This window comes from Cheilinus undulatus, linkage group 4 (assembly GCF_018320785.1).
Source record: "Cheilinus undulatus linkage group 4, ASM1832078v1, whole genome shotgun sequence".
NCBI classification, from domain to species: Eukaryota; Metazoa; Chordata; class Actinopteri; order Labriformes; family Labridae; genus Cheilinus; species Cheilinus undulatus.
The window spans coordinates 21,308,590-21,380,678 of NC_054868.1; the positions used below are offsets into that span (position 1 = coordinate 21,308,590).

At 39.1% G+C, this 72,089-nt stretch overlaps 2 protein-coding genes across 2 annotated transcripts; both read left to right on the forward strand.

The window, feature by feature from the left end:
• The first annotated feature begins 2,184 nt into the window (after positions 1-2,184).
• On the forward strand, positions 2,185-7,792 carry dusp5 (dual specificity phosphatase 5). The gene is made up of 4 exons (XM_041784226.1): positions 2,185-2,676; positions 3,467-3,606; positions 4,084-4,303; positions 7,077-7,792. Exons 1-4 carry the CDS (start codon positions 2,313-2,315, stop codon positions 7,481-7,483), a joined length of 1,131 nt encoding a protein of 376 aa, XP_041640160.1. The 5' UTR covers positions 2,185-2,312; the 3' UTR covers positions 7,484-7,792.
• Positions 7,793-8,927: 1,135 nt separating this feature from the next.
• smc3 (structural maintenance of chromosomes 3) lies at positions 8,928-54,383 on the forward strand. Its single transcript, XM_041785079.1, has 29 exons — positions 8,928-9,100; positions 9,754-9,829; positions 10,665-10,703; positions 10,805-10,872; positions 11,443-11,514; positions 13,643-13,722; positions 13,818-13,896; positions 14,038-14,155; positions 16,466-16,641; positions 16,897-16,977; positions 17,148-17,312; positions 22,907-23,028; positions 23,446-23,659; positions 24,358-24,461; positions 27,022-27,121; positions 29,428-29,588; positions 30,108-30,249; positions 30,551-30,701; positions 31,092-31,244; positions 33,015-33,166; positions 33,339-33,497; positions 39,578-39,685; positions 40,019-40,127; positions 43,260-43,507; positions 46,255-46,467; positions 47,285-47,476; positions 50,228-50,405; positions 50,587-50,693; positions 53,238-54,383. Exons 1-29 carry the CDS (start codon positions 9,086-9,088, stop codon positions 53,307-53,309), a joined length of 3,654 nt encoding a protein of 1,217 aa, XP_041641013.1. The 5' UTR covers positions 8,928-9,085; the 3' UTR covers positions 53,310-54,383.
• Positions 54,384-72,089: the final 17,706 nt, after the last annotated feature.

Sequence of the window (72,089 nt, forward strand, 5' to 3'; positions counted from 1 at the left end):
AATGTTTCACAGTGAATTGCAAAGAGATATACAGGAAGCCTGCAGCACAACCTGAAAAAATGATTAAACTGAATAAAATAAAATAAAATAACAATATGTGGCACACAGCCAATCATAGGGGGGCCAGATTTCTGTTGTTTATCCTCTAATTTGATCATATTTAATCAAGCTCTCATTAAGTGTCTTATTTTCTTATCTTAACGTATTTTGCCAAGTTATTAAGAGTTTTTCTTTATTCTGTTCTATTTTTATTTCATTTTATGTGATTTTTTATTTCTACATTGCCCTAAGGTTTCCTCATTTTTAACTCGATAGCGTTTCCTCAGTTTGTGCTTTTTGGCCAGACAAGATGCCATGTTTGGCGGACACCAAACACTACAAATCCCCACAAACACACCATCCTCACTGTGAAGCACGGTGGTGGCAGCGTCATGCTGTGGGGATGCTTCTCGGCAGCCGGTCCCAAAAGACTTGTAAAGGGAGAGAGTGAAATGAATGTGGCAAAATATTGTAAAATCCTGGAGGGCGGCTTGGGAGATTCTTTATTTTCCAGCAAGACAATGACCTGAAGCATACAGTGAAAGCTATACAGAAATGGTTTAGAGACAACAAGGTGAATGTTCAGGAGTGGCCGAGTCAAAGCCCAGAACTCAGTCCAAGATGTGACTGGACTTAGGCCCCATCCACACGGAGACCAATTCAGGCGTATATGCATAAGTTTTCTGTCGTATCGGCGTTTCATCCACACAGAAACAGCGTTTTGGGTGACTGTAAACGACACTTTTTGAAAACGGGTCCCAGAGTGCATAAATCCATTAACAACTACCTTTTTGTCTCAGTGTGGACGATTACCCGCATCTTTCTTGAAACGATCACGTCACACACAGCGTAGCTCCCTTAAGGCATCTGCGCGGGTCCGGCCAAAACAATAATAGTGGACTACACGGTTGTGTTCGCGCTGCAGAAGCTACAGAGCTTGTTATGGCTTTTACAGGAAAATCTGATGCTCCTTTGCCACCACCGCGAAACACACACACCTGTTCTTAAATCCAACGCGGAGAACAACCAGAAGGGCAACTAGGAGAAAGTTTGTGTCAGTTTTCTGTGATGTTCTTCTTCTCTTTTGGTGCATTTCCGTGGAAGCAGCCCAGCGCCACGTACAGGCTTGGCATATGCACTACAGCGTTTTCAGTCGTTTCCATTGGTTTCATGCTTACGCAGATATTTCCTGAAACGATCCCGTCTTTACGGAAAACTTTTTCAAAACGAAACGGCAATACATCGTGTTCGTCTCCATGTGGACAGGGCCTTAAAATGGGCTATTCAAGCCAATTCCTGCAACCTGGCAGAGCTTGAGCAGTTTTGTAAAGAAGAATGGAGTAAAATTGCACTGTCTAGATGTGCAAGCCTGATTGAGACCTATCCACAAAGGCTCAGTGCTGTGATTGCAGCCATAGGGGAATCTAATACTGCACTGAAGGGGGTGAATACTTATGCATATTTTACAATCTGATTTTTTTTTTTAAATTGGCATTACTTTGTAGAAATCTTTTTTCAATTTGACATTAAAGAGTTTTTTTTTGTGTGTGTGTGTGTCAGAAAAAACAACTTTTATTGACCATGCCTGATTTCTAAAATCAATACAAGGTTAAAACACCTATGGGGGTGATACTTACTATAGGCATTGTAACTGCACTTTTACTTGAGTACAATAGTTTTACACTCTTTCCACCTCTGAATAAGGTTTGGTCATTTTTTCTTTTATTAATTTGTTCATGTGTGAAGAACTTTACGCTACATTGTTTAGTACAAAAAATTGATATATTAATTGATAAACACATAATTTGACTATTAGAAGCAGTGGCAACCAAAGCCAATCTTAACCATAGCCTACATAAATAAATAATCCGTGGCTGTATGTCCAGAGATGTTCTGTAAGCGGTAAACCTAGAGGACAGGAGGAGTGAAGGGGCAGGTGTATGTAGAGGACAAACAGTGAGTAATGCTTGAATCAAACACACTGCAGTATTGGAGCTTCGTATTTATCAGAGCCGGAGGCGGAGCCACTGTCTAGTCACAGATGTGGGCGTTTTTTTCCCTCCACGTTTACACCACGCCGTTGTCCTTATATGGTTCGTGACGTCAAGCGCCGGAGGTTCCATTCACTTAAAACTGATCGGCCGGAATCCCCTTGGAGGACATGTAGGCACAAACGCGCGCGGGACTCCTCGCTCGCCCGTATCCTTCGTTCAGGAGTTATCCTTTTCAATTCTTCAGGCAATAATAATAATAATAAATAATAAGAAATCACTATGAAGGTCTCCAGTATCGACTGCCGGCGTCTGAGAAAAATCATCAGGAAGGAGTGTGGGAGCTGCCTTATTGTGGATTGTCGACCTTACTTCTCATTCACGAACTCTAATATCACAGGCTCTGTCAATGTCAACCTTAACTCCGTGGTGGTCCGGAGGTCCCGAGGAGGGCCGGTGCCTCTGCAGTTTGTTATCCCGGATGAGAGAGCACTGTTTCGGCTTCGGGAGGGGAGCATATCGGCTATCGTAGCTCTGGATGACCGGACGTCCCATTGGCAAAAGCTGAAAAAGGACAGTGTAGCACAAATAGTAATAAACACCCTGTCACATCTAGCGAGCGGGGCCAACATCTGTTTCCTGAAAGGTGAGAGCTTTGGGATTTTTACTTTTTAATAGCCTAGCTAGCCAACAAAAAGGTCAATATGAGGGGAGTCTGTTTCAGTCTGTCTGTTGTTCTAAAAAAATACATAATCCAAGCTCTAAAACTACTCTACAGGCTTATTATCACATTCAGCTTTTTAAAGGGGGGTTTAATTTAACACTCTCATTAAGGAGATTGAACTTTAACGTAGTTTCGGTTGTTTTGCGCAGTTTCTGTTTAAATGAGGGTCCTTATTTTAAAGGACTAAAACAGAGTGTTTTATTATTCAAACATGTTATTGATCTGTAACGTTTTTAAGATCAAGTCATCCTCAGAGCTGCTTACATTTTTGTCTCTCTTGCTCCTTGTGGAGATAAATGTCCTGTGTGCGTCAACGGAGCGGATGAGTCAGTGCGGGAGAAGCGCACACAAATTGGTGGTGTAATGAATTTCATTGATAAAAACGAAACAGAACAGTAAATTCCCTTCGGACAATTTATTTTAACCCACTGAGTCCACCTGAGGTTGTGATGTGTTAAAACGCATCCATTTCCGTCTGTCACCTCTGCGTCCTCAGGATGTTGCCCTAAAAGGATTACCGGCCGTTCAACCGCGAGCTCCTGTAATTAATTACGCGTCTTCATAATCAGGTTATAAAGGTTATAATCCCATGCTAAGACTGTTTCATAAACGCTGCCATTTCACAAGATATCTACGTGCGTGTCAGGGGGGAAGGGGTAGAAATATTCTAAGCTTATTCATGTGTGCTCACGGTTTACCCCCTTTCTCTTAGGAGGATACGAGAACTTCCACTCTCAATACCCTGAACTTTGCACTGAGGTGAAAACCGTCGACCAGAGCGGAACTGAAACTGAGAAAAGAGTCATCAGTCACAGCGAGAAGCTTTGTCACCACAAACCAGATTATGATCAGGTGGGCTATAGAAACACCCTTTACAATGCACTGCTTCCTACAGAGAGGGTTTATTTTTTACCTCACAAAAGGCACTTTCAGAGATTTATATATGGCATCAAAACATTTTCATATGATATTCTCTGACCTTCACTGCTCCACAGTCAGCTCATGTTGCTCAGAAAAGGCAGAGAGCTCTGAATGATGCTACGACCCCATATAGAGAAAAACACTCTTTCATCTCTGACCTTTCTTGTTCTGTGGTGCTAAAACATGAGGCTGTTTCCCCACTCAAATGCCATTTAATTGTGCCTGTGTTGAAACATTATGACTGATTTTACACAAAAACAAGGGAAGCTGAATGCATTGTGTACGTTTTGTCTGCTGGGGAACATAATGTCCCAGCCTACAGCCCATGAGGCAGACAGGTGTTTGGATGTTGTGGCTTGGGTGCTTTTCTCAGATGCCTAAATGTCTCTTTTTTTCTCTCCCTCTCAGGGTAAACCCGTAGAGATCCTGCCTTTCCTCTACCTCGGTAGTGCCTACCACGCCTCCAGACAGGACTATCTCAGCGACCTTCACATCACGGCCTTGCTCAACGTGTCCCGCAGAGACCTGCAGCCGGCCAAGGGCCACTACGACTACAAGTGGATCCCAGTGGAGGACAACCACATGGCCGATATCAGCTCCCACTTCCAGGAGGCCATAGAGTTTATTGGTGAGTTGGAGGGAATCTAACATTTCTTGTCTTATCCTAGATTTGAAGATGTAAATGCAGGGTTTCTGTTTGTTATTCTGAGATGATGCTCAGTGCTTGAAGTATTTAGCCCACTAAGAAGGGAAGTAAATACCTCCCACCCAAGCTGGAGTCTTTTCCTGGAAAGGCATCATCTCCAGCATCCTGATATTTCTGCTGCTTCTAAAAATTAACAATCAGCTGAGTTGGTGAGACATCTAAACATAGGTCTGGCTTCAAATAAGCCCCCTTTTTGCTGCCTCTCACCAGTCACCATTCACAAATAGAGGGCTATAAGTAACCTCGCTGTAATCAGTTTAACTTGATCGCCTGCCTTAAATCCCCCACAAACATATCCAGTCAGTCTGCTTTCATTCAGGATTTGCTCACTTCCCCCGTTCCCTTCCGACCTCACTCCATCCCTCCTCCCCCACAGCGTCTTAGCTTCAAAAAGACGCTCCCATGCCGTCATCGCCTCCCAGGCCTAATCTCTGTGGCTTACTGTGCCGGGTGTGGCCAGTCAGTGTGACAACTGGGTGAGCTGTCCCTGTTTAGTAATGGCGGGGGTGGAGGCGAAGGAGGAGGATGGATAACTGGATGGATGGGGGCTGACTGACACATTCAAACACAATCATGGTTGTTTAGGTGGAGGATAAAAAGGTGGATGACTGACACAAAGCACTGTTGTTGGTAGCAGGCAGGTGAGAATCACTGAGGACAGGGAGCACAGCGTGTAGGAGAGGAGAGAGGTGCAGGATAATAGCAGCAGCAGCAAAAGATGTACACAATGTGCTGGTGACTATTTTTAGCCAGGCACAACCAAGGACAAAGCTCACCCATTGCCACCCTAGCTGACCACTGTTTAATAGCTGCCTTTTTCTTTTTTTGGCATTGTTTTGGGATGCAGCCTACTTTCAGGTAGTAAGAGTTTGTTTGTTATAAGGTCAAAAAAAATGTTTCTGAATTAAGATTTAGCCTACATTCAGTGAAGGCCTTAAAATTTTATCAACACTGCCAAGTGATTACAAATGTAGGGCACATAAATCTTCAGCCGAGCTTCATCTGCCCCCCCCCCAAAAAAGAAAAAAAATCAATCAGATACCCTCCTGACCTCAGTGACTTACGTCCAAAGGGGGGATGATAAATATTATCGACCAGCTGGATGAAAACAGCTCATGTTGTGGCATCTCCAGCCAATGAGGACCCATCACCCGAGGATGGTCATTAAAACACCCACTGCTGCTGTCTCCTTTTTTCCCGCCCTCTTCCCTCTCTTGTGCATCCTCCACTCCAGATGGGGAGATCATGATTCATTCATGTTTTTATTAGCGATAAGAAATTAACCTACTATATGGACTGTCAGAGCTGTCAGTTTCTCTATGAAACAAAAAAAGGATGAATATGAAGGTGGAATTAGGTGTAGATGAAACTATTGAAAGAGACAGGAGAGGAGACATGTAGGTGTAAGAACGAGCTAAATCTTGAAATGTCTCAAGTGCAACCCTCATACAGATAAGAGAAGGTAGATGAGGATAGGCATGAGAACGTACAGATAACTATGTAGGAGTGGTGCAGCTCTAAACAAGAACATACATCTCTGTGCCACACTGAACTGTGCAGCAGTACCCAACACCCCCACAGCAGTGTAGGAGAAATAAAATCTCGGGTACAGCTGCGCTCTGTGACTCAGAAGTGCTTCACAAGTGTCTGCGTGCACAACTGAAACTGGTATAGAGTATATGTACATCTCTGCATTCCTGTAAATTAAGCATGCTGACAAGGTTGATGTCCCTGTTTGTCTACAATATCCTGCTCTGTGTGTGTGCATGAGGGAGACTGAACCAAATGGATGAGGAGCGACGTGTTTGCATAAATTTGTGAGTGGGAGTGAGGAGTAGGAAATTGTTATACAAAAAAATTGACTTGTCATTTATTGTGTTGACTCATTGTAACCTTATCATCAAATCAATTGACTTTAAACAATAAATATAATTATAGACACAAAAATAGCAGTAAAATTAGTATCTTTATTAGTATTTAGTGTCCTTAATGTATCCATCCATATGGGGGTTTCTAGCTATGCACTCCATGAAAAGTCAAAGCATGCTGCTTGACTAACCCAGTGCACATCTTTTGAGCAGAACCTTCTCCGCCAAATAAAACTATATACCATTTTGCAATAAAAGGTCAAATTTATGACAAAAGTGTTCCTGACTGAAGTTAAATATTGGAATTGGCAGGTATGTAATATTCTACTGATACTAACACCCAATATATCGGCCATACATACCAGCAGTATAAGACATATACATGCTTTAAATGTCAGCACAACGTACAACTGTACCAGCAGATATAGGTGGTTGCCCAGCCAAGGGCACTATGCACTTAAGCAGGCCCATCATGAGCCCTGAACCTTTTGAATGATTCCCCTGAACGTAAAACTAACAGACTATTTCCTCCCTCCTCTCTCAGCTCTGCTTCACTCAGCCTCTCTTTGCAATTTTCAGCAATGGCTGAAATAAGTTTGGAATTATCTGCATATTGAAAATCGGGAAAAAATCCAATATTGTGCAACCCTTATCTAGATTTGTATCTCTTTTGCCTTTGTAAAGTACTTTGCTCGGCTCTTGCTTAAACATGCCATATGAATAATTTTGGCTTGCCCTTATTTTTTCCCTGATGCTTGCAAATACAATTAAAAATGCCTCATACTCACATATCATTGACATTTGCTTGTTCCCCTTTTTTCCCTTAGATCACGTGAAGCAATCAGGGGGTAAGGTCCTGGTCCACTGCGAGGCAGGCATCTCACGCTCACCCACCATCTGCATGGCCTACATCATGAGGACGCAGCAGCTGCGGCTGGATGCGGCCTTCGACATCATCAAGCAGCGCCGAGCAGTCATCTCACCTAACTTCAGTTTCATGGGTCAGCTGCTGCAGTTTGAGTCAGAAGTCCTCTCCACGGCCCCGGCTCATGCTGCCACACCTGAACCTGCCACACCATGCGCACCTGAGTCTGCCTCCTTTTTTGCCAATGACTTCACCACCACCTTCAGCACCAAAAACTTTGAGCCACCTGTGTTCACCCTCCCTACCTCTTGCCTGCAGTCCCCGGTCCACCACCAGTTCAAACTGAGCCCAATAACTGCACTGCCTTAAAATGAACTGTGACTGCTTGTAGTCTTACTTGAAAAAAATCTAATAAAAGCTCTCTGTTTGCCTGTTGTTAAAACCAGCAAAGCAGAGAGACTGGCAAACAGATATGAGTGCTGTTTCTGGTCTTCTCAACTGCTGTGGAGAAACAACACAGCACAGTGATAACTGCAATATACATGCCTTAGGTTGATATTGTGATTTTTTTTTTTTTTTTTTTTTTGGCCTATTCACAAATACAGTCAGGCATTTAAACCTAATTTATTAAAAAAAATACACTGATTTTTTTTAAAAAATGTGGATGTCAATGTGTTTAATAAATGTTTTCACCAAAAAAAGTTTCAACGTGATGTTGCATTGTTTTTATAGTAGTAGTTAAAATAAAACTGAATTTTCAGTGGCCACTGGCCAGTGGGTGCATGCCCCTCTGCAAACACAGAAACAACCGGAGGCCTATAAAGCTCCCGAGAGGAACTTTATGGTGATTTTGGCGAACACTGCTGACAAATAGGGGTTTTCCTCTTTTTGATCTTATCCTGAACATGTGTACGTAAGAAATATTTTCTGACAAAAATCTCACCCTGCCTATTTTCAATGTCTTATGTGCAACTCACATTTGGAGTGCAAGGGTTACATGCAGGGGCTACATGCATACAAAACAACTTTATCGAAACGACCGCTCTGCTTTGCCTTTTTAGCTTATATAGAGGCATCAATTTAATTTAAGTGTGTTAAGCTAACTGCAGAACCCCCTCACAGAAGTTCTTAAGATAGTGCATTTAACTAGGCTTATCCAACAGGATAGACCCGAACAGGAGAAACAACAGTGACACCTGCAGTGAAAGAGTAGGCCTTAAACAAATTAAAGAAAGTATAGTAGCCTACTAGCAAAGTACAGAACAATTTAATTAGATGGCATACCTAGAATTTTTGGTTTATTGTTCATCAAGTTGGGGTAAATCCATCAGGGAAACTGTAAATTGAAACAAGGATGTGGATAAACAACCACATTTATATAACTTCCGTCGAAATTTCAATTTGAAAAATGATTAAGTTGTACTTTCTCAACTTGCAATGCAGTATATCTCACGGTAATTCTGATTTAATTTGAAGGTGAATATCTTTAAGTTTTTCCTGACATCAGTTTCACTACCAGTCCCATTAGTAAACCTTCTGTCTTTGGCGCCTAGAAAGCAGGCAGTCAGACTGTACCAATGGTGAAAATAGGGAGACACAATAAAATTGAAAGAGTCAGAAGAGATATTTTTACCTTCAAAAACAAAGCAAAGGAAGTTGAACATATTCGGTGTTATTAAATAAAATATCCTATTGTGATTTTTTTGTCCTCATTATTTTAGTATTAACCATAATTTCGTTTATTCATTTTAGAAAACCCTGATTTGACATAATAGTACGGCCCATTTTATCCCGCCCCCGCCGCCATTTTCCATGTTATTCTCTGTTGCTACAGCGTTTCGCCAAATTTGAATGCAGAAAATTTTATCAATTTAATTATTTGGGGGGTTTAAATTCCCGACTTCTCTAGTTAAGTGGAGGGAGGGAGCTTGTCTGCAAGTTCAGCCGAGCAGGCGACCGGCTTAGACAACCATGTACATCAAACAGGTAAGCTAACGGCTCCGAGGTGGTACATGTTAGCGAATATCAATGGCCTAACGTGTATTCAGCTTTTTTTATATTGTGCTACGGATTGTATGTTCCCAGTACCTTTATTTGCGCAAAGACTATATTCAAATGGATTACAGAGGTGAAGAAAAGCTCATCTATTACTGTTTAAAGGAAACTATGTCTCGTGTAGCTGAGGCTATCTAACATCCAGTGTCAATCCTCCTTCATGGGATGCTAAGCTAACGCCACAAGGCTAAAGCTAGCTATGCCAAACGGCAGACTTTGTATATTGCACAGTAACCCGTTGCCGGCGAATACATTTCATTTTAACGCAAGATTTGTACTTTGCATTTCTCTTGGTGGTATTTGAGCATGTTGGCAAACATGCAAACACGCTAGTATTCTAAATGGAGGCGGTTCATGTAGTGGCCGCTGCTCAGGGCCTATTGCAAATGCCTTCTCTTTTCTATACATTGTCTTATCTAATCTAACTTCCTCTAGGAGTCTGTTGCCACCTTTAAGGAATAGCTTGTTGTTTCTACTGTAATAGTTCCACTTACTTTTTGTAGTTACTAAATATGGTCGTATTGTCTTAATGGGGAGGATGCCATGGACTTAGTTCTGACGTTGGTCATTTGACTCCTGTGCAGGTCATCATCCAGGGGTTCCGAAGTTACAGGGACCAGACTGTGGTTGACCCGTTTAGTCCAAAGCATAATGTCATCGGTAGGTATCCGTATATCTTTGTCCTTATTCTCTTGTATTATTCTTTACTGTGCGTCACCTGCCATTTTACTGACCATTCCTAATTCAGACCTAAAACATCAGTGCACAGTATGTAAACTCCACCACCTGGGGCCACTCAGTCAACACACTTACTCATGATAAGTACAGAACAGTGCTGCCCATCTCAGCCTACCTCTGTTATTTAACTCTTGTGTTGAATAGGAACTCTGTTCAATAAAAAAGGCACCTAATAAAGTGTATTGACAAAACAGAAAACCAGTTATTGGTTTTCATTTATAAATTTCTCATAAGGTTGGAGAAATGCGCTTAAAAAGGCACTTTTGCATTCGTGCTGGAAGCAATCCCAGAATGCACATACACTCTGGGATCCAAGGATGCTCATTTGCCTAAGTTTTGCTTCCAGTACAACTTCAGAAGTGCACTTTTAAGTGCATTTCTCCCTTATTATAATAAATGTATGAATAAAAACAAAATGTGTTTTTTTTTAAGTAAATAGCCATTATGAGGTGCCTTTTTATTGAACTGATTCCTCAGTTCAAATTAAGAAGTAGTATTGAGAAGGGCATCTAACAGGGCTTGTCTCAAGCTGCTGGAAATGTCAAGTGTGTGGGTTTACATGTTATAAATGTGTGTTTCGGTGATTTTACTCCCAACCGATGGTAGCCACCATAACAAAACACGTCCTGGTACAGTTATAAAAATTAAGAATTTCTCTTTCTTTGGAATATTTTTGATATTCTTAGACCTCAGTTTAAAAAATATGTATAACAGAAATTGTGTAACCATGCCGCTTTTGTGTTTCTTTTTATTACAGTTGGAAGAAATGGGTCAGGAAAAAGTAACTTTTTCTATGGTAAGTAAACCACCATAAATGTCACAATGTATTTCATTCAGGCATTTTCTTTCAGTTTCTTTGTCACAACTTAATACATTGTGTCCTTTCTGCTTTCTTAGCCATTCAGTTTGTGCTCAGCGATGAGTTTAGTCACCTGCGACCTGAGCAGCGTCTGGCCCTGCTCCATGTAAGTACTGACGCATGTTAGCCAAAACAGCTGCTGTTGTTAATTTAACACAGTGTAGAAGTTTATTGTACAATTTGCTTGCATCGATACGCTTATGTTATGTATTAATACCTGAGATATGTTAGAAGTCTTTAAAGGGAGCAGTCACATTCATGTTTGTGGTGGGTGGCAAACTGGTATCAGTATCATCAACGGTAAAGCTGTTTGCATAGCAGAGTGGTATGTCACTGACAGCAGCTCAGACAGATTCCAGTCATCAGCATCTTGCAGGAGGGTTGTAGCACCTGAATATGCATTTTAATGTGTTGTCTTTTAATTTTGTAATACCATGATATGATGATGCTACTTCAAAAGAAAAGAAAAATACTGTGATTTAAGTTTTAAGCCATATCACTGAGACCTTATTCACGTTGAGGTATTGTGTTTTCCATAGGTTATACAGAAAAAAATGTTATTGTTATTTCAATATACAAGACTCTTTATAAATGCAAACACAGAATGCCTAATGTTTTAATATTTAACAACATTAAACATTGATAACATTAATATTTTTTTCCTTTGTCACTGTAGGAGGGGACTGGTCCTCGTGTCATTTCAGCTTTTGTGGAGATTATATTTGACAACTCTGACAACCGGCTACCGGTAAGATTGGCAAAGTCTTCAAACTGATCCTTTTGCTGCTGTTTTAACATTTGAGATTCTTTACAACTTGCTGCTTTCAAAAATTTTAGTAAACTTCCAAATTGTTTTGATTGTTGAAGCCCTTAGAGCATTGGTTCTCAACTGGTAGGTCGGGACCCAAAGTGGGTCACAAAGCTCTTTCAAGTGGGTCTCAAAATGTGTGCCAGAGAAAATAATCCAGTAAAAAGTCTATTGTATGGAAATCCTAAGAGCACATACATGCTAGGTTTTCCTATCATGATGAGTAGATTTCAGTGTTTGTCACAAGATTTCAACTTATCTCTTTTTCTTTGGATAACAAGCAAGTTTTTCCAAGATATTGATGAAATTCCTTATGAAATTACTAGGGCTGTCAATCGTTAAAAATGTTTAAGTGCGATTAATCTCACAAATTTAATAGTTAACTAGAGATTAATCGCAAATCAGTTGCATTTTTTATTGGTTCTAAATGTACCATACAGGTCTTGTCTGAAAATTTAAATACCCTTATCAACACTAGTGGACAAAAATGCTTTCTTTATGCAAATGCTTGTTCATGTCAACAACCCAAAACAACAACAGATAATGTCCAAAACATTCTCTAGACTAAGCTCAAAGATACTGAACGCTCCTTTAATCTGCTGAGAGCATAACATGGTAAACTCAAGCTGAACAAGGACAACAGATGGAGATACTGACCTTAATGTAACATTACTGAATAATATCACAATAGAGTGTCCAAATTTAGACTTCTAGAAGTTAACTCCTCTGTTGTGCTCAGCATCTTAACACAGAACAGCAGTTCTCATCATCACATATGTAGATAAAGAACATGGTCAGTGAAGTTTAAATCACTCAAAAATCATTCCTGATCCTGTACACTTACAGCAGAGACTTTCAGCCTCGCATGAGGGAAATAAAGGCTCACAGAAACATCCCTGAACACCAAGAGGATTCACAACAGGATGGTACAAAAAGAGAGAGACTAAATACAGTTAGAGAATTACACTACAGATTACTGGAAGAAGTCAAGTCTCTGCTGAGAGCTCAGCAGTAAGGCACATCTAATGATGTTTCACTGTTCTGTTGTGGTCAGGGGTGAGTATGGTGGATCACATCTGGCCTGCTCTTGAGAAAAGGCAAGTGATTCTAAAAATGTATGCTATTATTTTTCATCTTATTATCTTTAAATTTAAAAATTTCCAAATGTAAAATAAATGCTGAAAGTAGGAAATTACTGTCATCAGTCCCGTAGATTTATTGGAATGAGGACAATAAACCCACATTTGAAGCTGCTTTTCAAAACTCATGAACACAGAAAGTAAAAGAAGTCTCAATTGAGAACTTTTAAGGTGTAGTAAGAGGACTTAACCATCTTTTCATTCTTCAGATCATAGAAGAGCTACAGATTTAATCTGAAACCATTTTCTTCTTCATAAATAAAGGGGACCCACAGTCTAATGATACTTTTTAGCTTATATTATGATACTCTACAGAGCTCATTCACTGCTTCACTCTCAGGCTCACCAGTTACACCTCTGCTCCTGCTACACACTGGCCTCTCCTGCTCTGTCCCCTCCTCCACATGATACATAAATTGTTAATCTGCACATGTTCCTTTCACTTATTTGTTTTAAAATTTTAGAAATATTTACAGAACAAATATAATTTGGGTTGCGATTTCTCTTAAGAAGGTGGTGGTAGGTCCTGATATCTGACCAGTTGAAAACCGCTGCCTTTGAGCATAGGCTACAGGTGTACTGATTAGTTTGTAATGCTTCATTCATAAATTATACAATACAGTGTTAAGTCATGCAGCAAAAGAGTGACATCCACTTTAAAACTGTTCCATTGTCACTGTATTGTGTTGTCCCATTCATATTGAACCGTTGCCCTAAATTGCTTACAACTGCTGTGCCCACAGTACACACAATGTGTACTCTGTGATGTGAACACAATGTTTACGCCACAGTAGTGATCGAAAGGTTGCCTCCAAATGGGCGTGAAACTGTAATCATGCTGCCTGATAAAACTGTGACATAACCACACAGTTTTGCTGCTGTGTGTGTGTTACTCATCCTGACCGGTGATTAATGTCTCTCCCCCCTAGATTGACAAAGAAGAAGTCTCCCTTCGCCGCGTCATTGGGGCAAAGAAAGACCAGTACTTCTTAGATAAGAAGATGGTGACGTAAGTATTGCTGTAACTGTCCATGCATTCACAGGACATAACCACTCTGTGAATCAATGTAATATCTTGTTTGATGGCGTTTGTGATTGTTGCAGTAAGAACGATGTCATGAACCTCCTGGAGAGTGCCGGCTTCTCCCGCAGTAACCCTTACTACATTGTCAAGCAGGGAAAGGTGAGAAAGGAGGGGGTGCCAACCTCACAGAATACTCTGATTTAGGCATCTGTGATCACCTGAAATGTTGACGTGTTTAGGTTGGATTGCATATGTTGTTTTGGTTAAACACTCATTATTTTGTGTCAATGTGTTATGCAGATCAACCAAATGGCCACAGCACCTGACTCCCAGCGTCTGAAGCTGCTGAGAGAGGTGGCAGGGACTCGTGTGTATGATGAACGCAAAGAGGAGAGTATTTCTCTCATGAAGGAGACAGGTAAAAGCATTTTAAAGACCTTACAAGATGAGTTATGACTATTATTACTGTGATATTGACAGGATTTCATTGAAGTCAGCCCCAGGCACCCACAGGAGGTGATCTCAGTGGGTCCCATGGAAATCTAATCTGTACCCAAGAAAATTGTTGTTCCCTGAATATTTATGTTTCATTCATTCACACATTTAAGCCTGAACTATTAAAGTGCCGTGTTTGAATTTAAATTCAATACTGCATAAAAGTTCAGGTGTTCATTTACACAGTTAAGAGCAAAGCACTAAATAGTTTCTTACAGTGAAATATTTCAAAGATTCGCTTGTTTTTACCTTTTAAAGACACAGAGACAATTTTACATGCTTTTATTTCATCCCGCCTGGATTATTGCAACAGCCTTTTTACTGTTCTTAATCAAAAATCCCTAAACAGGCTACAGATGGTGCAGAACTCTGTTGCCAGTATTTTAACCAGAACAAAGAAGCATGAGCACATTACGCCGGTTTTAGCATCTTTACATTAGCTGTCAGTACGTTATAGGATCAATTTTAAGATTTTATTAACCGCTTTGAAAGCACTCGACGATCTCTGTCCCAGTTACATCGCTAACCTTTAAACTTCCCCTGAACGCACTCTGAGATCCTTGGGGATTTGCACCTACCTGGTGCATAAACAAAACTGTCCCTATGGAATTTGTTGATTGTAATCTGTTCTGCGGTGTATGTCTTCTGTAAAGCACTTTGTAATGTCTGTTTTGAAAAGTGCTTTATAAATAAAGGTTATTACTATAGGCTATTATATTTATATTTATATTCTCTGATTTTTTTAAGAAATTGAAGTTACTTTATAAAGGTAAAGTTATTACATTTAATTAATAAATATCTTATTGTTTGTAATGAATGCAAAATTTCAGGTGTGCAAGAAATAAAGCTGCATCATTTACACAGTGGTGAAATGATGATGGCCATGAAGGCTGTACTCTTTCATTATAGAAAATAATTCATATTGTCAAAAGCAGTGTTAAATTTGGAAGTTTTTTTTAATTTAGTCTTGGTCTTTTTAACAAAATACCTTTAATTTAAGTCACATTTGAGTGATTTTCCCATTTGAAATGAATTCTAGTTTAGTTGAAGGAAAAATCTTAAAAGCTGAATGACACTGTGAAATTTAAAGTCGACTCTCTGCCAGTCGTGGCCACACTGTGGGACTGAATTTCTCAAGATTCATGGCCATCACAACTTATATGCTCACACGTTACAGTCCTATGGTCATAGCGATGGATAGGGGTGGTTGGGGGGCATTAGTCATTCCTGCTGTTGTCTAGATGATCTGAGATGCTGTCTGACAGTTAACAAAGGAAAAAATCCCTCAAAATTGGGGATTCTGCTTGTGGTTCAGCTCTCACGTGGGAGTGTCCCATCATATCCCTTACTGAAAGTCCGCAAGTTCAAAGGAAGTCATGCGACTCAAGATTTTTGGCGTTTGAATGCGTAAATAGTGAAGAATGTGTACCTGTCAACATCGCTGTTACTAGATTAATTCAAGAATCAGTCTTAAAGCATGCATTGTATGTGACCTAAACCCCTTTCCCACTGGCTAAAAAACCTGTTTAAACACGCTAACAATCCGCTCCTGTTGGCAGTGGGAAAGGCTCTAATCGGCATTCAGACCCGCGTTGACTGACCCTGCAATGGACACTGGTTTTTATCGGCTCGCCTTAGATCAGCTCCAGTGGGATTGTCACACCTGGGTGAACACGGGATGACTTTGGCATAACGTGCCTACGTCATAATATCTCGCCCTTAACTTGGGGCAACAAAAGGACGCTGGCAGCTGAGGGATGAGCATTGTTTTTTTTTTTTGACTCAGCGTGTGAGATTTATATTTGCCAGATGGCACAGCACTGGGAAGACAGGGAGATCAGAGAGCTTCTGTTGATCAGTGGAGAAGAGGAGATTCGGCGCTGGGTCACAGGGACTGTGCGAGACATAACTATATACAACACGCACAAAAACCAGCCACCCAGCTTGTCTGCTGGCCATCAGACCCGGGTCTGCTGGCAATGGGAAAGGAGTCACTTGCCGATTGTTAGCGGGTTTACTCACGTTTAAAAAAACCTGCTTTTGCACGCTAATTTTAGTGGGAAATTGGTAATAATAAAGCAGAAATCTTGCTACAAACTCTTAGTAAATTTTGACTTGTGTGATAAACATCCCAGAAAGTGAAATGTTGAGTTCTAGATGTGTGTGTGTGCGCCTGACATTTCTTTAAAAAAGCGACAACAAAAAAACACAACCTGTTGTATTTCTTCTCCAGAGGGGAAGCGAGAGAAGATCAATGAGCTGCTGAAGTACATTGAGGAGCGTCTGCACACCCTGGAGGATGAGAAGGAGGAGCTGGCGCAGTACCAGAAGTGGGACAAGATGAGAAGAGCCCTGGAGTACACCATCTACAACCAAGAGCTGAACGAAACCCGGGCCAAACTGGATGAGGTATGCAACTCAAGAAATCAAAAGGAGAAAACAAGTGCTTACAAACATGCTACACTTGGTATTTAACATCTCAGTATGATGCCTAACAATTATCCTACTTTTCTCAATAGTTAGTTAAACATCACTCTTGATGGCAGAACTTTGAAAATTACTTGATAGAAATTTGAGTGTTCCCACTTAAAGGAAAAAGTTCACCACTGTTGCATGAGTGTAAGCTTCGGTAACCAAACTGCGTTATGTATGTTTTTTTTCCAGCTATCAACCAAGAGAGAGACTTGCGGAGACAAATCTCGGCAGCTGCGTGATGCTCAGCAAGATGCCCGAGACAAAGTAGAGGTAAAGGCTTCCACTGTTTATGAAACAAATATTTGTGGTAAGCAGTTATAATATTTACTTAGAAATGTTTTATTATTGTTTTATCCTCCAAATATCTGAGTTTATTATTTTCCTGTCTCCTTGATTTAAATTTCACCACTGGTGTCTTTGTTATTTCTCTTTTTCTGTAGGAGACAGAGCGTGTTGTGCGAGAGCTGAAGTCCAAGATCTCTGCCATGAAGGAGGAAAGGGAGCAGCTATCGGCTGAGCGCCAGGAGCAGATCAAGCAGAGGACCAAGCTCGAGCTGAAGGCCAAGGACCTGCAGGACGAGCTGGCAGGCAACAGCGAACAGAGGGTACGGAAGCCTCCCATCTGCGTCACTCTGCACACGTGATGCTGCACCAACACCACCCACCCTCCTCTACCCCCCTGCATCATCAGTCTGTATAAAGATAGACAGTAGTCATGTTTTTGTTGAAACCACTCCGCTAATCCCTCTTGCTAGTTGCACATCAGGCATATTTTTCACAGTTGATGGGAATTATGGTATATATCTTTTTGAATTCTTTGTTAAACAAAAGAGGCAGCATAAATGTAAAGACCTTATCTTAAGTCAAGCTGTTTATGATATGCAAATTTGCACAAGTGAAATATATATCTCAATTGTGGTTAGTCTGCTAAAGGTGTTCCACTGACCGTCACCTCCATTATTTCCTGCCTTGCTCAAATCATGCGTGTTGAAGAAAAGTATGAAGCAAGCTGTTGTGCTAGACATCTGGACAGATGCAGCTTCTGTCAGTCTTTCCTTTGCACAACAGTGTGAACGCATTCTTTGTTTCATATGTTGACATTTTACAAATTATTGCAAAGTTTTCTGCATTTTAACTGCCAGTCTTGCGGAAATTGATGCTCGACAATTACTCAATGGCACACTGGATTGCCCTCAGGTTTCTAATAAGTCAAGTTGTCATATAGTCTTCAGATTTTCCCGTCATTGTTCAAAAACTTCCACCAAAGATGTACAGTATTCACAAAAGGTCATCCCATTGCTAAAGTGAAAGTAAACAAGCACAGGGTCTGACATTAACGGTTGCCCAAATGCCCGGGGCAACTTCAAAAAGCCGATGGGCAAGCAAAACTTGTAAGGACTTGCCCAATTGGGCAAGCACGACTCTGAGCTTTTCTATTCATTCATTTTATTATTTCCTCTCTCGTTTCTGTTGCTATGGAGCCCCAGAGTAGCCAGATGCAGTGTGTTGCTGCCTCTATTGGCTAAGCGTGTCTGCTGACATGCAGACAGCTGCACAAACTTTAACTAAAAATCTTTATGAAGGTAAACACTGTCATCAGTAAAGATTCATAGTAGGTCACATCAATAAATCTGTTACCCACACACAGAAGACAGGCTTTGGCTTCCAAATTTAAATGTTTATTATTTTGAATCCGTATTTTATTACTGTCGGATGCGCTCGATGGAGGAGCGTGTGTGAGAGAAGAGAGCAGAGGAAGCCCGCCGGTGCTGCATCTCTTCAGTTTGCTCATTCATTGAGGTGCACTGTCGTGTTTAATCTGAAGCTTCCCATTTCCTTGTTTTAACTTTTTCTCCAGCCACATCCTGCTGATGCTCTCTCACACCCATATCTTTCGACAATTATGCTGATGCACGTGATCAATAAGCAAAACACACAGATCACACTTGGAAATAACGTAATATCTAGTGAAATTTGTCCAAACATGGGTGTTTGTTTGATCTTTAATGCACTACTGACTGTAATATATTGTCAGAAGAACAGAAATATAAAACCAAAGCTCCAAAATGAGGCAGGGTGAAACAATGTGTCTGGATAGCTGCAGGTGTGAGGCCGGGCTGGTTTTAGTCATTTGGAGGCCCAGGGTAAAGACCAATATGAGGCCCCTCTACCTTTAAATAAAGGATTAATGAGTGGAAAAAAATTAGAAAGCATCTCTTTTGTGTTAATGAATTCACAGAACTCCAGTAAATGCCCCAATGTGAGATATTAATACCCAAATAGCCGACAATAATTAATCATTTTCTTTGAAAAGCATCTCAGAGCTCAAACTCAGCACATTCTGACATCTTAAAAGATCTTTGGGCCTGGTGGAACTTAATGCTGGTGTTGGGCCAAAGACTGTTATCTCCAAAATGATCACTTTTAGGGAATGAAAATTTTATAATTTATAAAATGATATAAATATAATTTATAAGAACAAATTAAAATCATGAAAAATTGAGATACAAGTTTTTAGCCTGATGTCTGTGATAAATAAAATAAATACATGCTCATTATCAGTGACAGATTGGTTCTTCTGACTCTATACAGACATTTGTATCCCATTTAACCTCATAATTATCCACCAATCCACTGTTTTATTTAATTTCAACTACAGATTAACTGATCTACTATCTACCTTACATTTCCGGTTTACATTGTGGCTCTCGCTAAAGTACTTTTTAGACAATGTGGCTCTTTGGTAGAATAAGGTTGAGTACCACTGGTGTAACTGTTACAGTTACAGAGTGGAACTGTGAAATAGCACTTAAAAGGGGCACTATGTAGTTTTGGGGAAAACATTTTTAATCAAACAAGAAAAATCTTAATTGGTTGATTTTCACTTGTCGGCAAAATTTCTTCAGTTTCATGGTGAATAAACCAAATAAAAACAGAAGAAAAGCACCATTTTATGCTTGGTGCATATGTAGCAGACCCCGCCACCTCTCTAGTGTCAGTGTTTTGCTGACCTGATTTTCCTCTGAGAATAGTTTGTTTCATCAGTTACGAAAAAATATTTCTGAGTTTGTATTATTACCTTATTAGTATTGTAAATATGAAATATGAGTTTGAATTTCTTCAGAACATAGCCTGGTGCAGCTTTCACATTGCACTGATCTGTACAAAGTTAAATATCATTTTCAGTGGCCTAACACATAGCTAATAAATACAGGTTTCTTTAGAAAGAAGTGTTGTGTATTGCTTTTGACAGTTGACAGGCAATGGATTTTAGTTTTAAGTATGTTGTGAGCAAAATGTATGCACTTGACAGCTAGAAAAAGTACCTCCTAGACAGGGCAAGTAGGAATTTAGATGGGGCAAGTAGATTTGGGAAGCACTTGCCCTGAAGGGCAAGTAGGCAAAACCTTAAAGTCAGACCCTGAAGCAATAGCAAGGAGTGTTGTCAAATTATGGTGTTCCACTGAAGTCCTTTAAAATATGAGGAAAATAATTGTGCAATTATGTTCAGTACTGCGCTAACAATACAAAGTGTGATAAACGGGCAATCTTAAAAGCACATATGAGCCATTACCCACACGTTTATGTCAGACTGATGTGTTTTATGTTATACCTTAGATTGCAACAAATATGTTCTGAATCCAATGTAATACATTTTTTTATGGTAGGTGATAGCTGGTTGTGCTTCATCTGACTCAAGTGTTGATTTAGCTGTTGTGTTCAGATAAAATGTACTATAGTTAAAAACATTGCTGTTTAACATATTTTCAATGCCCACTTTGCAACAAAGATACAATTATAATTACTAGCACATGAAGCTTTCAAGATTAAACCTATCACCCGCAATAAATTTGGTCCATAACTAATGGACACATGTTTTTATTGTGATTAATCACATGCTTTACTTTCAGCACACTTTGGTTAAGCCATGTCAGCGTCTCCCTGCAGCCACAGTGATGTAAAATAAGTCCACCAATGCTGCTTAATGTCTCATTGCACTTTAAAAACTCACAGACAGTTCAGTGAACAACATCTGCACCTTGTGTTATTAAACATTCACCTTTTTAATGTCACGTTCTTCCTTTTCAATCCACAACAAATTCTTTTTTCTGTGGTTAAGTTCACATTACAATCTTCATTTTAGCTATAAAAGTAGGTCTGTATCCTAACAGGAACCCTCAGTTTGAGACAGTAGAAAAATACGAAATAATACAAACAACAGTTGTACATGCAAAGAAGTCTAACAACAAGGATGTGATTAGCAACACAAATTCTGAGATTAATCTTGATTTTAAAAAAATGTAATCTTTGGCAGTTCTAAGAGCACATTGCTATTAAAATGGCAGAAGACTCTTGGGGGTAAGGTTGTGTGCTTGTGTCTCCCATTGACAGCTGTCCAGAACACTGTTCATCAGTCCGACTTGAATTCTCTTGAATATACTCTTGATTAATTAATCATAAAGCCCCAAATCATCTAAACCAGTAGCTGTGTTTATGTGTCTTGCTCCTCACTGGAACAACTACTTTGTTCTAGGATATTGGGCAGCTGACAGTTTGAGTGCAGGTCCCTTCAGTGAAACGTGGGCTGGCCCAATAGGGGGATGAATTGAACCACAACAGAGGAAGCAACAGCCCATTTATCAGTCTTTTTTTCATCAGCTTCACTATACATCACTCCTGGAACCAGCTTATGTGTACAGAGCTGGCACTGAACGTTCTCCATATGGCACTGTGTACAGTGTGTGTCTGTGAGCACACGTGTGTGCGGCAATGGTACAATCATACATAACGGCTTTATTGGCTCAGTCAGTGTGTGAACCGGGATGGGTCCAAAGCAGCATGCTGGCTGTTAGTTGGATTAAGCCCACCTGGCTCCAGCTGGCACCAAATCAGCCAAAAGTTGTTGGAGCAAAATGAAAAAACAAAAAGAGCAGAACTGCGTCACTTGCTGCTGATGGTTCTGAATTTGAGACGGCCTGGATAGAATGAGAAAGTAGAAGTTTGCATTTCTATATGTCGACACTCCGTCATCCCCCACACACAGAAACATCTGTCAGAATCAATAGTTGTTTGTTGTGCTGCTGCAAAATCCAGGCAAAAGCTGTGATTCATAAAGAAGTGTCAGAACAAAGATTTAAGAATAAAATCTTGACGGTGATGATGCATGACCATTTAACTGTAGGTTTACTTTAGGCAGGACTTGGCTCTTTGTAATACATGCATATTCCCTGTTATGATAACCATGTATTACTTCAGGGTCTTATGTGAGTGCAAAATAGGTTGTTGTGTCCCTGTTTTTTTTTTTAATTTGTAAGGCTGTTTACAAGCATCATAAGCTCACGCTGTGTTTTCACAACACACAACGCAAGCGTTGGCAAAAAAATCAGCCTGATCATATCCATACCTACTCTAATATCCTGACAGCCTGCAAGCAATGTTTTTTTATTAGTCACCAGTTCCTATTTTTTTCCCTTATTTAGCTTGAGATGGCTGAGGAAAGAGGTAGATGACAAGGCGTCTGACAGGAATATTTCCTTGATTTTCTTTTACTTTGCTCATTTGAAAAAACTTGCTGGCCTGTTTTACAAAGTAGAGATAGTAGTGCATAATTCTTTATATCTTTATCCATATTTAAAATGGTATGCTTCAACTTGTGTCTACTCAGAGGCAAATGTATTTAACTCAAAACTATCAAAGATCATCAATACAAAGTGCTACCATTTGTCCATATTCACAATAAAAGTGCTTGATGTCATACTTTTTAAAGTAGAAACTGAAATTTACAGGGCAGAGAATAAAATGTTGAACTGATAAGATGACGACGGCAAGCACGTGGTGCTGTGCAGTGCAATGCCTGACATTTGCATGCTGTTAAGACATGATATCAGAGGTGGGTGGATTGTATTTATTGTTAAACATTGCGCCATTTTTGGATTTTAGATTAAAATCCTTTGTGCTGTATTGCATCCAAACAACAGAGCAGATCTGTGGAAATCCTCCAGTAAGTAAAATGTTTTTATAGTTGAAAATGTTCTGTACAGACTGGCTGCAGAATATGGCATTATATTTACGCACTTTCTAAAATAAAACACTCCCTCAGCTTTTCTCTAACAACAGCCCGTCCGTGTTCCTGCAGTCGTGTTTCCTTTCTGTTTCCTTCCACATCCCTAAATAAAATTGTCTGATCCTACTCCTCCAGAAACGCCTGCTGAAAGAGCGTCAAAAGCTGTTGGAAAAAATCGAGGAGAAGCAGAAAGAGCTACAGGAGACTGAACCCAAATTCAACATGGTGAAGGAAAAAGAGGAGCGGGGCATATCCAGGTAGGGATGACTCATTCTCAGCCACAGTCCCTTGAGCAGCAGGTGTAACTCGATGAGTCACTCATCACCTCATGAATACATTTTGACAGCATAAGATCAAGAGGTGGATGCACATGAAAAATTCATGGTTTCTCTTACAAAGTAGTTTATGCAGAGAAGTTTCAAACTGGTGGAATCCTAAAAATGCAAAGGTAACCTTGATCAAATGTGTTTTAGTTTGTTTGCACATTTTGTGCTTCACTAAAGCACTCATACTGATAAGGAGGAGTGTGCAACAGGGCTGTAAAATATAAAGGCAACATCCACACAGGTTAAGAAATGAGAAACTGTACCTGTTATGAGAATCAAGAAGTCTCATCAGTATGACAACCTGCATTAACTTTTGATAAGTTTGTGACTATGCTTCTACCTCTGTAGGCTGGCCCAAGCTACACAGGAAAGAACAGACTTATATGCCAAGCAAGGCCGTGGCAGCCAGTTCACCTCAAAGGAGGAGAGGGACAAGTGGATCAAAAAAGAGCTGAAGTCTCTGGATCAGGCCATTAACGATAAAAAGAGGCAGATCGCAGCCATCCACAAAGACCTTGAGGACACTGAGACCAACAAGGAGAAGAACCTGGAGCAGTATAATGTAAGACAAATCAAAAATCTTTCATCACTTTCATTGCAGATCACAATGAGGGACATGTGTAGTCTAATAAGGAGTTCTGTTTTTAGGATCAGTGCAAGACTGGTGGTGGAGGAAAATTTGTTGAAGGCACATAACATGCAAAAAGGGCAAATAGTGAAATGGCAATGATGTTTTGTTGTTTTTCCAGCTGACCCCATAGTTGACATGATTTGAAGCACTGATGCAGCGTGTGTTGTAAAGCATCACTGCAGGTCTAGATTTGGTTGACGATGTTTAATCATAGGAAATATTAGCTAATTTATTTATCTTTAAAAGATACCTTTGGGGAACCTTTTTCATGATCATATAGGTACAAAAGTTACTGCATTTTCCAAATCAGTAAAGCTTCTTTCTGTTAACAAATTTCTAAAGTTGCTATACTGGGGACCTCAAACAGAAAACTAATGGTTTTCATCTTTTTAATCAATATTGGCCTCAACTCTCCTGTATTAATATTTTTTTTTTTTTTTTTTTTTTTTTTGATGATTATCTGAAGTTAATTCATCCTTTTTTTCTGTCAAATCTGTATAGATTTGATTTTTTGAGAGAAATATTATATGCTCCTGTAGGATGTAGTTGTGACATTATTTTCCCTGCACATGTAACATAACCCCTTCTCAGGTCTGATACGTGACACTCTATGAACTTGTTCTTTTTAGAAACTTGATCAAGATCTAAATGAAGTCAAGACCCGCGTTGAGGAACTGGACAAAAAGTACTATGAAGTGAAGAACAAGAAGGACGAGCTCCAGAGCGAACGAAAGTAAGAACCTAATCTTACCTGCGTACTTCCTCCTTAACATCATCTACTGATTCAGGTTTAGTTTAAAGTTTGTTTTTGATCTCTATAGGTCGTTCAGAGTGCAGCTTTCTTAATCCACACAAACCATCACATAAGCCATGTCTGCATCTTGCATGCAGCAAAAGAAAGTTTATTTACCCTTTCTTTATGCCAATATGCTGTTTCCAGGTAACAACCTTCAGTCTCTTAGCAGATTATTGTGCGTTATGAATGTCTGCCAGCATTCTTGCTTCACCTGTATAATGAGCTTTATTTTTGTAACGGAGAAGATGGTGCTGCTAGATATCCCTCTGTTTTTTAAAGGTCCTTGAGGGTGGATGTTCATGTACATCATGTAAAAAAAAAATATTTTTTTTTCCATGTGATTTACTTCAAAAAGTAAACCTTTTATAAATTCTAGATTCATCTCATACAAAATGAAACATTTTAAGACTTTTCTGTTTTAATCTTGATGATTACAGCTTACACACATTCACTATCTCAAATCATTAGAACATAATGGAAAAGACAATTTGAAAGGGTTTCCTGAGCCTTCATTCTCTCATTCTGGTTCAGTCCACACAGCAGCAATCATGGGAAAGACTGCTGACCTGACCATTCACAAGGAGGGTAAGACACAGAAGGTCACTGATTAAACGGCAGGCTGTTGTCAGAGGCTGTATCAAAACATACATGGAAAGTTGAGTGGAATGGAAAAGTGTGGAAAGAAGAGATGCACAAGCAACAGGGATGAGCTCAGCCTTCAGAGAACTGCCGAACAAAGCAGATTAAAGAATTTAGGGTAGCTTTACAAGGAGTGGACTGAGGCTGTATTCGGCAGATCAAGAGCTACCACACACAGACGTTTCCGGGAAATGGGCTACATGTCCCTTGTGTCAGTCACAGACATCGTCATAAGCTTCCCTTTGGACTAAGGAGAAAAAGAACTGGAACGCCACTCAGTGGTTCAAAGTCCTGTTACCAGATGAAGTAGATTTTGATTTCATTTGCAAATCAAGGTCCCAGAGTCTAGAGGAAGATCCGAGAAGCCTGGAATCCTTTAGTGCCTGAAAACCTGTGTTTTCAGTTTCCACAGTTGGTGATGACTTGGGGTGCCATGTCACCCGCTGCTGTTGGTCCAGAGTCAACACTGTCAAGCAGTTTACCAGGAGACTTTAGAGTACTTGATTCATCCGTCTGCTGAGAAGCTCTATGGGGATTCTGATTTCCTTTTCCAGCAGGACTTGGCACCTGCCCACATGGAAGCCAGAGCTACCAGAAACTGGTTTGCTGACTATGGTGTTGCTGTGTTTGATTGGCCTGTCAACTGGTCTGACCTGAACCCCATAGAGAATCTCTGAGGAAGATGAGAGACACCAGACTCTAAAGATAAGCTGAAGGCTACTATCAGAGTGACCTGGGCTTCGTAACACCCTGGCTCTTTTGGACAGTTTTTTTACCCCTGTTTTCCAAGAGCACCCATTTTGGTTTACTATTGAAGCATCTTAGTCACACTGAGCAGCCAGTCAACCGCCCTTCTTTAGTGCCACAGACTAATTAATGCCATGTTACATGGCATATTGATGTAATAATTTGTGCAGAAGCAGCTCCAACCAATTACTGAGTGCATAAATGAGCATAATTTTCCTGAAGGTCAACACTTCTGTATCATAAATCCATTTTTGGACTGATGTTTTGTGATATTCTAATATTTTGAGATCCTGGATTTTTGATTATATATTGCACATGCACTTTGTGCAAGAAGGCAATATGCCTGAAAATTAAAAAAGAAGAAAATGCATAAGGGGCATTTCAAGATAACCAAGTAAAAACCACAACAGGTTCAGAAGTGCAATTACACAGGAAAAACATTAAATTGAGATACTTATGACAAATAGCTTTGCAAGGTAAAACCAGATACAAATAATATGTTTGCGTTGCCTGGTATTAAATCCTTTGTGCATCCCTTAATTCACTGTGATCCTTTGTGTAGGTGCAGTGGGTGAAGAGGCAGCATAATGAAGGAACACCACACACAAACCACACAGCTGCAAGCTGTTAGGACTGCATGATCAAAAAAATAATATTATTTCACAAATAGATTTCATAATAGAAACAAGAGGTGGGCTGTTTTAGCAGTGTTATTGTTTAAATTATTCAAATATGACTATTAAATCTCATTTTTGTGACACTTGGAGATGATAGTTGATTGGCCCAGAACAAAATTAATGTAAATGCTAAAAGTAATGTAAAATGAAGGGGCACTCTTAACCTTGTTGAATACAAATGTGTTTATTCACATCCTAATAATGACAGACTTTTTCAATTATGGCATCAATTCAAGATTTTCTGCTTTAATTTTAAGATTTTTTCTTTAGTTTCTAATTATTTTCTTGAAAAATATTTCACACTGACATAACCTTTACCAGTCTCCTTAACACACTGTTTTTCATTTTTTATTTCTAAGAGAGAGTGGCTACAGTTTGGTTTTGATTTCCTGTACAAGAAGTGTAACAGTGTGTAACTGTCTGTGTCTGTCCAGCTACCTGTGGCGTGAGGAGAATGCAGAACAGCAGGCACTGGCGGCCAAACGAGAGGATCTGGAAAAGAAACAGCAGCTCCTTCGAGCAGCCACCGGCAAGGTCAGTGGCACTGTACATGACTGTGTCATTACTGACTTGCGTAATGTAACTACAGGCAACTTAGTCTGCACACAACATAACTGTGAAAACATCCTTCAACCAAGAGATCTGCTGCTCCACAGATCTATTAAACCTTCACACATGCACTTCCAAGAAGTACTGTGAGAGAGGGAACATGGGCAAGTAATGATGAATCAAACCCCAAGTGAAACATTGCCTCTTTCTCTTCAAATGAGCCCACCTGAACAGTGCAAAAGGCTCACTTTGTGACTCACCCAGTTGTCAGGACAGGTATATCAAATGAAATCATTCATCTACCCTGCTACTGGCACCTTATCACAGCGTGCTAAATTTACATATGACTCACTCCTCTCTGCCCGTTCAGTAACTGCCAGTTGTTTCTCCTGGGCAGAAACATCAATCAAATGTAATTTCGGAATAATGTGCTGAGGTAATAAGAGGCTTCATGGGTAAATGTCCTGCATTTATTTGTCTTAGATTGGCCCCCCGCTGACTCATCCTGTCTCCAGCCTTTCATCAAATCTAGATGCCGCCTCTCACATTTAATTTTTACAGAGTATCGGTCATATTTTTTTTATTTTGGGAAATATAAAGTACAGTTTATGTGAGAAGTGGCACTTGAAAGGAGCACTACCACAGATCTTTCATCCCTACTACAATTAGACTATAAATCCCTCAAGTGAATTTTAATGCAGCTCTTAGGGATGAGAGTATGAGAGTAAGTATTATAGGTGCACTTTTTATTTTCATTTAACTTTTGTTAGATATTACTCATTACTTTTGCCCTCTATTGTGACCTGTCTCAATTTATTGTTAGAGCTTTGCATTGAAGAATCTGGATTTTTAGTAGGTTGTACTGTGTTAGGAGTTGCATCATAGTTCCAATCAGCTGCTTTTTTAAAAATCTTTTTATAAATTCCCTCATGTTTTGAGGAAAAAAGATTGCTGTCAGGATCAATTTTATCATTATTTTCATTTTTTGTGTTGGAAAAAACCAACCAAGTTTTTTTTTTTTTTAATTTACTTATTCATTTACATTTTAATTAAATGTCAAGAACAGACAGGTACATTACAGAGCACAACACATATTGGTACAAATATCCAACACAAAATTAGTCTTGGAAAGTGTCTTACAACTTAACTTAAATTTATTTAACCATACTATTGAAGTTTATACTATAAATGCAACAAACATGACTTAAATAGTCGGAACAAGTGTGTCATCCAGAGGCTGTGCTGGATTTTTTTGTTGTCGTTCATTTTGACAAAAAGGGTTGTAAAAATTCTGTCGTACTGTTTTACAATCCGTCATTATAATTTTCTCTTTAATATCTGTAATATAATATAATTCAATAGGACTTCATCAGTAGTGTTCAATTTATGAAGCACTCTTTCCCAACTAATATTTAAAGAACAGTCTTTTAGGTTAGGCATTTTTAATAGCATTGAAAAAAGATGAACACAGTGAGATGAGCACAGCGTTTGCTCCTTGTCATTTTTTACGCGGTGATGGTGGAGCAATAATCCCTGTCTTCAAGCAAGCACCTACGAACAGCGCCATTTAAGATATCACTTACAGTTTGAAAAATATTTTTACTATCAAGATGCTGTAGTTTGAGAACTGATAACAAGTTGTTAAAAAGCTGGACTGTGGAGCCGTGCACATTTTTTGTCTGCTCCACAGGACTTTTTATCATTCTGCACGCTGAATTATAATAATGAAACAAGAAAGGATGACTTGATGTGACAATCACATACTCCTGTACCAGCTGCACAGGCTCCGTCCTGCAAATGTGCATGCGACAACATCCTTGATCTTGAGAAAACGACCAAATTAGCCCCATTATTGTGTAAAATTTTGTAAAATAACATGGGTCTGTCGGCTTAGACCTCCTGCACATCATGGGCTTTATGCTCCAGTTTTTTCCATACACACCTTTGTGACCCTCTGAAAACAGCTCTGCAACCTATTTTTGGGTCCTGGCCCACCAGTTGAGAACCAGTGGTTTAAGCCATCTCATCTCATTTAAGATTAAACTTACCATATTTTGGACACCTTTCCAAAATACTTTTACTTCTGGGCAATCCCACAATACTTTGCTTTAAGGAGCCTCTCTTTCCACACATTCCAGCACTTATATTGCTATATTAGAGACAGTTTAAGAATCTTGTGTTGAATGACATATGCTTGCTGTAAATTCTTCCTCTTTATGAGTTTGTATCGGACATACTTTGGTAGGTAGTTTCAAGTTTTATTATTTTTAACTCCGTTTTTGCTCCCTTAGGCTATTCTGAATGGCATTGACAGCATCAACAAAGTCCTTGAGCATTTCCGTCGGAAGGGCATCAACCAGCATGTCATCAACGGTTACCACGGTATCGTCATGAATAACTTTGAGTGTGAGCCTGCTTTTTACACTTGCGTGGAGGTGACAGCTGGTACCAGGTGAGAGTTGCTTTTTATATTTTTCCTGCCAGCTCCCTCTGTTGTTTTTATTAAGAATGCCTCTGCCAAACATTGGTCACAGATCTCATTTGTTCTAATAGAAAAGTATTGTAGTGCATGATAAAAATGTGTGGACATTTAGAGCGTGGAGTGTGAAATTGTACATATTGTGTAGTGTCATGTGGTCGAGTTACCTTGGGGTTTAAAATATTTTTCATCTGCATCCTCGTCACTGAAGTTCAACTAGCAGATAACAGTTTAGGCTCCATTTGTTGATACAGGAACACACATGTTTTCAGTGTGCCAGCTTTTTTGTAATTGAACAGACTCACAAACTTCATCGTATCTGATGAAGAGAGTCTGAGGCAATAGCTTACGTTTCAATAATGCATACATTTATTGCTCCAAAACTTCTGTGTCCATGTAAAAAGCAAAGTAGTGCTTATTGGTCCAAATGTGTGATTTGTTTCTGTTTTTGTTAACATTCAAAGTCTATCTACCTGCTGTAATGTTTTCCAGGCTGTTCTACCACATTGTCGAGACTGATGAGGTCAGCACAAAAATTCTCATGGAGTTCAACAAAATGAACTTACCAGGAGAAGTCACATTCCTGCCCTTGAGCAAGCTGGACGTCAGGGACACTGCCTACCCAGAGACCAATGTAAGACCCCTGTAGAAATTGCATCTGCTGTTATTGAATGTTACAAACTTTGACCTTGACACCAAGCTGTTATCAGTTATTCTACAATTAGCATAGAAGAAACTACGTTCATGTGTAGAGTGTAAAAAAATGTATGTGTATATTCTACTCTCACGACAACCTTTTTGTTATCTGATGGAAATAAGACCACAATGTGTTGTCAATTTCCAAGTTAAAACAAACATATTCTTTATAACCCATTCACTGAGAGACAGTATTCTGATTAACATGCAATGCATTTTTCATGTTTTTGCCCCATTAGGATGCTATCCCCATGATAAGCAAGCTGCGCTATAGCCCCAACTTTGACAAGGCCTTCAAGCACGTATTTGGAAAGACCCTGATCTGTCGCAGCATGGAGGTGTCCACTCAGCTGGCCAGAGCTTTCACCATGGACTGTATTACTTTGGAGGGTAAGGTCACCTATGCTGCGCAGCATTGTTGTGGTAGAGATGCCTGGGGCTGATATCGATAGAGGCCAATAAATCAATTCCAAACAGGTTGTTCAGCTAAAGTCACACCTTTTATAATAAAGTGAAATGCAATTAATGTTTTGGGATGTAATGTGAAATTGTTCTCTTGCTGTGTGCTACTGACCATGTGTAGCAAAAGCCAAACAACTGGCTCGTTTCATGTTGTTGACAGAAAGCTAGAATGTCCTTGTTTTTGTTTTGTTTTTTAACTTGGTACTTTATGCTTTTAAATATGCTTCAAAGTAAAATACTTTCCTCAAAATAGACTTAATTGAAAGTGAAATTACTGATTTCTTTCACTTGTTGATGCATTGTGCTGTGACTTTCCAGGTGACCAGGTGAGCCACCGTGGAGCTTTGACAGGAGGTTATTATGATACCAGAAAGTCTCGTCTGGAGCTGCAAAAAGACATGAGGAAGGCTGAAGAGGAGCTGGGTGAGCTGGAGGCAAAACTCAACGAGAACTTGCGAAGGAACATCGAACATATCCTTTTTCAGATTACATGGAATGGATTTATTCATCAAGCTAATGTTTTTTCCATCTGGAATTCCATTGTTGAATTTGTATGAAAGATTTAATGGCTAACTATGCTGTAGTCTAACTAACAATGAAAACCTCTGAGCCAGAGAGATCTTACTCATTCTCCTTCAGCTGCCAGAGTGTGGAGACGAGTTTTTCACTGAGAAGTGACTCATGCTGTTTCTTTAAAGGCTTTACCAAATGGTCATCATCTAAGAAACTTTTTTTGTATTCTGGAAATATATTGATTATAATTAATGGGTTGAGTCATAGATGGATTTCAAACAGCTATTATGCTACTTCAGTGTTCTTTCCAGGGCATGTAGGAGATGAGGATGTGGTTGTTCATTTTATTTGTGTCAGGACTGAATCAATATCAGATAGCTTAAATCTATATAAATCTGAAAAGATGACCTCCATTTTCTGTTGATGAGACTAAAAAATGAATTCATTTGCCTCTTGGTAGCTTATGAAAGCCTTTTTTTCTATTTAGGAGCTCTATTGAAGGAGGTTATATCACCTCTGAGTGCAACCCTCACTCAATAACAGTGGGATGTCACCTGTATTCAAAATGTGGATTAAATCCATCAGGGCTATGTCGCCACCTCAGCCAGCAGGAAGCTGGTTTGGATGCAGTGGGAGTGTATAAGCAGGTCAAGAAGGATTAGTGTATGCGAGGTCATATCAGCCAGAGCCATGACTCACTGCTAGACAACCCATAAGGGCAGAGCAGGCAACTCATAGGATTTGTGTTTGCGTGTACAATATGTTTATGGAAATGGTCATGGTATGATTATCCTTTTGTTTGCACACCTGTTTTTATTTTGTGTGCGTTAGTCTTGACACCACTATTGAGTGTGTGTGTGCACCTGGTGATTACGTATGTATGTTTGAGTAGGCAGGCGAAATGGATGACTGAGCCGATGACATGGTGCTCGTCCTTCACTCTTGCAGCAGTGAGTCAGGGAACAGATCAATTATTTAAAAGCCTCTTGTTGTTCACTGTCCACCTCTCCTTTCGATAGGCATGACATTATACTGATGCACCTAGCCTGTCACTCCTCATCATAGCTGCCCTCTTCATTTAGCCACCAGCGACTTTTTCTAGTCGAAGTATTGAGGTCATGCAGTAATGAGCCTCAATTGTGAATGCACTGCCACAACCCTTAGCGACTTCTTTTTTGAAGTGATTCATTCTGATTCATACTTTATTCATAAGAGTTGAAGTTGTCATCACAGAGATTAATGCAGTGTTTTTGTGTCCTGGCAGTAAGTGGCCTGATTTCAGCTGCTCCTATTTGCTCTAGCAAGCAGACAGAAGAGCCCTCTGACTTTCAGAACCCCCCTTTTAATTCAGCTAATTGATTGGCTTCAGTGTTTATTGAGTCCTGTAAAACCTCAAAGGCTGGGTGGAGTGTTGTAGTCCTGCAGGATCAATAGACCTGTCTGTTAAATTAGCCCAATGCTGCCTATGTGCAGCTCTCCTTAATCCTCTGCTGTGTTATCAAAGATGACAGAGTCCTTCCTTTGAGACCAGATCTCTACTGAAGCACTCTGTGTTAAACAAAAAGGCCTACAAGCTGCCCTGTGACCTTTTGTACTTGCTAATGAGAATGCACTCTCCTTTCCCTCTTGTGTTTTTTGTAATGTTATCCTAAAAGATAGTGCAGTTTTTATTGTACAACTATGGAAAACATTAATATTGCCTTATATTTCCTTAATGGCTGCCTCCACGAATCAACAATGAGATTGACCAGCTGATGAATCAGATGCAGCAGATCGAGACACAACAGAGGAAGTTTAAAGCCTCCAGAGACAGTATTCTGTCAGAGATGAAGATGCTGAAGGAGAAGAGGCAGCAGTCAGAAAAGACATTCATGCCTAAGGTTTTCATATACATGAGAAATCACTATGTCATAATTTAAATTTACACATGATTCCAGATGCTAACAGCTCTAAAAAATTTAATGTGTTCAAATTCTATTATTTATTTATTTTTTTCTTTTACTAAAGCTTAATATTTCTCACTAATTCTCCCTTCTTTATTTCCCTCTCCAGCAACGCAGTCTCCAGAGTCTGGAGGCTAGTCTACACGCCATGGAGTCTACCAGGGAGTCACTAAAGGCTGAGCTGGGAACAGATCTGCTCTCCCAGCTGAGCTTGGAGGATCAGAGGCGTGTTGATGACCTCAATGATGAGATCCGTCAGCTCCAGCAGGTCAGTAGGGTCTTTGAACACGGGCATATCCTCTGTTAATCTGACACACCAGATAGATTGTTATACATGCCTGATGAATGAGATATACTTGAAATCCATCTGGGCAACAGCCCGTAGGTGATGTTTGGGAAGGGCTGAACCTTAAAACAAATCTTGGAGGATGCCTGGGCACATTTTCTGTCTGTCACATTGACTGGCCAATCAGAGCAGCAAAACCTGTGATGTAGTAGCCATGCCTTGGTGAATAAACTACATAATATGAGGTCAGCAGGCAACAGTTTTTGTGTTTCACTATCAGTGAAGCCATTTGGTAAATGAAACATTTCGGAAGAAGAGCAAAAACATCTTTTCCACCATGAAAAACTTTCATTGCAGTTTTTCGCTCTATTTTGAATAAAGAAATGATGTCCAGTTCTTCTAAAACTCATGCTATAACTACATCCGCGCTAAACCTTATCCGTAGCTTGATGACCCTGATTTCTTCATTCATTTCTGTCTCTTACTGGATCTGTTAAGTTTGATTAAAAATGTTTTATAGTGAAAGGGTTTGGTGATGTACTTGGTGTAAAATTCCAGATACAACTTGCACTGGTATGCAAGATGCATGAGGGGGTCTCACAGAGGGGAAGAAATGTTACTGTATTCGATTTCCAATGCATCCAGCCAAGCACACAATAGGGCTGGACGATTATGGCAAAAATAATAATCACGGTTATTTTGGTTGATATTGAAATGACGATTAATAAACACCATTTTTCATTGATTTCAAAATTTGAGTATTTGTTGAGCCACAACTTAAAATAAAAAACAAAAATAAATTAGTAACAGGTAAAATAAAAACAATATATTAAATAATAGCAATAAAAAACTATAAATAAATATCCAATCTACATACACTGCTGTAAAACTTGCAAAATTTGCAACATGCAAAAAACACTAATAACACAGCCAAAAACACGATCCAAAAATACTCTTTCAAGCACACATTAATCGTTTTTCTTTGATTATAATGTTTTTATGATCATGAGAAGCCAAAATTGAAATCACGATCAAAGTTCAATTAATTGTCCAGCCCTAGCACACAATATATGATTCTTCCTGTGCAGCTCTGTAGCTACTGTCCAATTTTTCAGCTACTTTTAAAGCAGATCAGTGCTCAGCTCACATTGATTGTTGCATAGTACAGACCCACAACCTGCAATGTAATCCAGGATACAGGCCACTTTGTAGATAAATAGGACATTTAACGTGCGTTTTAAACACTGGGATTCATGGTTCTTCTCAATGAACACACTTGAGTGTAATGGCCATCATTGGTATCGTCTTGCATATGACAACAAAGCTTTACCCAGCTGCGTGCAGTTTGACTATAGATGACATGTTTATTTGTTTCAAATAGAACATATCTTAAGACTTAATAGTGGTGTTTGTGTTTTTAAATGGAAACAGTTGGTGCATCCACATCTCCTGCCTGCTTATATTTAGTTCAGGGATCATGGCAGTTACCTACTTTTTTTGTTGTTGTTTCCTCGCTTTCTCCGCCTCCTGCTACTGTATTCAAACCTGTGTAAGGTGAGAGCAGCTGTGTGTGGGATGTTCCTGTGATCCAGTGTTGCCTCCTCTTTCTATTTCACTGCCAGCTGCTCTCAGCTCTCACCTCAATGAACTCTCAGCCATTCCTGCAATCGTTGCGCAACAGCTCCGGCCCCCACAACATGGAGCCTTTCATGCATGGTTCTGCTGTGTTGGTGGATGGTAAATTCTATTATGAGCTACATAAGACTACTTAATGAATGACTATCAACTCAACATTCAGCTGGACTGAAGTATTGGTGCACATAAAGGTTATGTGCACTATTTTTAGGCATAGTCTATATGGTGACTGAAGATGTTCCAATACCATTTTTTTTCTCCCCGTTAAAAGAGCGTTGGGTATCGGCCAGTATTGAGCACCGATCTGATACTGGTGTGAATTTTCTGGACCCACTGTGCTGTGAAAGACTAGCAGTTATTTTAGCCCTACATTTGACTCAGATCATGGCGCAACAAATAGAATCATAATGTACAACCTCTCTGTGATACGTAAGTTGTTTTAATACCTATAAATGAGGCTTTTACTGCTAAATGTTGAAATAACAATAACACAGGGTGCATCGTAGGCTTTCTCCATTATGCTTTATTCAGGCAGCATGACGTGGTGACAGAACAGCTCACCATTGGTTGACAGACCCTCACAAAGGGAAAACACTGTACGTTTTTAACAAACGTACAGAGAATAATTGTAACTCAGCCTCCAAACTTTGCAGCTGCAGTGGGTCTTTTGGTTCTTCTTTTCTGCTCTGAAAATGATAGCTCTTGCATGCAGTGCTTTCCAGCAGTGAGGAAGAATTGATTTCTGGTTTATAAGGCTTAGCAAAATATAAAGTACGGTACAATTACCTGCATTTAAAGCTGTATCGGACATATTTCTGATGCTGGTATTGGAACCGGAATAAGTAATGGTGACTAGAGGTGTAAATCACCAGTTTCATCCCAATACGATATGATATCAATATTCTGGGCAACGATACGATATCTTCTGATATCACAAAATCTGCTACAATACGATTTCAATTCAATTCGATATGGGGCCCAGAATCAATATCAGGCAATTATATGGAAAAATTTCACAGTTACAGCAAAAAAAGCGTTTCTGCAATGAAATTATAGACAGGTCTCTGTATTTAATAACATAACATAGCATAATAGCAAACATTTTCAGTGCCAAATGTTTTTATTTCCTCAAATCCTCAGACCACTCTAAAGCACCAATATGAACTTTTTCTGCAACTCTTTATAATAATGATCAAAATGTTTGGCCTGTGTTCCCATTTTAGATTTTGGACTTCATGTCGACTTCAACATACATTTCTGCTCTATATCAGCCCTTCATACTTTACACTGGCTCCTATTAATGTTGCAGATAGTTCATTTTTCTAGTTTATTCATCTTATGATTTAAATATGGGGCATATGATGTTATTGTGATGAATTTTTATTATTTTTATTTATTGCTACCTTGATTTTAATAAATGGAGGGTTTAGACTGGCGCAAAATTTTATTACAAAAGACACTGTTGTGATGAGCAGCCTCATAACAAAAGCGAGGGGGTGGGGGATATGAAGAGAGCAGCCGTCCTGCTTGAACCACGTTAAGTTTGGAACGCTTATATTTTCATTATAAATCTATCGTGAGACGGCAAAATAAAATCAGTGTATCAAATGAGACCTGCAGCAGGGTACTTATCCCTCTCTGTGTATCTGTTGTCTGCTGCAGACAGCACTTGCGCTAGCTCAGCCGTAATGAGTGAGTTGTTTTTAATCTGTGAAGGATCTCATACGGCTGTTGTATACGGATAAAGATGTAGACGTAGTCGGCAAACTAAGGGAAGACACCCGCCCTGCCGCAGCATCTGTCTGAAATATGTCCACATAGCCGAGAGAGGAGAGGAAATCCTCTTTCCTTCAGCCGCAAAACTTAAAGCCACTGCTGCTAGTTAGCCAGTCTGCAGCTAGCTTGTTGAAGACGCTGCCTGGGGCGGAAAGTGTCAACAGGCGTGCGGGGGATATTTCAAAATAAAAGCATAACTTGAAGCATCGATCTAGATCAATGTTTTGACGTTCCATCGATCCGATTGGATCATCAATCAACCAGTCAATATATCCAGTGATGCACGATAACTATTTTTTTGAACCGATACCGATAACTGATAATTTCCTATTCCTGGTGACCGATAACCGATAATAACCGATATATTTTTTTCAACTTTTGATTTAACAGAAGTTTATTTGATGTGTTTATGCACACGTCTGGGGGTAAGAAGGGGTTGATATGTAGTGAGCAAAGATATTTATAACTAATTTTAACTAATATCACTCATGTTTTTCAAAAAACAAAGAACTATTCTGACTTTATAACTGTTATTATAGTTAACTTTTTTTAGTTAAACGTTTGTGTACCAAGTACAGCATACATAAACAACTGACATAGGTTTTCCCCCATAAAACCAAATGATAACAGGCTGTTATGCTTAACAAATGGAGATATTTAGGGGTCTGTTTTTTTTTTTGTTTTTTTTGTTTTTTTTTTTTGCTTAAGCCAGAATTAAAGCAAGCTGATGTTTGATATAAAGATTAAAAATATGAACTGACATAAGTCATATCAGAGATAGGTTAAGAATGTAAAGTCCACCGTGGTCTGTGGCTAAACTTCTGTTCCTAATGTGGATCAGACTGAATGAAACCACGTCAAACAGAGCAGGCAGGTACATGTCTATGAAAGTAGCGATTGATTGGGAGACTGTCAGACTGACATTGTTATTATAACTTTGCGCCTTTTGGCTCTGGCAAGCTTTCTGCAGTTTTCAATGCCTGCTAATGCCTGCGGCTGAGGCTAGTGGCTGCTGCCGCTTTGTTTTAACGTCATTGGGATGATGACTCTTAAGTGACTTATAAGATCCATTGAGGACTTCTTTCTACTCTTTGCAACCTTTGCAGGGCAAATTCTACACACACGGTTGTGTTAACCTCCCTGTAAATACTGAATAACGCCACCGTGTTGTTAGCATTTTAGCACAGGGGCTGCTACTTTCTCTTCTTCTTTAGTGCTTTAATAACAGGTCGTGTACTACGGCGCCACCTGCTGTTTTGGAATGTGTAGTCTCGTGAGAAAGAAAACAAATGCCAGCACTGACAAAAAATATATGTTATCAGGGCTCGTCATAATGATATCGGACCGATAAGAATGACGTAATAATTTCCTGTTATCGGCCCGATAGTTATCGTGCACCCCTAAATATATTGATATACATCAGTGAATCGTTGCACCTCTGATGGTGACCACCTCCATTCAATGCAACAACACTAAATGTTCACATTTTGAGAAAATTTGAAACTATAAACTCACCCGTAGGCTGAAATTGTTGTTTACCCTGCAGTATACTCTGTGTAGTGACATCAGTTGGCTGTTTTGTTCTTCTCCCCGTATTCTTTCCCTACGTGATAAAGAAAACAGTAATTAAGAGAAAAGTAATTAAGTTATAGTGCAGATTAAAGTGAACACAATCAAAGAGTTAAGGAAGCCTAAGTGAAGCTAATATGATGATGTTGGTGAGTGTCTACCTGACAGTTAATTGTTGACTGCAGTTAAGAGAGAAGAAAGAGAGGTTGAACAGCCTACCTGGTAATTACAGTGTTCCCTGTAAACTGCTGACCATATCTGCATGCGTGGTTCTGATAAGATGAGTTTGGCAGGCTGGCGCAGCCATAGTTTCCGAATGATGGAGCTAGATGGTGGATGAAACTCATGCCGATGCGCCAAGCATCTTTCACAATCACTGTGTGGCTTTAACTTAAAACTGTGAAGATACATGACCACTCTTAAAAAGACAGATGTCTAACATGCCTTCTCTTCAAGTGCTTACGCGTTACTATCATGCTCCCACGATAAGCAACGTTCACTTCAGTTATTGCAGATAAGCTTCATGTTATAGGAGAAGCAGAGTTCTGTTTTTGTGATCAACTGAAAGTGAGCAATGAAAGAGCGGAGGGTTGCCACTCCAAGTAACCCTAAACTTCAAAGCAAGTTAATTTAAAGAAAATGTTGACTGAATGTGAGCAGAACAAACAGAACTCAGTAGTCTACCATCGTTGTTGTAGTGCACCTACTTGCACTTGGCTATTGATTGGAAATACAGTGGTTGATAGCTTAAAGTATGAACTGGGTTAAGGTTTTGTTTCAATTGTGACTGTGACAAAAATGTCCCAACCCCTCAAGACTCCAGTCGGCTCTTGTGTCTGCTCATTGCTCGATGCTAACAAGTTTAATGTATGCAAATAAACATGGCCCCATGTACCATCAGTAGTTTTCAAAACATAAAGTTTAAGACAGACCGTGCCCAATCTGTGCATTGATTATGTGCATTATTTCCATTTCTTTCACACTGTTGGCACACTTTTACAATATTTTTTTTTGAAGAACTTTGATATATCATAATGTTGTGGGTTTACAAATGTATTTTTGTCCCCCCTGTCCACCTACAGGACAACAGACAGTTGTTGAATGAGAGGATCAAGCTTGAGGGCATCATGACCCGAGTGGAAACTTATCTCAATGAAAACTTAAGGAAGCGCCTTGACCAAGTAGAGCAGGTATGATATTTCTTTAAATTCACTAGAAACTTTACGCAAGTCTTATAGATAGGCTCTGCAAAGAAAAGGTTAGAGTGTTATCTAAGGTTTGTTATCAGCTAAAGCCTTATTTTATTATAGATGCAAAAAAAAACACCTTTACTTGCATAACCATCAAGTAGAAAGCTTGATTTTTTTTTTAAACCTATTAGATGATTTATGTAATGTTAAAATGCATTACTGTTATAAATGGATGGTCTTGAATTATTTGTTTTTATTCATACAAGTCAGAAGCGGGATGCTTTGATTAACACAGACCTCTTTTTTGATGTGGCCTCCTTTGTATTGACACAGGAGCTGAACGAGCTGCGAGAAACTGAGGGAGGCACAGTACTCACAGCCACAACATCAGAGCTGGATGGCATCAACAAGCGTGTGAAAGAAACGCTGTCCCGATCAGAAGGTACACATTGTTCTTAAGACATAACAGGGTAGGCCTCATGCCTATTAAAGCCAGAAGCTAAGCTTTTAAAAATCACTCTAGGTGTCATAAGGTCTCTTAAAATGACGCACTCTTAAATAAGGACCCTTATAGAACATTGGCATGTTTAATGTGGTTTAATTCAAGTTTCCTACATTAACCTGGAGGGAGAACAAGCAGTTTTAGATATGACAAAACTTGAGCTCATGCTTGTTCCCTAATGATTTAATCAAGACCAGACAATCAAAAACACTAAAGATTTCTCTTAAGTTGAGAGAAATCTTAATTTTGTAACATTCAGAATTCATTTGAATGCTCTATACCTCACATCTATAAGTGTCTCTTTAAACAACTAACAAGTGAATATAAGATTTTCTTACGGTGTTTCCATTGGTGACAATTAGAGCTGTGAAAAAATATCGATACAGCAATATATCGCGATACTTTGACATCCATTACAATATCGGTACTTCAACTCTTAATATCGATTTTTTGGTCAAAAATAAAAATTTGTATTTTAGCTGAGTTGTTAGTAAAAGACGACTTGCTCACACGTTTCTGTGAGCACAAACAGCGAGTTAAAGAAAGGAAATGCCGTTTGCAAGCTCTGTCTTGCTGCTGTGAAATATAGCGGGAACACCACCAGTGTTTTGTGTGATTTACATATACATCATCTCTATATTTTTCTGAGTTAACTGTGTAGAATATCGCAATATATCACAATATCCTGATATCCTGATATATCGTGATACTATCGTATCGTGACCCAAGTATCGTGATGTGTAATGTATCTTGAGGTTCTTGCAAATACTCACCCCTAGTGACAATGTTTGCATGTAGAATTGCTGCCCTGCCCCCTGAGCTCACTTGGACAGCCAACACCTTGCCCAGGTTAATAGTAATGATTTTCAGTTGAATGGACTTTAACTCCAACCTTTCGCCACGGTAAAAACTAGTGTCTGATTCCCAAAGAGCAAAGATACAAAGATGGACAGATGATCTTATGAGCTAACATTATGAAACGAATGCTAACTGTAATCCAGAAGGTGTATGTTTTTCTCTGGCATGATTCGGTGTCAAATACAGTCCTGCTTCATCATTTGTTTAAACGTCACAGCCTACCTCAGTATTGTAGCTGACCATGTCCATCCTTTTATGACCGCAGTGTACCCATCTTCCGATGGTTACTTCCTGCAGGATAATGCACCATGTCATAAAGCTCAAACCATCTCAAACTGGTTTCTTAAGCATGACAGTAAGTTCACTGTACTCCAATGGCCTTCACAGTCACCAGATCTCAATCTAATAGAGCAACTTTGGAATGTGGTGGAACAGGAGACTAACATCATGGATGTGCAAACGACAAATCTGCAGCAACTAGGTGATGCTATCATATCAATATGGACCAACATCCTGGAGGATTGTTTCCAACTCCTTGTAGAAACTATGCCACAAAGAATTAAGACAGTTCTGAGGGCAAAAGGGGGTCCAACCCAGTACTAGCAAGGTGTACCTAATAAAGTGGCTGGTAAGTTTATGTAATTACTTATTGTATATTTGGTAATTGGCATATTTTCCATCCTGAAATTTTGGCCTGCCACATAGCATAACCCAAAAGAACTTCACTATGTTTATGTTAGCTCAAGGGAACAGAATAAAATGCACTTCAGTCTCCAACCTCTTGAAACATCTCCTATCAGTGTAACTTTTACCCCATGCACATCGTTGGACTGTTCTTCTAGGTTATATCTGTATTTATTTCAATAAAACCATGAGGAAAATTAACATTTCTAATTCTTGTTGATGGAGGTCTGCCAGGCAAATTCATGAGTGCATTGTGTTTGGCTGCAATAGATGTGATTGGCTTGTGGCATTTGAGGGTGGGGCTTAGGGACAGGTCCTCTGTTGTCTCAGATCAGTAGCACAGGTTGATATTGCAGTGATGCACTTGGTCATAGCTGTGAAATCATAGATTTTATTATACAGTAAATAAAAAATGTTCTAATGGGTCTGTGAAGCTGAGGGAATCTGAGCATTATGAAGTGCTTGTTCCTGAACAGCATTAATTAACTCAGATTCAGGTTTAATTTGCCTTATTAAAGACAAATCAAGCTTACCTTTTTTTAAGTAGATATAACATTCAATCCTTTGTTCTTAAGTCTTTCATGTAGAATTTGCATTCAAGATTCACTGAACACCAGAGAGAGACTAAAGAAAATCAAAGAGTAGACAAAGCCTCTACATTAGGAAGTTATTGATTAAGGCCGTAAAGCCACATGGGAGACAGTGTCGATCCTCAATTTAAATGTAGGAAACCCACACATTGAAAAGAATTCTGACTGTTTTTCAATAGCTTACCCTTGAAAAGTTATTGTTACACCCAGGGTTATTAAAGTTAACTAAAACTAACAGAATAATGAAAACTAAAATGTGAAAATAATTTAATTTAACTGAAACCAAAATAAAAACAAGGCTTTACAAAAAACAAAAACTTCCAAGAACTGTATTATGTGCTTACAGAACTAACTGAAATAAAATCAAGTTAGAGCCAAAATATCCTTATTTTTAGTCTTTGACACAAGCAAACTTACTGATAGGTCTCTAATGATTCATCTCAGGCACAATGATTTACATTTGGATACACTTCGTCATTGCTGAAGTTAGAAACAGGCTTTTATCTGGGCGCTGGTTTGGCTGAGAGCAGGCAACCGTATATAGAGGCCACAGTCCCCAATGTACTGATCTCAGTATCAATTCCCAATCGCACTGTTTGGTGCATATCCTCTCCTGCCCTCTCTCCCCATATATTCTGTCTGTTTTCAGCTTTCATGTCTAAATAAAGGCAAAAAGGCCATGAAATATCTTTTTTGAAATATATGCAGGCTCTTTTCTTAAAGGATATCTTTTACATTTTTAACAAAAAAAGGACACAGACTTATGCAGTAGTGGTATTTAGTTTGTGTGAAAAGCATGTTCTACAGCATATCTCCTGTTATCATATCTGCTGTGATATCTAGGAATTAAAGTAAATACTGTATATTAGCCCATTTTGGGTCTCGAAAAGTATTCAGCCTTTATATATAGCCTTTTGGTCTGCTCATATGTCTTTTCCAGATCTGGATTCTCTGATTGACAAAACTGAGGGGGAAATAAAGGACCACATCAAGAGCATGGAGCGCTGGAAGAACATCGAGAAAGAACAGAATGATGCAATCAACCATGACACCAAGGAGCTGGAGAAGATGACCAACAGGCAGGGCATGCTGCTCAAGAAGAAAGAGGAGTGCATGAAGAAGATCAGAGAGCTCGGCTCACTGCCTCAGGAGGCCTTCGAGAAGTACCAGACACTCACACTGAAACAGGTATGCAATAACACATGCAGACAAACAAACAGCACTTAATTATAGGTATGGGACCAATCCGATCCAATATCGGTAACAGGTCCGATATAGACGTAATTAATAGATCGGATATCTGACTGACTGCACCGATCCAAATTCATCCTACAGTTTGTGGTAGACCATGAACGCACCGCAGTCTAACACGAGACAGTCTGTGTGTAACTGAGCTAGTATTAGTTAGGGATGTTCTTAGCAGCATAAACTTAGTCGATTAAACGTAAATCTATATCTAGAATAGTCAAATCTTGTCTAAAGATGAGAGAACACAAAGAAGAGTGGGTGTGACGTAAGCCTGATATATGCTTTACAGCGTGGCTAGCATTGAAAGCTAGCGCCTTCGTTCCTCTTTGCAGATTAATGTCATGCTTTGATATTTGGCCTCATTTCTCTTTGAGTGAGTAGTCACACGTGAGCTTAACCCTTGACAGCCCACATACCACTTTATTTCCATTTACTATTTTGGAAAACTGTCGTACCATGGTCTTCCTACGAGATGCTAAAAGCTTAGCCACCGCCGGCCTTCTCATTGTTTATATCCGGTGAAGGGTCAGAGAGGAAGGCTGCGGCCGTTAACTAAAGTTACAGCGGTCTCTAGTGGCAGGAGATTCATTACAATCATTCATGAATTTTTCATAATGAGGGAGACAAACTGTTAATAGTGCCCTTCCTGGTTCATGCTGCAAGCAATTCCAGAATGCTCTGTGCGTAGGTTGAACCTCAAACCAAGCAGGGAGCTGTTAACAGTTACAAAAGATGAAGAGTGCAGGAAAGCATCAATAGCTGCAGAAAATTATTAAAGCGAATGCAAATAAATCTTCAGTTTTAACATGAGACATCACAACTCAAGGTGATTTGACAGGGGACACTAGCAGACTTATCTTTTTTCCCCTCTTTCCTTCCGTCTTACATGTTTTCAAGATGGCGATCATGTATGGTTGTAAAACAAGCTGACTTTTATACTTATGCTGCCATGATTATGTGGCCTTCAGCCTGCCAATGTATCATCTGCCTGTGGTAGACCCTGTCTTTGTTGTCCATGCTTTTTCATGTTACCAGTTTTGTCTCTCAAGATTCATACATTTCAGAAAACAAACCCATATATATTTGTATTTATTCTTGAAATGCCTGCGGCCAAAAATGAGGTTGTAAGGAGAGCTTTAGTACGTCATAGAAACAAAAGCTTTGCAGACAGGAGACCTAAAGAGAGTAGAAAGAAACTGAACTACTCCATAAAGCTGAGGGGAACTGCAGAAGGGTGATAATACTCTGTGGGATTTTCACTGCAGGCTTTTACATCACACATTACTAAAAGTCATTTGAGGCATTGAGCAAAAGATAATGTAGCTCTGAGCCCTTTGAGGTGTTAAGTGCTATGAAGGAAAATTGTTAAAGTGCTAGAGGTCAAGTAAGCCTTTCCTGGATTTCACCCCGTCCTGGTAATAAGAAGGCCTTTTGTTTCTACAGCAACGTTGAGACTAAAGACACAACAGCAGCTCCAACAATAACCTAATAGGTCTTCTGAAGGTCAAATTTTGTGTACATCCTATCTTACAATCGAAGTCAAACTTGTGAGTGGGAACATGCACAGACTTAAACATAGACACAAAAGACCCGGGTCTATAATGCCTGAAGCGGTCACATCCCTCCTACTCACAGTGACTCAGACACTTGATGCGCTCTGTGTCTGATTTTTTTCAGCTCCCTCTGGTTGAAGACTGTGAGCATCTTTCATAAGTGTCTGAGCATGCACTGTGCATGTGTGTATGTCTGTAGGTGCGTGTGTGTCAATCCCCTCCTCGACAGTGCTGAAAATAGCCCTCGCACTTTCTCATAAACACTCCACATAGGTAATCTTTCCCCATGGGATTCCACTCAAGGAAAAAGACAGTGCCAGTGATTGCAGAAGTGGATGAAAGGGTCGTGTAAGAATGGCACTTGCTCATGTTTCTTGGCCATGAGAGATCCAGATGAATAAATTTATAGTTTGAGAGCTTAGAGAGAGCGTGTTTCTTTTTGAGATAGGCAAAATGGTTCTCAATTAGGTCTCACCAATCTCCAGGCACAAATGGATCCTGACAAAGTACTTGAAGTTGTTGTAAAATCTAGTGTATAACCAGCACTTTTAATGCCTGACTTCATCTAAAAGTTGGTTTCAGTTTATATACCAGGACAGCTCATATGCCAGGATTAAGTTCTGAGACCTGCAATGTCATTGCTAGAAGTGCGGGCAGCTGCTACTGTCACATACTGCACAGTGCCCAACACGATTGAAAATTCATCCCTAATCATTGTGGTCTGCAAGGAGCTGCTTCAGTTTCACTACTCAGAATGTGCTGAAATACAGGCAAACCACATTGGCAGGGCCACTCCCCCAACCCCAATCCCAAAGAAAGTGTACAAAGGCAAGCTCTAATTCTATGCTACAGCTTTCTTCCTGTCAAAGTTGTGATATTTGCAAATTAAGGGAGGGGGAAATGTGTCTGAAGAGTTAACATTGAGTTGATGTTGATTTTTTTGTGCATTTACAATATATTTCCAGGAAGGTAAAAAAGAGTGAACAAATTCTGATAGTCAAAAGTGCAATAGATGTAAAATAACAGCTCAACTATCATTTTAAATGTGTTAATACTTAAAGCCTACCAGCCTGATTTCTGTCTGAGCTAAATTGATGAAGTCTCTCACTTCGTGTTTTTTTTTTACCCCCACAGTTGTTCCGAAAGCTGGAGCAGTGCAACACTGAGCTAAAGAAGTACAGTCATGTCAACAAAAAAGCTCTGGACCAGTTTGTCAATTTCTCTGAGCAGAAAGAAAAGCTGATCAAGCGACAGGATGAGCTGGACCGTGGCTACAAATCCATCATGGAGCTCATGAACGTCCTGGAGTTACGAAAGTACGAGGCAATCCAGCTCACCTTCAAACAGGTATGGGTCTCTTCAGAGCCTGGGCTGTTATCCTTGAACGCAAATGTATTTAGTACTTGTGAACAAGATAAGGTAAGCCTGGTTGTGCAGTCCCCCTCTGACATTGGTTAAGGCCTGACATGCTAGAAACTGAGGTGCAGAGGACTGCCCTCTGTGAGTGAGCGAAGTGCAGCAGTGCAAGGTGGTTAAATTCTTCATCTTAAAAAAAAAAAAGAATAGAATAAATCCATCTTCTTCAGTCTTAAAAAAATCATGCAGTCTGTATCAGCCTCTCTTTTTGGATCGTGTGTTTGCCAAGCTGAGGTAATGAAGCTGCTGTGCGCTCTGCCGTGCAACGTTTTTAAGATGTTCCTCCCTGCTCTAAAGAGGGTTCAATGTACCATATTTAACTCATCTGTTGCATCGTGTTATGATCTTTCTTTGCTATAATTATAGATAGATCATAAGAAAAATAAAATAAAATTAACTTGTATTTCAAACACCTAACTTAGTAAGTGTTATTAAAAAATTTTAAAATAATTTCCATCTTTTTTCTATTTGCCTGGATGTGTTTCTCCCCTTCTTCTTGAAAATGTGTAGTTTGACACAGTGGTGTGTATGTGAACAACCAAATCAGTATGAATTCAGGAGTCATCTGAGTTTTTTAGGTGACCTAGGTGAAACAGCACATACTGTAGGTTTTCTTTATTCTCCCTGTTACATTTTTGTCAATCAATGATATTCGTTCTCAGTTTTATAATGAGTGCATTTTTTTCTGATTTGAAGTATGTGATTGTTATTAATTTTGTCTTTTCTCACCATGTTATCCTCTCTTCAGGTGTCAAAGAACTTCAGTGAGGTTTTCCAGAAGTTGGTGCCAGGTGGCAAAGCTACATTGGTGATGAAGAAAGGTGACGCAGAAGGCAGCCAGTCTCAGGATGAGGGTGAGGGTGGCGCTGACAGTGAGAGGGGGTCAGGTTCACAGAGTAGCGTTCCCTCTGTAGATCAGTTCACCGGAGTCGGCATTCGGGTAAGACTCGATTCAGTTGATTATTTTATCCATTTTGAACACAAAATGTGGGTTTATTGTCTGATAGGGTGAAAGTTGTTTAGAGGACAGCCTTTTTGTGTAGGAATCCTATAATACTTTCAGATAATTAACAATCAAATCGGGGTAAACTTTACGATACCTGTTGTGTGTTGTTTCTATACTACTGTTTTTTGTGTGTCTTGATGAAGCCCTAGTGTAAGGGAATCTTGCTTCTCATCTAGTGGGTTAGAACCCAAGAGTGGCTTACAAAACAGTTTTCAGTGGGTTGTGGATGTTTGCATGGAAACAAAAAAGTGGCAAAAATATCAATCATGCTTTTGTTTAAAAGGACATGGCACCATCTTGTTGTTTTTTTGTGTTGTTTTTTTTATCAGGGATGTCATACATGTTTTGGGCCAGAATCATGGGGAGAGAGGTGGTAGGCCCCTTTAGGTTCCCTGAAGGTGTGAAAATGGACTCAGCAAAGTATATAGAGTTGCTGACTGACCACTTTCTTCCATGGTACAAAAAGAAGAACTGTGCCTTTTGTAGCTAAATTATCATCATGCATGACGATGCACTATATCAGGCTGCAAAGAATAGCTGTTTCATTGGCTACTATGAGCATAAAAGAGGAAAAACTTGGGTTGCATTTTGTCATGAATGCTACCCATACATCAGAAGACTTTGAGAAGATTTGGAAAAGACTCTGGGAAAACTATCAGCTCACATCTGCTCACATCTAAAGACAGGTTTCTAGAGTTTTTAGTCACAACCTAGTCTCAGACTGAGATTTTACAAAGACTGTGAATCTTGTAGGGTCACTATTTACAAGACTACAATTAGATTCTTTTAGCAATTTTTTTCCCACCATGCAACTTTTTCCCATCATGCTCCTCTTGCTGGGCGGTCCATATTGGTCAGGACCAGGGCTTGATATTAACTTTTTGCTCACCAGCCACAGTGCCTCGTGGTTTTGCAATCTTACTTCTACTTATTTCCACTAGCCACAATTTTGATGTTGGAAACTATGAGCTATATTTCAAATTTGTTACAAAGGATATGATACAGTATGACACGTGTGCTCTACTTCTCCTGTCCTCTGCTCTTTTCTCCTTTAAACTTTATGGTGGAAATGTCTTCATATGGGTGTCTCAAATGAATTAAAATATCTGTTTAAATAATAGATGACTTGCATTTGGTGCATGACGCTCACATTTGAAGAACATTAAACAACTCTACTGTGTGTTGTTTACTAATAGAAGCAAAAAAAATGACTGTTTAGTTTAATTCCTTTTGACACCAAAGTGAACGGTAACAGACTTTTATCCGTCTGCCTCTGTTTCTGACTGCCTCAGTGAATTGATTTAAAGTTTCAGTGTTTCTCTCATCTTTTATATGCGTTAATGATCAATATATGGCAAATCATTATACAAACGTATCAAAGGTATTAATAACGTTTAAATTATGTACGCATTTGCGGAGGTTTTATCATGTAGAACGCCCTCAACAAACAAAGACTATAGATGGAGTATTACTCAAATAATATTCAGACACACTGCACACCTTGGCTCGCACGAGCAAGAGAGACACACAGCTGGAGCACACACACACACACAAACACACGGCGCTGACGCGCTGATCCTCCATGGAGAGAGGCGCTTTAAAGCAGAAGGAGAAAGTTCAGGTCTGAGTTTATCCTCCAACATTATGAAACTTTTTCCTTAAACAGATAGAAGCCTTCCGTCTAAATCACCAACATGTCAGTGCGAGAGTGTGTCCGCATATGTGTGTGAGTGTCATGTTTATGTGTGTCATACAGCATGAAAGCCCTTGGCGCTGCGTAAAAACGCACAAATGGATGACGAGACCAGCCACTTTTCAGTTGTTTTGGGGGAAATTTGAGGCTTGTATGTGCCAAAAATGCCTATCTGTAACAATTCTAAATCATAAGGGCTAACTGACAAGCACTTTCAGTGTGAAGCATTGTGACACTGATAAATTCAACCCACAATCGTGGCTAGTTGGTCACGCTGCTGCCCGGCACGGCCGAAATCTACCCGCGTGTGGCTAGTTGGCGGGTGTAAATGTGAAGTCCTTTGACTTTTCACTGCCGGTGTTTCTTGTTCGTCCATGCCGCTCTGCCGCTTTTGTGGTTGTTTTGACCGGCAGATTTCCTGTTTCCGGTTTTGTCAGAGCTCATCTACTGGTTGTTGATAGTGTTACGTCACTGCGACTTGGGATCATATCAAACATGTTTGATATGATTGCAAGTCCAAAACTAGGAAAAGACTGATATAAAACCACGCATATTACCACCTTAAACTTAAAAATAGAGATGACGGGAGAACGCCGTGACTCCAGGAAGACTCCTAAAATTTACTAAAGACTTTCAGCTTTTATTCTGTGACTGTGAAAATCTTTTGGTGTAAGCCCAGCATAAGGAGGTGGTGGTGGGTCTTGAATGGTCTAGAAACCTTTACTGTTTATATCTGGAGTGCGAAATTTAAATACCCAAACTTCGTCACAAAGCGGAATCGAGGTAAAGCTGGTCACTGACTCATCACTCTAAATTTATCTGTATCATTATCGAAGCTGTCACAGCAGCTTTCAGAAGCATTCAGGTCATCAGCTGGATCGTCTCTCTCTTCTCAGAACAGTGAATCTAATAATAATGAAACCATTAAGTCAGTGTATGTGTGTGTTTTTCTGTCCGGGTTGTAATAACAAGGCCTCCCCTCTCCTTTGTAGGTGTCATTCACAGGGAAGCAGGGAGAGATGAGAGAGATGCAGCAGCTGTCTGGAGGTCAGAAGTCTCTGGTTGCTCTGGCCCTGATATTTGCTATCCAAAAGTGTGACCCTGCTCCGTTCTACCTGTTTGATGAGATCGACCAGGCCCTCGACGCCCAGCACAGGAAGGCTGTCTCTGGTAAAGAGCAGCTTTAAATACTTGCAGAGGGGGATTTAACAGGATCTTGTATTAATTAATTCCACTGAGGAGGAAAAAGTCTGTACTGATAGCATTCTCTGTGAGAAAACTCTGACTCATCTCTCAGCCCTAATTAATGTTACAAAACCATAATCACATCTCTGCCTTGTGTGAATTTCAGACATGATCGTGGAGCTGGCAGGTCACGCTCAGTTCATCACCACAACCTTCAGGCCTGAGCTGCTCGAGTCTGCTGACAAGTTCTATGGTGTCAAATTCAGAAACAAGGTGAGAGTTCTGCTCAAGGGTAGGATTTATTTAAAATCATTCAAGTTCAATCGTCTCTGAAGATCTGATCTCACAGATAGGCTAAGAGGAGTCTGAGAAACAGGTCAAAGCACATTCTCTAAAATCGATGAAACTTGTTTGTGTTTCAAATGATTGTGCTGTTGTTTTTAAAATTAAGTACACTTTTGAGAGTCACTGGTAGTGCAGCTGTAAATACACAGTCCATCTGAATTCTTAAGGACTAGGAGGTGGATTTTACTTAAAGATTTAAATTATAGATGTGTTGATAAGAATATCACAAGCTTGAGGACTCTGAAGGATATCAGTGCACAGAATTTTTCTAAATCAAGAATGGAGGTTTAGAAAGTTAACTTTTGTAAGATCTACATGAAGCTTTTGTCACTTTTCTTTACACTTGGTATAAAAGAAGACACTGATTGCATCACATTGTATAAGGGCTGAAAGTTGGAGGATACAATTCAAATCCCATTTGAATGTTACTTAAGCTATAGGATGAATAACAATACATTAAACATAATACATACTGTAGTTGAATGTATGAAGAACTGATAAACAGTACCACACCATGTGCATAAAATGATCATCTGTTTGTCCAATCAGTCATATATGTACTGTACATTGATCACCTTTCTTGTACCTGCAATTAAAAAAAAAACACTACATTTTAGTATGTGACAAAAGTACTTTCAGGTGTATCTAAAACAAATAGAATCTCTAGAAAAGCTTTTTTCCCCCCATAATTTAATTAAAAAAGTGAAACTTCCATATATTCTAGATTCATTATACACAAAGTCAAATTGGTTGGTCTGGGCCCCTTTTGCACAAATTAATGCATCACTGCGATGTGGCATGGAGCCAATCAGCACCCCGTGCTGTGAAGCCCAGGTTGCTTTGATAGCAGCCTTCAGCTTGTCTGTATTGTTGAGTCTGGTGTCTCTCATCTTCCTCTTGACATTTCCCCAGAGATTCTCATGGGGTTCAGATTACAATCAAGCACAGTAATACCAAGGTCAGCAAACAAGTTTCTGGTAGTTTCAGCTCAGCACAAAAAAAAAAAAGGAAACTAGTATCTCCATAAAGCTTCTCAGCAAATGGAAGCATCAAGTGCTCTAAAATCCCCTGGTAGATGGCTGACAGTGTTGATTCTGGACTTGATAAAGCACAGTGGACTAACAACAAGATGACATGAGACCCCTAACCTTCACTTCACTGAAATTTAAATGAAATTAACTATTTCATGTTATGTAGGACCGATCTAGAATATTTGTTTCACTTTTTGAACTATAATTGTGGGTAAAAAGTGACCTCTGACATCAAAAGATGAATAGACAAGAGATTGACATTTCAGCTTTATTTCCAGGTTTCTACAGTTGCAAGAAAAAGTATGTGAACCCTTTGGGATTTCTTGGATTTCTGCATAAATTGGTCATAAAATGTGTTCTGATCTTAATCTAAGTCACAACAATAGACAAACACAGTCTGCTTAAACTAATACCACACAAAAAATTATGTTTTCATGTTTTTATTGAACAAAACATGTAAACATTCACAGTGCAGGGTGGAAAAAGTATGTGAGCCCCTAGGATAATGACTTCTCCAGGAGCTAATTGGAGCCAGGAATCAGCCAACCTGGAGTCCAATCAATGTGATGAGATTAGATGTGTTGGTTAAAGCTGCCCTACCCTATAAAAAACACACACCAGTTTTGAATTTGCTGTTCTCAAGAAGCATTGCCTGATGTGAACCATGCCTCAGACAAAAGAGCTCTCAGAAGACCTACGATCAAGAATTGTTGACTTGCATGAAGCTGGAAAGGGTTACAAAAGTATCTCTAAAAGCCTTGATGTTCATGTGTCCACAGTAAGACAGACTGTCAACAATTGGAGAAAGTTCAGCACTGTTGCTACTCTCCCTAGGCGCGGTCGTCTTGTAAAAATGACTGCAAGAGCACAGCGCAGAATGCTCAATGAGGTGAAGAAGAATCCTAGAGTGTCAGCTAAAGACTTACAGAAATCTCTGGCACATGCTAGCATTTGTGTTGACAAATCTACAATAAGTAAAACATTACACAAGAATGGAGTTCATGGGAGGACACCATGGCGGAAGCCACTGCTGTCCAAAATATCATTGCTGCACGTTTGAAGTTTGCAAAAGAGCACCTGGATGTTCCACAGCACTACTGGCAAAATATTCCATAGACAGATGAAACCAAAATTGAGTTGTTTGGAAGGAACACACAATCCTATGTGTGGAGAAAAAAAGACACAGCACACCAACATCAAAACCTCATCCATATATGGTGGAGGGGCCATTATGGTTTGGAGGGAAGTGTAATTAGGCATGAGGTGATGTATTCGTAGGAAGACTTCCTCAGTCTCTCCCTGTAACAAAGTTGATTTCTGCCAAGCTGCTCCAAGATTGTTTAGCTTCTTTGGTTTCATAACAGAAAATAACAGCTCTTTCAGGGTGTCTGAAACAGGGGCATTGATTGGTCATTAACTATGTTCATGTGTCTGTTTCTAGGTGAGTCATATCGATGTGATCACTGCAGAGCAGGCCAAAGACTTTGTGGAGGATGACACCACTCATGGTTAATCGCCCTCAGCTCCTCCTCCGCCTCTTCAGTGCACTGCGTAGCTCAAAGCCTTTCACAGCAAGGTCCAGACACAGAAATATCTTAATCAATATTCCAGCCTTTTTTTAGTCCCTCTGTCAAAGATTACAAAAGGAGCAACTCATAACCATCCCTGACGCTTTAGTGTCATTTGGTTTATTAATTTGACAACACTCAGACCATCAAGATGACACATATTTACAGCCTTGCTGTTTCTCTTTGTGTATCTGACGAACTGGATTTAAAAACAAAGGTGGTATCTATACACAAGAGAAATCTGTTGTGTTATTTAGTTTGTATACATCCTGGAGAGAGCTCTTGGTACCTTTTGTTACTGTGTGAATTTTTTTTTTTCTAACAGATATTTTTTGAAAGTTTTTTTTTTCTTTTTTTTTTAATTCGTAAAACGGGAAGTTCCAGAGAAGCTCTTGCAGGTAAAATCCCTTCAGGACCTTTCAAAGCAAATCCCTCTGTGTATAGTTGAGACTGCTTTTATGACTTAGATGCAGAGTTTTGAATTGACACCCTGAATATCCACAGAAATTCAAGGGTCTGCAGCTAATGTTTTCTTACTTGTTCTGTTGCCACCCTTTAGAAAGAGTTCCTGTTCATTCTGACGTTTCTGTAATGTATGCTCTTTATACTCATGCTTACTTGTATTTGTTATAACCAGCGTCATGGTTAAAAGTCTCAAGGTTGTGGTTCCCTTTTATTGTTGTTACTTTATTGTGTAATTTCCTGTTTTTAGGACATTACAATATATGAAAAGTTTATTCCATTTGCCACACATCCAGTCTGAAGGTACAAACAGTTTTCTTAAATTCAGTGGATATTTTAAAACATGAAACGATTGATCCATAGTTATTTGACTCACTGCTTCAGAAGGATGCTACCCATTAGAGAAGTTTTTAAACATTTCCAGACTGGATGTATTGTTTGGGGTAAAACTGCTCATATGTTATACCTAGTATCACATATGCCTTTTACATGTTTTGTTCATTTTTATGTAATAAGAAAATTTACAAAAATAATAAAAGAAGTAAAATGTAACAATATGAACCTGTCACTGTTACACCTGCTTACACCACTAGGTGATGCTGCACCTCTGATATGATGAGCTTGCACATACAACAACATGCTGTAATTGTATATCACACAGTTGTTACAGTTTACTAAGACTAACGTAATATCTGCAACTAAAATGTAAAAATCATCTTAGTTAGCTTTAACTAAACTAAAAAAAACTAGCCTTTGCAAAAAAAAAAGAAAACTAATGTGTGCTTACAAAAATAAATGAAATAAAACTTTAAAAAATATTAACGGTTTTAGCCTTTGAAACAAGCATGCTTTATGACGTTCTTCATGATTATCTCGGGTACAGTGATTTACATTGTGGATTAGCTTGTTCATTGTGAATAGAAATTGATTCTTAAAATGTAACCGTTTTTACAACTTGCACACCTGGGACTCTGACTTCTATGGATTAGAGCAGGAGCTAAGTTTGTGCTCACACGAGTAAAAAGAATATATCTGGATCAATGACATGCATACTTTTGTGTATGCATGTTCTTTGAAACCTACTTTGAATACATTTTCAGTATACTCAATATGATTAATTTTGTATTTTGGCATCTCAGACCCTAAAAATGTCAGGTGGTGTGACCATCCAAGTAAATGAACAGATTACTGATGCCATTATAATGGCATTTTAGTTGTAGGAAACTTAAGTCACAATACTTAGGCATGTTTCTGTGATTGAAGTCTTAGAAACCAGCAAATATCAAAACATCAATAGTAAGTCAGAACAGCGAATAAAATCGTGTTCTGGAATTTGCATGTTCTTAAATGTCAGGGTGGTGCAACTGCAATCATGGGACTTAAGGAAATAAAAACAGACTGAAGCATAATTTCACATTTATTTGAAATGGTTTATAGATCATTTTAAAGTAAAGATAACATTTCTTTAGAGTCGGGTGGGCGGATACACTTTCCATGTCAGGTGGGACAACCAATATAAAACAGCTGAAAAATTATCTTACCATTAAACTATTAATTTTATTTATAAATAAACTTGGCACAAAAAGTAAGGAAATTTGTGTTTGGTAGATTATTTCTATGTTGTAACAATGCTTCTTGGCAATAAATCTTATACAGTTGTTAAAGCCTGTTTATTTTCCTTTTAAACGGAGCCACATTTGTAAGGAACATGCATTTATGGGATGAGCAGCAGAGCTGAGTATGGGGGTTGCACCCATGAAAAATTTGCCACATCTTCTCTGCCAGTTTATTCTGCCATTCACTCTTGTTTGGTGGATTGGATGATTGAAGTTTGAAGAAACAAGACATATTGGCAATTTAACGATTTATTCATTTAACAAACAGGAGCCTCAGTAGCGTGTGGAAGAACCATACACAGCCACAACAGCCTGGCACCTACTCCTCATGCTGGTCATCAGCCTGGTCACACACTGCTGTGGGATGGCATCCCATTCTTCAACCAGCATTTGTCGCAAGTCAGCCAATGTGGTTGTGCTGGTCCCTCTGGCACCAACAGCACACCCAAGCTGATCACAAGTGCCCACAACTTGCCCAAAAGTAAAAGAAATAAAAACCTTAATACATAAAGCAGCAGTTGAGTTATGTTTGTTAATCAGAATTATAGGATGATAAATTCAATATAATGAGAAAAAACAGACTCTTTCTCTCATAATAGTTATGTTATTTCTATATGATGATTTAAATCTCGCATACATGAATTTGTACCTTGCAGTTCTTACTTTTTAATCTCATTCTTTTATCATGTGTTAATGATTTTTGGCTCATATTTATGAAATTAATCTTACGAACTGGCCTCATTTCTGACTTTTTGCCCTTTTTAATTAAATTTGTACTTTTTAGCTACAATTTATGGATTTTTATCCTGATTTTCACTCAACAAATTTGGCAAGCCAAACTGAAACTTATTAAAACCAAAGACAACTTTGGCCCACTTACTGACTCTGTGGTGCTGAGGATTTTACATCACGCTGATGTGAGAGCTCAGCTGAGTGTAAAAAAATACTTCATGAAAGTAAATTATAGACGAGTAAAAGTAGCGACCAGTGTATTGCCCAATCTAACAGAGTAGAAGTATAGTATAGTGTGTTAATCATAAATGTAACAGAGTAGGAGTAAAAAGTACTCTGCTCAAAAACTACTCTCAGAAGTAGGATTTTTCAAAAAAAACTACTCAAGTACATGTAACGGAGTAAATGTAGCGCATTACTACCCACCTTTGTAAATGAGGCATCACATATTAAAAAATAAGTTAATTACAGTTTCACAGTTTAAAAGTTACAGGATGTCTTAAAGTATTTGCCTGTTTAATTTGAAATTAGTTGCAAATGATAAGTGGCCTACCGCAAATGAATGAGGCCTCATATACCATTAATCCATTTACATATTTTACAACATAAACCCCTCAGTATGGTTGGAAACCCTTTCACCAGCCACATGAGCCTATTTTGGTTTAATTGGTGAAGGCTTCACACAAAGTTAATTTCAGGTCTCGAGTTGTGTTTAAATCTCAAATTTGAATGAATAAAATGAAGAGTGAAGAGAAGCCTGTTTAATTCTCGACTGTCTGTTTACTTTACCTGTTCCTTTTGGACCTTGCCCCTGACAAGTATCTCATATTACTGAAAAAGCTAACATTAAATCCATAAAACTAGACTAAAATGAAACATTCATGTAAGTAAAAACACAATTTAGGATTCCTTAAACTGCCTTATTACTGAGTATATTTGTGATACATTGGTGAGTTTGTGTGCATGGAGTTTTTTAACATTTCCTGTAGAAACCTTTCTAAAAGTACATTACCTTTAATTTTCCTGCCAAATGAGCCATTTTGGATAAATAATGATTAATTGTGATGTATCCAGGGTAAGAAACTGCACCAAGCTTTGGATTCAGCATCAAGGCAAAGTGAGGACGAGGTCAGCAACAGTCCGACTTCAAGGTCAGAATCTAGCACTCATCACACAGACACAACACCTGTGTTAGATCTTGTTGTTGATATCAATGGTCCTGTTGAGTTACAGTGTGCCAGGGGAGCTCCCGCATGTTACACATACGCGACTGTAATCCTAGTGTAGCATCACTTCTCACTGGCAACGAATCTGAAAGGTCAGGACCTCCTGCGATGGATTCACAGACCCCTGTTGTAATACCACAGACCTCCAGAGCATGTGGTGCTGTTCGTATGCCAAGACTTACATGGTTCCTTACGTCAGAGTTTTTAACCTTTGAAAGAAGAGTAACTATATATTCATCATACTTTTTATTATAACTCCACTTCTGTTGCTACCTAAAGCAGAAATACATTTCTTTCCTTGGAGATAATTGATGAGACTTTATGAACAGTCCCTTGAATTATTGCTGTACGTCTCAGTAACCATGCTCCACATCACACTTTTATCCTACAGCTCCCTTTACAACTAATTTACACTTTGAGCTCAAAAATCAACAGTAACCCTCACTCATAAGCTGTTTTGCCATTCTGGTATTGAAGGAGCATTATATCCCATTGTGATGCAATAGTAAGCATGAAGTATAGAGTCAGATTTTTGTGGCATCCTTTTTCTTATTTTATTATTATTATTTTTTTAAATAACCATCGTATATGCTTGATAAAAATTTAACTGCACAAAATGCCATTATAGCAATCATCAATTACTACTTAAACACATGAAAATATCAATTTAAAGCTCCTGCGTGATACTGTTGGCTTTTGTCAACTATCACCAAGCAACAACCTCCAGTCCTGAAAAATGAAGCCAACGTGGAAGTGCAAAAAATTGCAATACGACTGTCCACTTGAGGCTGGCTGCAGGTGCATCAGAAGTCCCGTCTGGACACCTGTTGAAAAGCCGGTTTTTACACTAGAAATAAACTGGTTTACAGCCTGGTTCAAAAAAACAAACATGCCTCATTATCTAATGTCTTCATGTGCTCTCACTGTATGGGGTGTGAATTTTTTTGTATCACAATGTTTTAGATTATATTTAGGATAAAACTCACTGCAGACTGATTGGCGTGTCTAATTGGATTGACAGCTCGACAGGCAGAAGCTACGTTTCTGTCAACCAGAATGCTAGCTGGCTAGCTGACAGGAAGTCATGCTCAGTGGGCGGGCCGTTAGGTTGATCAAAAGTTTGTTGAGACCGGGATTTCAATATGGAAGCCGTGGCGGATTGGCTTCAAGAGCTGTTTGAGTCCGCCTATTGTAAGCAGACGGCTGACGTCACACAGGGTTTGTCCAATTCTTTCTTCAGTCTATGACTATCACCTACACAGTGGGACTTGATGCTGTTTTTTAACATTAAAAATGAATCACATATGCAGACGTTTCACACAGATGTTTAAAAAGTCTGTTTCTGCAGTGTGCTGTTGATCTCACCTACCATGCACCAGCCATTTCAGGCATTAAAAGAACAACAGTCTAGAAGTAATCAGTCTCATTGCTGATGTTCCTGTTTGCTTTCTTTGGTCATTAAGGGGCATGGGGGTTAATTGTGGTCTGATTCATCACCAGATAAAAACTTAACACAAGGAGCTTTAAAACAAAACCAGCTATTGACCCATGTCAGTTTTATGTTACTTTAGAGCTTAAGTCTTGTAATATCATGCAATGAATCATCTGTCTGTATTTGAACCATGATGCTCTGAGCCTGCTGGCAGAGACCACATCTTTATCTTTGGAAATAACAGTCTTGCACACCGTCTTACACCGAGTCAGCTAACAGCTGATGAGGGTCAGGAAGAGCACCAATTCATTTCTGTCACCACCATGTATCAAAAACTCAACTGCAGATTCCAGTTTCCCTTCATCTTTAGATATAAACTCATCCAGTCTGCAGAGCTCCGTCCTCTTACATGTGTAAAATAAATCAGAGGCCATTTGTAGTTTGGATTGATAGCTTATCCCTTAAAGGTACAGTGTGTAAAAAATGGGAATATTAGCAAGATCTCCCTATGTATCAGTAAAAATCTTGTTATAAGTTAATAAAATAAAACTATTTGAAATATTCAGGTGATTAAACACTAATTTAGACAGGCCTACTTATAAATATTGTGCTTCATAACTAATAAGTTTGGTCTATTTGATTCTACTAGGCTGAATATTACACATTGCACCTTTAAAATTAAAGGTAGCTAAATTGAATTACATAAATTCAGTTGTACTGTAATATTTAGCACTACTTTTGAAGCTACACTTTCCCTACAAGGTTTATCAAAATAACAGAACTTGCATTATATCAATTGAACCACTCATCCTTATATTATATCATTATTTTATTATTTTTTATTTATTTAATTGATTAATTTATTTTTCAGTACCTAACCTTTACTGGAATTTTTCACTTGGAAAAAACTTCATGAGTAAATCTTTGTTTTTTTGTTTTTGTTTTTGTTTTGTTTTTTTTACATAAAACCACGTTATTTGAACTAATATAATCTCTTGAGTGATAGGTATTTTTATTTAAACCTGTTACATACATAGCTGCCAAGCACCACAAAAGGGCCTGTCCCTGTGGCCATGTACAGGAAGTAAGGCAAGATTTTGAGGTCAAAAGATGATTTTTCTGCTATTGAGAAACCACTAATATATACATGACCTTCAGAGACAGTCATGGACGAAAGTATTGGCACCCCTGGAATTTTTCTAGAAAATACACCATTTCTCCCAGAAATTGTTGCAATTACAAATGTTTTGGTATACATGTGTTATTGCCTTTAAGTGCACTGGAGCAACACAAAAAAATCTGAAGAAAAAAGAGAAAATTGACATAATTTTACACAAAACTCAAAAAATGGGACAGACAAAATTGTTGGCACCCTCAACTTAATATTTGGCTCCACATCCTTGGAAAAAAAATAACTGAAGCCAATCCCTTCCTTTAACCATCAACAAGCTTCTTACACCTCTTACCTGGAATTTTGGACCACTCTTCTTTTGCAAACTGCTCCAAATCTCTCAGATTTGAAGGGTGCTTCTTGCAACAGCAGTTTTGAGATCTCTTAATAATAATAATAATAATAATAATATCTTGAATTTATATAGCGCCTTTCAAGAAACCCAAGGACGCTTTACAGGAACACATAGACATGGACAAACTATGTGAGGGGTAGGATGAGTGTAAGGGCTGGTTTAGTGACGACTGTAGGCTGTGTTGAACAGGTGGTGCTTGAGACGTTTTTTTGAAATGTCCAGAGATGGAGCGCTACGGATGTCTGCAGGAAGAGTGTTCCAGAGGGTGGGAGCTGCAGCACTGAAGGCTCTGTCTCCATAGGTTCGAAGTTTGGTTTTGGGCATGGAAAGTAGGCCGGTGTCTGAAGATCGAAGGTTGCGGGATGGTGTGTATGGATGGAGGAGATCAGAAAGGTACTGGGGAGCCAGAGCATGGAGAGATTTGTATGTGAGGAGGAGGACTTTGTAGTTGATATGGGACTTGATAGGGAGCCAGTGGAGGTGGATGAGGGTTGGAGTGATGTGTTGCCAGGGTCTAGTGCGGGTGAGAACTCTAGCTGCAGAGTTTTGGACGTACTGAAGCCTGTCCAGGGTTTTGCTGGGAACTCCAGACAGGACTCCATTACAGTAGTCCAGGTGGGAGGTTATGAAAGCATGAATGAGTGTTTCAGCCACAGAATCAGGGAGTGATGGTCGGAGTCTGGAGATGTTCTTGAGATGATAGAAGGCAGATTTGGTGATAGACTTTATGTGGGACTGGAAGGAGAGGGTGGAGTCCAGGATGACGCCCAGGTCTCAGACCTCGGAGGACGGACAGATGGAGGTCCCGTCCACATCGAGCATGAGATCTCCAACCTTCTGCAGCAATGCTTTGGGGGCCACCACCATGAGCTCTGTTTTATTGCTGTTGAGTTTGAGTTGGTTGGAGGTCATCCAGGCTTTGATGTCATGGAGGCAGTTTACCAGGAAGTGGGGAGGGAGCTGAGTGGATGGTTTGGTGCTGAGATAGAGTTGGATGTCATCTGCATAAGAGTGAAAGCTGAGACCGTGTTTGTGAATAATCTGTCCAAGGGGAAGCATGTAGATGGTGAAAAGGAGAGGTCCAAGAACAGAGCCTTGAGGCACGCCCTGGTTAACTGGGGCGGGGGATGAGTGAGAGGTGCCGATGGTAACAAACTGTTTTCTTTGTGAGAGATATGAGTGAAACCAGGAGAGAGCTGTACCAGTGATGCCAAGATGGTGAGACAGGCGGTCAAGGAGGATGGTGTGGGATATTGTGTCGAAGGCAGCGGTTAGGTCAAGGAGAATGAGGAGGCTGATGTGTCCAGAATCTGCAGCTGTGAGGAGGTCATTGGCTATTTTGATAAGGGCGGTCTCAGTGCTGTGGTGAGTGCGAAATCCTGATTGAAGAGGTTCATGGAGCTCATGGTTGGACATGTGTTGCTGGAGTTGGGTAGCAACTGCTTTTTCAAGAATTTTGCTGATGAAGGGAAGGTTGGAGATCGGTCGATAGTTGGAGAGGTCCTCCGGGTCTGACCCGGGCTTCTTGATGATGGGGGTTACTGAGGCAGTTTTGAAGGATGAGGGGACAATTCCAGATGATAATGAGGTGCTGATGATGTCTACCATGATGGGGCACAGAACAGACAGAGATGCTTTTCATAGGTGTTCAATGGGATTTAGATCCGGACTCATTGCTGCCCACTTCAGAACTCTCCAGCTTTGTCTCCAACCATTTCTTGGTGTTTTTTTGAGGTATGTTTCAGGTCGTTGTCCTGCTGGAACACCCATGACCTCTGACGCAGACCCAGCTTTCTGACACTAGGCCCTACATTGCGGCCCAAAATGTTTTGATAGTCTCTGGATTTCATGATTCCTTGCACACAGCCAAGGCACCCAGTGCCAGTGGCAGCAAAACAACCCCAAAAAATCTTTGAACCTCCACCATGTTTGACTGTAGGTACTGTGTTCTTTTCTTTGCAGGCTTCATTCTACTTTCTGTAAACAGCAGAATGACATGCTTTTCCAAAAAGCTCTACCTTAGTCTCATCTGTCCACAAAATGTTCTCCCAGAAGGATTGAGGCTACATATTTGCAAACTCCAGTCTGGCTTTTTTATGTCTCTTTGTGAGCAGTGGGGTTCTCCTCAGTCTCCTGCCATAGCGCTTCATCTCATTCAGATTACGACGTATGGTCTGAGCTGACACTTTTGCACCCTGAGTCTGCAGGACAGCCTGAATTTGTGTGGAAGTTGATTGAGGATGTTTATCCACCGTTCCAACTATCCTGCGTTGCATTCTTTTGTCAGTTTTTCTCTTACATCCACGTCCAGGGAGATTAGCCACAGCTCCATGGGTTATAAACTTCTTGATTATATTACACACAGTGGACAAAGGACTTGCGAGATCTCCGGAGATGGTCTTGAAACCTTGAGATTGTTCATATTTTTCTACAATTTTGCTTCTTAAGTCCTTAGACAATTCTCGGCCCTTCTTTCTCTTCTTCATGCTTGGTGTGACACACACAGGCACACAACACAAAGGTTCAGTCAACTTTTATACATTCTAACTGGCTTCAAGTGTGATTTCTAGATTGCCAGCACCTGTTACTGCCACAGGTGAGTTTAAATGAACATCACATGCTTGAAATAAAACGATTTACCCACAGTTTTAAAAGGGTGCCAACAATTTTATCTGGCCCATTTTTTGAGTTTTGTGTAAAATTATGTCAATTTTCTCTTTTTTCTTCAGATTTTTTTTGTGTTGTTTCAATGCACATAAAGGAAATAAACATGTGGATACCAAAAATATTTGTAATTGCAACAATTTCTAAGAGAAATGGTTTATTTTCTGGAAAACTTCCAGGGGTGCCAATACTTTCGTCCATGACTGTATCTAATGTAAAAGACATAAACAACAAAATGTCAAATAGATGAGTAAATAATGTCACTGGTTTAACTGTATTGAAAAAAAAAATATTTATCTGTCAAAATAAAAGACTGGTCCTTTTTTTGTCAAATTATGCCAAAAAAAAAAATATCCCATGATTCCACATAAAGCATAAAGCTTAAAGACAGCCTCACTGGTGCAATTTACTTTTTTTTTTGTCAGGGAATTGTTTGAAAATAGATTAACAACAGATAAAATGCCATGATTTGTGTGAGTATATCCTGATTATCAAACATGTGGTTTGATTTCATGTTGCAACATTTATGTAAAATGTATTTTTTCTGTAAAAAAAGTCTCTGCTGTTACCGTTACTGGTATTACCATCCTCATGTATGACACCATTAAAATGGGTAACACCAGAGCCTCCAGCTCATCCATGAACTTTATTTCAAACTGATTTTTTTAAACGTCATTTTGTCTAAAAGGGCTCTAAGGGCCAACCCTAAGGGTGCACATTTCTGTGTAATGAACCGTAGATTAGTATTTTCATGTACACCTGTGTTTATATTATTTCTGGTTCTGAAGTATAAAGAGATCATATTTATGCCTTGTATTTAAAACTCCTGAGATTTTTGCTGGTTATTAAACAAGCTGATGCTGATGCCTGTTTGTGAATCTAAAAAACATAAAACACAATCAGATAAAAAGAACTGAACATTGTATTTGATGTGATTTTTATCTGAAACATGACCAAAACTAGATCACACATTTAAACAGGAGTGCAAACGTATCTTCTTGTATGAGAGGATTGCTGACCTGGTCCAGTCGCTTGCTTGGAGTATTGAGTTTTTAAAAATATCATTGCACATTTTTACCGTCACATCAAGGCTGTTCCAAAGGATCACTCCAAAAACTGAGACTCACATGCTTTAAGAACTGTATGGACTGCAGGCTGTTTTACATTAAATCCTAGATTATACCCACCTTCTCTGCTTTTTCTTCTGATCTGGTAAAACACTCCTAAACTTGCTTTCATAAACTCCTTAAATGTTCATTGACAATTTCCAACTACATGTCTGATGTCAAACATGACCTTGGTTCTATTTAAACTTAATGATAACTTATCTCTGTCAAACCAACACATAGGTCTGTACATTTCCTCTGTGATGACATTTAAAAGCTGCTGCTTTTAGTTTTTACACCTGAAACTGCTGCAGAGGGGAAAAAGTCAGCAGCGGCAATATACAGAGACATAGAACCAAAGTAACTAATTACTCAAATTACTGTAATCGAGTTGTGTTTTTAGCTACTTCTACTTTTTTTTAGTACATTTTTAAATCAGTAGTTTTACTTTTGCTTTAGTAAATTTTAACCAGAGTTACAATAATGTCTTTTTTTTCCACCTCTGTTGACTACACAGGAGCACATAGAGAGAGAATGAGTCCACATCACAACCCAAAACAGCTGTTGTATTTTACTTTATTATGGTGGTGGGACTTTAACTGAAAAACCTGGTTGGACATCCATATTCTAATGTTGTTTATTTCCAATAAGGAAAGTTTCCATTGTACTGTACAACTCCTCAGTAACTAGTAAGGCTGGGCAAGTAATCTAAATTTAGATTAGGTTGCAATATTCCCTGCTGCAATTTTCAAATCACAGAAGTTGCAATTTTTCTTTGACCTGACATGCATGTCAAAAAAAACAAACAAATAAACAGTTTCATACAATATTTTTTTGCACTAGAGATGCTATGCTCTACATATCATGTAGACACTGAAGCATACATTTTTTTTCTTAGAACAGTTTGCAAAAACATCTTATTGTTCTTATTTTTGTAAATGTTTCTGTTAGAAACACAGATAGACATATCAATGATCATTCCTTTCAATACAACAAGTCACGTTGTATCTGCAGTATGAGTCATTGCAGTTAGATATCTTAATCTAAAAAAATCTTTTATCAGATGTGTATATAAAAGGTTTTTAAGTAATGTATTGATGATGTTGATTAAATAGAAGTCTCATAAAAGTGTGTTTCAAATATGATACTATAGGCTTTAAAGGGTGAAGTCAGACAAATCAGTCAATAGAGTGTTCAAAGCAGATAACTAAAGAAATGTAATTCATACTGATTCATGCATCATGTTATATCATCATTACAGGAAAGAACAGTTTATGTTTAAACTATCTAATATTGTGTGGGTTATAATACAGCATGATTTATTGCTTATGTTTGTTGAAAAATACAAAAGATGAAGAATTCAAAAAACAATTGCATGTCAAATCGTAATATTGGAAAAACAACAAAATCACAGTTGTATTACATTTCAAAATCACTTAGACCTACTGTAGCAGCTCCTCAGTTCTCAGTGCAACTTTGAATTAAATCATTTTTACTTTTACTTGCTTAGATTTATAGAAAAGTACTTTTACTTTTACTTTGGTGAATTTTAATTAGAGTTACTATACTTTTAGTTGATTACAACAGTCCTGTACTTTCTCCACTCCTGTACAGCACGCTGCAGAAACAGACTTCATGACATTTTTCATGGCAGAGGTTCTTGATAAGTGATACTAAATGTTAAATTCATTAGAATCAGATTTGTGTTTTCATTGTACTTAAAAAAACTAGTTACACACAAACAGGGCCAGATCAGCAAAGATACAAGAGTCATACTTTCTAAAGAGGATCCCCACATTAAAACCCCTCTCCTAGGATGGCAAAGGCGACAAGAAGTAATCTAAGTACACTAGAGCATTGCTTGCATTACCTACGTGGTTGAGGAATATGGAATTGTTCTTTCATAATTCATCATGCAGTTGTATGTGGGTCCACAGTGAATGTCACATCTGCTCCTCTTTTAATTACACTAACTACCTGAAGAAGCAGAAGTGAAGTGTGCAAGTACTAAAGGCCAATTTTAGATGAACTGGATGTTTTTGTTTAGAAAAAAGGGCATTTATCATTTTCCTTAATTCAAAAAATGTGGAGGATGATAAAGTAGTAGAACTACCTCTACTGGCACCTTTGGCCTACAAACTTTAAACTACTTTCCTAGCAGTACATTTTGAGGTAATTATACCTTTAAACCATTTTACATTCTAATAATCAGAGGCCCAGATTTAAGTGCAACTCACAACATTAGGGAAAATGGTGTTTGAGTTTATTAGAGCATGTTTCTGAAAGGCAGACAAAACAGCATTTAATTACACGAAAATAGTTTGTCACTTATACTCTGTTTATAAATGTTACATTTTTTCACTAAATGTTCCAAATATGTGTAACAGTAAAGGGATTTGTGTGTTTTGTTTTTCAATGATGACACTTTGTCTTCTCCTCTCTTCTCACCCGTATTGTATTTCCTCTAAACCATCCCTCCAGGCTTCGAGTCTCCTCTTCTCTCCATGCTCGGACAATAAACACCATGTTTTTTCAACCGCCCACCCACCTCTCTGCCCTCTACTCCCTGAAATCTGAGGGAAACTAATGAACAGATAATACCAGGTCACATAATCAAGCTCCTTATCATAAAAACAGGCATAAAGCTGTCCTGGTTTTTACAGTCAACAAGTTAATTTGTTGTCTAACAGGTGCTTATTTACTGCTCTGGTGAGTGGGAGGAGGAGGAGGGGGAGAAGGAGGGGGAGGATACTCTGAGAACAGATTGGCCCTGTCCTTGCACTTGCATGGTGGTCCATCTGCCACGCAGGCCGGACAGGCAGACTCCCTCTCTACAGCTCCATGGGCATGTCTGTATGCGTCTGTTTTATCTGCTTGTCAGATGATCAGTGCGTCTGTCATCTGTCTGTCTATCTGCCTGCCACATACATTTCAGTGTGGTCTGTGTTAGAGTTAGAAAATTAAACATGTTACTCTGCCCTAAAGCCTGACATCATAGATAAGGCTTTTTAGGTGTGTTTTTTTATTTTGCAAAGGGTGAAATAACAATTAAAAAACATTAAATCACAGAATGCACAGCAAGTAAGCACACTTTTCCAGACTGACAGCTAAAGATGAATGTTATCTGACACACTCACAAATAAGTGAATGATGTAATATGCTGAAAAGCCCAGGGATGAATATTGGTTGAATATTAATGATTTTTTAGGCATTTGGTTGTTTTAGCCACAGTTAAGTAAGTTTGTATCAATGTTTCATCAACTTCTTTAGGTGATGATCTCATTGTCACATTTATTTAGATCACAATAGATTTAGACAAACTCAGTAAAAAGAGTGACCCTTAAGAAATGTTTATGTGATGATAGTGTAAGCAAACTGTTATCTTTAGATAACATATTAGGATGCTGGCTTGAAGTCATAATTCATCTTCCCAAACATGATTTACAACATAAATATCAAATATGCATCCCATGCACAATCCATACTCTGGAAAGAACATTTGAATTAGAAAAAAATTCTCTAGATTATATATTCAATGTACATAGTAAATCCAATATTCATTACTCTTTCCTATGTTTGTTTTTGGTTTTGAGTGGAGCTATTTCATCTCACTTTCCAGTAGTTTTCAGAGTACCACAAACAAGAAAGCCATAAAACGACCGTCACAGGTTTATACATACTAAAACAATTATCATACAAATAAATAAAAGTCAACAGGTCGTTTTGTGAAATGACACAGAAAAAAAATCTGTATTTCTTCGAATGCACCATCAAACATCAAAACGTCTGGATGACCATCGCTTTCCCCTTCAAGGTCAAAGGTGACAATTCTACCTTTAGTAACTGTATTTGAATCAACATGAAGCACTTAAAAAGTACCAACACACTGTCCCTGACCTGCAGCACATTTTTTAATTCACAGTACGCCATTTTTACTCACAATTTACCGAATTAGCTAAAATTCGTGGATATCGCTAGCTTACTTGTTGCGTCATTAACGGTTTGTACCGTCTACAAACTAACGGCTGCGTCTGGCAGTTTAGAATATTAAGGCAGCTAGCTCACTAAATACATGGAAATTAGTGGGCCTATTGCTTTTTTACTGGCTTACAACAGACAAAAATAATAAATTCTTGCTTTTACAGATATCACATAAAATGTTTCTTGAGAGGACTAGGAAGCAGAGTTACGGCTTTCGAAGAAATAACAAACTTTAGGGTAGTGATTTTATTTTTTTCTTTTTGAACGGTTGACTCTTAAATTAGGGTAAGGTGAGTGATAGTTATGCATATTTATGTTGCCATAAGCTCAAGCCTGTGATATATTGTTAATATTAACTTCATGCCAGTGATAAGATGGGACATATAAAAGGCTTGTGCACTTTCGTTAAACAGTGTGTAATATTTCGCTGTGTAGCATTCAGCAGAACACACTTGGTAAAAATAAAACATAATATTCATATTTATAAGTAGGCCTATTGAATAAGTGTTTAATCACCCGGGTATATAAAAATACACCATAGTCTTGGGAATTCTTGATTCTTATTGACTGGAGGGTGTCCATTAACTTTTGACATTTGGACTCCTATGAAACTTCTCAAGTAGGTCCAGTCAAAAATCTTGTGCCACAGCCGTTAGATGAGAGGTGTACTGTAATCACATCAACCTGAAGCAGTCCAGTGTTTCCCACATGATTTGAGGAGACTATAGGTGGGGGGCTCTGAACTCTAGGCAGTACGTCAGTATTTCAGACACAGCGATGTAAACATTACCCACACTGAGAGAGAGCAGCACAGCTTACAAACCTCACACCTCCTGCAGCAGTTGTGTACTATGAAGTTGGAGACTGTGAATGGAGGAAAATGACAGCAGCTGGTTTGCTGTACTCAAATTGTCTTCTGTTGAAAATGCACCTTAGATGAATTAAAATATGTTTAGGAATATAGATTGTAGCTCAGTGGATAGAGCAGGCACCCATATGCAGAGGCTATAGTCTTCAATTCAGTGGTTGTGGGATTGATTCCCAGTTTCGCCTCTATTTGGTGCATGTCTTCCCCCCTGCTCTCTCTCCATATTTCCTGTCTCTCTCTTCAGCTGTCCTGTCCAAATAAAGGCAAGAGAGCCCAACAATTATTTAAAAAAAACTCAAAAATGGTCACACCCTTAACCTGTCAACTTAGAGTTCTGTGTAAGTATACAGTCTTGTTATCCTTCCTAGTAATCTAGTCAGCTAAGAAAGGTTTATAACCCACAACAGTTTATTATTGTTCAATTTGTAAACCTTTGTGGGGATCTTTGTGGGTTTCAGTTTCACTTAACTGTTTACAGGAGTACGTAGCAAGATTTAAGACCCTGCATACTATTTACTGCCTGTTAAGTAATTAAGTATCATATTTTACTTTAGCCGTTGCAAGGTTACAAAATCCACTTGAAATTCAAAGTATTTATTAATGTACCAGTAATGGATATACATTAAAAGGTTGCTTTAGATGGAAAAATAATATTAGCTTGTACTCTGGGGTTCTGTAAGAACAATGTTTATTTAGCTGACACCAATCTCTGACAGGCAGACGGACATTAACCCCTGTTGGCCTGCTTTAGATCTGCTGGGGCCCTGCAGGAGGCCCTGGCTTAGACTCTGTGGATCCAAACGTCAACAATAATCTGGCCCCTGATTTCACTACAGGACTCAAACAGATGGGCTGAGGCAAGAGTTTGATATACTGTAGATGCATCATCTTTGTTGTTCTACGATTTGCATGACTTGTCAACCTCCTGTGATATAACATGAATAACTTGGTGATGATCAGGGGCTTCTTTGACCAAAGGTTTCTGAATATAATTATGTTGGGTTGTGAACTGGTAATCCTTAAGATCTTCTTTTTTCAACATTTCACTTTGAGCTTATTTGTTCATCTCTATTTATGTCATTTTAAATAAGAAAAGGCAAAGGGTCCTTTAAGTCCCTGGACTTTTCAAGGTGGTCTAATCATAACCTTTTCTGACAGATAGACTGTTTCAAATATCCATTGCATGGATATGTTTCACAATCATCTGGAAAAGCTCCCATGGAAAGTGTTTGGGAATGGCAGGCCTTTTCAAAAAATTCTCAGAAGGTGATTGGAGGAATGGTCTGTTTGTCGCATTCATGACGAGCCAATCAGAGCAAGAAGTCAAAATGACATAGTGCGCATGTGCTACTCTTGAGCTGACAGGCTATCGCTGCCACAGATTGTTAATGGCAGAGCTTCTTGGTGAATGAAAACTGATGCCAAGGCCCCATCAAGAGACATGTAAAAACATCCTCTCTGCCAGTACAAGCTTTTGGTGTGGCTCTTTGCTCTTGTTTTAAAAAGAAATGTGGTCCAGTTCTTATTAAACTCCTGCTTTCCTACAGCTTTATCCAAGCTTATAGCTTCTGTGGCAGCAGACATTGGATACAGCGGTAAACCACACCCGCAGGGATCGCAGACCAATGCCGAAACAGACCAGGAGAAGATGGAAAAACGTCTTTTCTGTCTTAAAAAGTTTTCAGTGTCGCTCTCTGCCCTTGTTTTAATGAAGAAATGTTGTCCAGTTCTGACAAAATTGCAGCTGTGGATAAGTCTGAGCTAATCACTCCACTAGCAGCCATTGTATACAACCGCTCACACAACCAACCCTTTTATCCCATAACTGTCACAAACTCATCCCTAAGTAGGTTGGCAGGAGAGTGAAAACATTTCTCCTATCATGAAAAGCTTTTTTGTGTTGTTTTTATTCTTTTTTTCATGCAGAAAAATGGTCCAGTTCTGGAAAAATTTAAAGCTGTTCTAGAGGTGTATCTGTGCTAATTACCACATTAGAGGCAGCCATTGCAAATGGCTTTGAGTTCAACTAAACTCCACCCTGTAGCTACCACCTTGCTCTCCTTAAATGATGTTAATTGCAGCTGATATAAGCCAATATTCACAGCCTGTTTAATGGCTGTAAATACAGGAAAAATGTTAAATGTGCGGATACAGATATTTAACTTTTCAAGCGAATAGCTGCCATCACCAATACCATGCGGATTATGTTGTGCATCCTTAATAATATTGATTATTTTCCTTTCATCTTTGGCAGAAACTAAATTTAAGAAAGCGTCACTCCATTTAGCCCTCCTATGATATGATCATATTACAGGGGAAATTGAAATTGTAACATCTGAGATTTATTTAAAGAAATTTTAGGGTTATCATTTTAGTTTCATGAGTTCTTGCACTTGTTTTAAAGGATTTGCCACATAGTTAATATCAAGTTAGAGGGCTGTTCAAGTCTATAAAATGTGAACGTGTTAACTAACTCTTGCTAAAGCTGAGCTTTTTAAAGCCTCACAGGTATGGGACTAATTTCATTGCACAGGATGTGACGCTGGCTCCACTGCTGCTGTTAGAGTTATTTAGGCCTATAAAACATGAACTGTTAATAAACCCTCTTTAAAACAGGCTTTTTTTATTTGTTGACTTTAAAGCCTGCACCATGATTGGACAACAATGATTCTTCATCCTATGTCATGGTGTAAATTTAGACCATCAATAAAAAAAATGCAACTGCTGTCATGAACAATGGAATTTACAAGCTGTTGTTGTCAGTGATTGCAGGGGCCTCATTCCTTTTTTAAGCTCATTTTATGAGGTCATATGTTCTCTGGATGGTTGGCCAAATGCTGATGGCAGGTCATAACTTCTCTGAAGTCTGGGTAAGCCACAAGGGCAACTGTGTCTTTACTGCAAGAGACATTTTAACCAGCTCTCTTTTTGGACTGAGATAGCTGAAGAAACAATGGTTGGTTTTGTGTCTTGACACTGTGGCTGTGTGTTGCACCTTCTTTGGCTGGAGTGATCAGGAAGCCTGCTTTTGATTGGAAGAAAGTAAAAGTATCTCTGAAACCCAGCACCATGACTAAAATTATGCATATGGGTTACTTTGACAGTACTTTTC

Excerpts from the sequence above, each read along its gene's own strand:
- dusp5 (XM_041784226.1), top strand. The coding sequence starts at position 2,313 with ATGAAGGTCTCCAGTATCGACTGCCGGCGTCTGAGAAAAATCATCAGG. Across the intron at positions 2,677-3,466 it reads CAACATCTGTTTCCTGAAAG|GAGGATACGAGAACTTCCAC; the intron begins GTGAGAGCTTTG and ends CCTTTCTCTTAG. Across the intron at positions 4,304-7,076 it reads GGAGGCCATAGAGTTTATTG|ATCACGTGAAGCAATCAGGG; the intron begins GTGAGTTGGAGG and ends TTTTTCCCTTAG.
- smc3 (XM_041785079.1), top strand. Across the intron at positions 10,704-10,804 it reads AAAAAGTAACTTTTTCTATG|CCATTCAGTTTGTGCTCAGC; the intron begins GTAAGTAAACCA and ends CTGCTTTCTTAG. Across the intron at positions 14,156-16,465 it reads TTCTCTCATGAAGGAGACAG|AGGGGAAGCGAGAGAAGATC; the intron begins GTAAAAGCATTT and ends TTTCTTCTCCAG.